The 72089-nt window shown below is 42.3% G+C and overlaps 3 protein-coding genes across 12 annotated transcripts in view; 1 reads left to right on the top strand and 2 right to left on the bottom strand.

The window, feature by feature from the left end:
• Window positions 1–27576: 27576 nt before the first annotated feature.
• Window positions 27577–30299, top strand: si:ch1073-70f20.1 (prostate-associated microseminoprotein). The gene is made up of 3 exons (XM_036555072.1): window positions 27577–27759; window positions 29113–29221; window positions 30072–30299. Exons 1-3 carry the CDS (start codon window positions 27645–27647, stop codon window positions 30247–30249), a joined length of 402 nt encoding a protein of 133 aa, XP_036410965.1. The 5' UTR covers window positions 27577–27644; the 3' UTR covers window positions 30250–30299.
• A 1153-nt stretch (window positions 30300–31452) lies between these two features.
• On the bottom strand, window positions 31453–59106 carry tpm3 (tropomyosin 3). Of its 8 annotated transcripts, none has more exons than XM_036515654.1 (10): window positions 58732–59106; window positions 57011–57136; window positions 46740–46873; window positions 45143–45260; window positions 44970–45040; window positions 43933–44008; window positions 39700–39762; window positions 39250–39319; window positions 38766–38844; window positions 37225–37699 (listed from the first exon to the last, which is right to left on the bottom strand). In XM_036515654.1, the coding sequence occupies exons 1-10, from the start codon at window positions 58843–58845 to the stop codon at window positions 37696–37698; spliced, it is 855 nt and encodes a 284-aa protein (XP_036371547.1). In that variant the 5' UTR covers window positions 58846–59106; the 3' UTR covers window positions 37225–37695. The 8 variants fall into 8 exon arrangements, with proteins under 8 accessions (XP_036371548.1, XP_036371546.1, XP_036371552.1 ...); XM_036515652.1 differs by lacking the exon at window positions 43933–44008 and adding an exon at window positions 42079–42154; XM_036515655.1 differs by lacking the exons at window positions 37225–37699; window positions 38766–38844 and adding an exon at window positions 31453–32770.
• A 12748-nt stretch (window positions 59107–71854) lies between these two features.
• arhgef1a (Rho guanine nucleotide exchange factor (GEF) 1a) overlaps window positions 71855–72089 on the bottom strand; it is a 34849-nt gene continuing 34614 nt past the window's right edge. For all 3 annotated transcript variants that reach the window (XM_036516289.1, XM_036516290.1, XM_036516291.1), the window contains exon 22: window positions 71855–72089. This exon is cut by the window's right edge and continues 895 nt beyond it. The gene's annotated coding sequence lies outside the window, so the exon portion shown is untranslated.

The following is a 72089-nucleotide window of genomic DNA, read 5'->3' as shown; positions in this document are numbered from 1 at the left end:
ACAGGCTGAAAAAACAGTCTTTCTGTGCATAAACACCTAAGATGGCCTGGCATTGATATTTATATTGACAATTAATCCATGACATACAGCCTGGCAGCTTTCCTGGCATTACATCAGATGCAGTTATGGTGTGTAATGGTATAACCACCAAAATGGAGAAATTGCTGGGAATTCATGAATATCAATCTATGTGAAGAGCCTATGAGAGGGTGAAAATCATCCACACAGAACCCACAAAGACAGACCGAGTGTCTCTAACACAGGCTCTTTAGATGAGGTCTGCATTACTCTAACTTAGTTTCACCCACATTATTACAGTGGGTGGTTACAGTAAGAGAGGCAAAGAGCCATATTACTGAGGACTTACCACAGAGCAGCAGAGCCGTGACACAAGACAGCAACACTTTGACCCCCATGGCTGAAATAAAAGAACAAAAGAGCTTTGAGTTTAGTCCAAAAACACTGTATATGTCTCACACTTAAACAGGCACAGGCACTGAAGACAACAGGATATACACATTGGTTTGACATACTGTGTAATGAAGAGATCTGAATCAAAATAAAACCACTTTAGCAAAATGTAACTACTATCATTATGTGATCAGTATTTTTTGCTTTTTTCCCTGTATTTTTTAACTGATATATTGAATGTGGTTATCTAATAAGACATTGTCAATATAAATATGAACAAAAAATTATATAGATTGTTTGATTATTTCTGTGTTAAAATGCAACCAAAATTGAGCATCTTCACAAGAATCGCAAAGCCCAATTCTCTCACTGCCAGGTTGTCTTTGAAGAGGTGAGATAGAATCCACTTACCTGAATTGGACAGGTTGCTTGATTGAACTGTGGGGTTTCAGTCCTTAAATTCTGTTTGAGATCCCATATAGGAGCCAATCAGTGCAGTCCTGGCAACCTTGGTTCTGGAGGTGCGGGCAGGACCAGGGACCGCACCCACACATGACAAAGCCTTGTGCCTAAATGTAGATTCCCTTCCCCTTGGTGAAGGGAAAAGTTAACTACTTACATGCCCTGCTGTAGCAGGCCTGTGTTGATTATATAGAAAGAGACTGAGTTATTGTTCGGGAATAATTCAGTATGAAACATCAGCATGAACTGTGAGAGCATGATATGATGGAATGTTCCAGCAATGGACTCTGAAGGTCTTGGGGACTATAAAGACACTGGGAATGTTGGAAGGCCAGGGATCTTACTAGAGGAAGTTAGATAACTGACTGATGGCCCATGAGTTCAGCAGGTGTGCCTCCAGGATATTCCCATGAAATTCAGTGAAATTATATGAGCCTCACCCTCTGGCTTTTGCCTTTCCTTATTTGATGATAGCATAATGGTTGGTGATATTTCAAGATGATTTAGGTTTTGAAGAACCCTAGAAAAGTGATAAAAAAAACTGCACCAATCATGTGTAAAGCAAAAAGGGATTACTTCCTGATAATGTGAAGAAACATTTTCTATAAGGGATGATGACTTTGATTTAAGAATGCAATAAAAAATGCTTAGACTGCTCTAAAGTGTATTTGTATCACAATTTGAGGGGTCATTCCATGGAATTTTTTAGGTGATGATCCACAGATAAGTTTTAAAATATTAAAAAAGGACTGAATTTTTGGTTTATATGAACCATAAAAGTAATGAGTTTTATGTGTAATTTGTTGTGTATTAACTTGGGAATTGTATTTGGGCACTGTTCAAATGATAAGGATGCAATAGGAAACTGTAAACTAAGAAAAGTATTCAAAATCGCATTTTAATACATTCCCATGGCCAAAATAAAACAATTTAGGGCTAAACAACAATGCTGTAATCAAGTTTGAATGCTTGCTAGTCATTGCTTGAGTAACTGTGCAGTTAATAACAGCAGTTCCTCTTTAAAACTATGTTGTGATTGACAAGCAGACAAACTTATTGAGATTTACATTCATTGATTGGTCACTACCCGAAAAACAGTGAAAACACTGATTTCCAGTAGCCACACTGGATGTGTGAGGGATTTTATTTGGATGGGAGACTGTCTGGGAATTCCAGGTTGCTGCTGGAGGTGTTGTTTTGGGGCCAGGAGGGGGCAGTCTTTCCTCTAATGCAGTATCTGAAATGCTGTCTCACTATGGGCGATGCAGGTCCCTCTGAAATAGCTGGCAACAACAGAGGTCTTTGGTGTGATGTTTTTTGTACGGTGCTATTGCTTGTATACTTTATATCTCCATCCATGCAGTCTTTGATTTGTTTTGACACAATATCACAAAACATTTGCATATGCAAAATATTTATTTTTGTCTAGTTTACCAGGTACATGTCTCAGGAAAACAATGAAAATGAAAAAGGCAAGCTTATCCTTTGCTACATTCAAAAGTTACATTCAAAAGACAATATGCAAGAATTGTTGACTCAGAAAGTGAAACTGTCTCATGAGCAAATATATCCAATTAAAGATATTTTGAGGGTAGTGTTTTCCCAGTCTTCACATTCAGCTGAAATAAAAGAAAAAGATAAGTTACTACCATTTTATGACATTTACCCACCTAAAATGTTACAGCATCTTTGCATCAAACTCTGTTTTTAGTAAAGCAATGGGATCTGATAGCATTATCCAATGGAGAATGTCAAACTGCGGCTAGTGTATATTTATTTGATAGATTAAAAAGACATTCCTTTTTAAATTTTTAAGGTAAAATAGGTGGTCTTATTAATGACTTTAAGATAAAGCTTTCCACTACCTCTTTGAGCAAATCAGCTTGTGAAAACTGCAGCAAAAGGATAGACATAGTAAGCCATGTGACTCACCAGCTGGGAAAGTCGGGTGCCCTCCAGGAATTCAGGTAGTTCTGGATGCTGGCCTTGCTAAGGACAGAGAACAGGGTGGTGGTGGTACCAGCATCTTTCCCGCAAGCACCACACACTTTGTCAGCCATCTGGGGGCTTACGGTCACAACGACCCCTAGTGACGTGCTGTAGGACACGCTCAGGCTTGACTTCTTGTCAATGGTTACCATCTTGTCAGAGGCTTGAACCAAAATGCCATTTTTTAGCTGACTGGGCTGGGAAAACTTCTTACCATTCACCTGCATGTCAAGATCAGGAGGAAACTGGTCAGTGTCTGAGAACCAGGTTCATTACATTACATGATTGCCATTTAGCAGATGCTCTTATCCAGAGTGACCTACATACAGTGAGTTACAATTTTATCCATTTACACTGCTGGAGGCAATTGTGGCTTAAGTACCTTGCCCAAGAGTACAACAGCAGTGCCCTAGTGGGGAACTGAACCAGCAACCTTTTGGTTACATACCCTGCTCCTTACCACTACTGGTAACCACACTGCTGTCCTATAGTTCTGCTGTCCTAGGTACACACAAAGCCAGCTTGTCTTAGGCTGCTAGATTTCCCCACCTTAAGCCTCAGACTGATACCATGCAGAACAGCCCTTGCCTTTAACTTCAAAGGAGGATCGTCCAGAGGTGACTCACCCAGACCTGCTGCTCATCATTGACGGATACAACCAGGTCCTCAAAAAAGGCGTAGACAGCAACGATGACAAGACCCCTTTTCCCACACATCTGTACCTCCACCACCACCCGGAACCAATCGGCTGCTGCGCTCTGGTCGTCACACACTTTCACAATCTCATAGGCCCCTGTGGTGGCGATGGCGCCACTCATCCCATCAAACAGCGTGAAGATGCCACCAGCCTCCACCTGACACTGTCTCGGGTAGCAGCCCTGGGCGCCGTTCTTCACCCTGCACGTCTCGTCACTCTGGCATGCCATTGACTCACAAACAACTATTCCGGACGTCTGGCAGGTACAGCTTTTTTGGCAGTCATCAAGGATCATTGACTCACCGATCTGAAAAATTAGTGCAGAGAAATTGCAAAATTTTGTAGATGCAACTATCAAATGCACGTCAGGGTTTTTTTGTAACCGCAATACAATCATATAAGCTCTATCGTAAAAAAGGTACATTTGAAATGAGGGGTCCCCTTACCACCCCAGTGGCCACACCCCAGATTAAAGGCCATAGTGTGATCCTACTTGCCATATTAAGGGGGGCATATTATGCATACTGCTATAAAACACTAGGCTGCTTCTTTATTTTGTTGGACTTGTTTCATGTTGCTGCAACCCATCTGAAATGTCACATATTCACATATTCTGCTGCTTTAGATTATTTACATCATGATTGTCATGTGTTTGTGCTGGAGGTTTCTCTGGATAAGAGCGATTGCTACATGAATGTAATGTAATGTCTTATTATGTATTCATTTGAGTTTATTATTTTGTTAGGTGTCATTATGTTGGACAATATGAAACCTAATGATGGTCATTTGATTCCTGATATTACAGAAGTAAGATGGATTGAAACACAGATTTTTTTTCTTTCCTAAAGGCCAGTGCAGTTGGATTTTTGTGTTTCATTTTCTCGCAGACGGTGCTCCGACTCACCTTGTAGGTGCGTCCACCCGCGTAACAGCTGCACTGGTCAAATTCCACACAGCCTGTCCCATTGAAGTAGTAGCCATCGTTACAGGCACAGCCCTCAGCACAGGTGAGGGGGCAGCTGATGGTGTCAGTAAGACCAGGGCAAGGAGTGGCACAGGTTTCTGCACAGGTCTTGTAGTGGCTGTTGGCTGGGCATGAATATGCTGTAACCGTGGAAGAGAGCAGTCAGAGAGGTGCCCAGCATTTCAATGAACAGAAGGATAAAGTTACATGTAAATAATGGAAGGTGTTAGAAAAGCTTTAAAATGTGAAAAAATAATTAGTGGACCATTAGCATTGTGTACCTAAAAGCAGAGCAAGGACCTATGTCAATATGAGCATCTGCAGAATCAAGAGGGCTGAAAGTACTGGAAACTTACGACAAAAGGTTGGTGTCCTCCAGCTCTTGATTTTCACCCCAAAGTTTTGACAGTCAGACATGTACGCATTGATGCTGTGGCAGAGGATGTCCCGAGCTCCTTCAGCTATACACACGTCATAGACGCAGTCCCTGAAGTAGGAGTTGGGGTTGAGGACATTGTGACAGGCGGCAAATGGGCCATTAGGATCTGTGATGATGCCGCAGTCTTTCTTGAACACGACCTCCTTCTTCGCATCACACTTCGGGCAGATGTCCCCGCTGCAGCCGTCGTCACATACCACACCAGGCACGCCCACCTTCCACGCTGCCCCGAAGGTCTGGAGGTCCTTGGTGATCTGGCCATTGGGTAGCTGGAACTCGTCATTGTTGTTGTCATTGAAATTGCCGCAGAGGCCACAGGTTTTACCTTGATAGTTGCCAGGTACAGTAACAGTGATGTGGTACACCAGGTCGTAGGTGACTTTTAGTCCGAAGTCTGTAATGATGACATCATACGCGACATCCTGATAGGCCATCACTGCCCCATTGTTAAGGTTCAGTGGAAGGTTGGTCAAGATTCCATTCACCTGAGGAAGAAAGTTCTCAGGTGAATGCAGTGTCCAAGTCAAATTAGATTAGTTATCATATGGGGTTTATGCTTTAGTTATGCCAGCTGCTTATGAACAAAGAAACATTTTTCTTCAGTTATGATAAAACATTTCGATGCTAATTTGAATCCATGGTCTTCTAAGTGATCACAAATTGAAATTTTCTACACAGCTTACATCAAATATTTTATTCAAGTGGACACAGCTTACTTGTGTCACAGAAAAGGACTACATTTAAGAATATCACTAACGTTGTGGGGTCCATTGGATTTATTGCAACTGGACATCAGACAATAAATACTATGTAATTCCTTGCATCAAACCTATTATTTAATTGTTCATTATAAAATTTTTTGATTTACCATTATCATTCCTATTTGGTCCTTCCTCAAAATTAAGGTGTTGCCATAGACTTCCACTGCAACCAGCTTGGCAACAGAAACCTTATCAGACACACCAGTCCATTTCTCATTCTCCACCACAACTGAGAAGGGTGTCAGATTTGTTCCCTCCATATTGCAGCCTTCAGCCACAGTGTAAGTGCAGGTCCCTTGGAAATCATAGGTGCTGTTGTCAAAGGTTCTATAGTGGGGATCACCAGAGATGGTGCAGGTACTCTTCCCAATAGCCTGGCACCCCCTGAGACCATTCTTCAATTCACACTTCTCATAGGGGGTGCATGAGGACTTGTCACAGTTCACCTGAAAAGCACAGGGTAGTTTTACTTCATACTCAAGATACTGAAATTAACCTCTGCACATGTTACAGTGATGCATTATACGTTTGACTCCTTACCTTGCCGTCCTGCATGCAGGTACACTTCTCCTGACACTGCGCATTGGGGTAGAAGACCTGTCCAATCTTATAGTATCTCTCATTGTAAGTACAGCCACACTTTGCTTTAGGCACACACTGCTCTCCACTCAAGATGAAGTTTTCATTACAAACACACCCTTCTTTGCATGGAGAGTTGCAACCAACGGGTGGGGCCAAGTTTTCACAGGTAGCTGGGCAGCCATTGGCACAAACTTCATAGTGGCTGTTTGCAGGGCATTGGAGATCTGCAAGCACAGAGTAAAGAGTACAGAGTTGTTGTACACATCAGACGGAGGTTAAAAAGCTCAACCTTTCAATATAATAATGAAACAGCTGAAGCACTCACTGCAGAACTTAGCAGACCTCCAGGGGTAGACCTCTACACCCTCCTGCTGGCAGGCAGCTGTATAGGCAGTAAAGGCCTTACACTGCATGCTGTTTTTGCCCTTGTAAAGGCAGACATCATACAGGCAGTCCTGGAAATACCCGCTTGGGTCCACTTTGGAGTGGCATTTTCGGAAGGGCCCATTGGGGTCACGCAGCAGGCCACAGAACTCGTTTGTCTCGTACTGCTGCTTCTGTGTGATGTCACAGTCAGAGCAGGGGCCTCTGCAGCCATGGACACAGCCTGGGATTGTGGCCACACGCCAGCTCTGACCCATTTCTTTCCCAGAGGCAGCCTCCTTCCCATTTTTCATCTGCATGTCATCCTGGGGTTCGTGGTTGTAGTTGCCACACAGGCCGCACATTGCACCAAAATAGGTTTTAGGAACAGTGACAAACAACACTCCGTTCCAGTCAAAGGACACTTTCAGCCCAAAGTTGGTCTCTATGACAGCAAACAGGCCACTCCTGTATACCACCACCTTTTCTCCAACTAAAGTCACAGGGAGGTTGGTAAGCTCACCATTGACCTGCAGTGCAAAATGGAAGAAATATTACATTGTTTTGCAACTGATGGAAAGCAGTATTTAGAAGTTTAAGGAACTAGAAAATTGAATACTTACCATTACAACACCTGGAAACTGTTTGCTGATGATGACGTCCTGTCCATACACCTTCACCTCCACCAGTTTTGTGACGGAGCCCTGCCTTTTGTTTTGAAAATCATTCTGCACCAGGACATCAAATGTCTCCAGGCTTGTGTCTTTGGAGCAGACGCTGGCCATCTGGTACACACAGGTGCCCTGGAAGTTGAATCGGTGGCCATCAAAAGTAGTGTAATGAGGGTCACCAGAGACAAGGCAGGTGGCAAAAGACATGGGATAGCAGTCTCTGATTCCATCAACCACTTGGCACTGTTTCCCATTTGGACAGCCAGTGTTCTGGCACTCAATTTTGCCACCTGGATTGCATTGACATCGTTTGCTGCAATAGCTGTCGGCCCAGAAGGACACCCCAGCCTGCACGTAGCGACCCTCATACTGGCAGCCACACTGGGAGGAGGGCACACACTTGTTTCCACTGAGGAGGTAGCCTGGGTTGCAGGTGCAGGTCTCCACACAGTTGGCCTTGCATTTGGAAGGTGCACTGGGGTCTTCACAGGTAGCAGGGCAGGCATTCCCACAAAACTCAAAGTGACTGTTCTCTGGACACTTGGGGTTGGCTGAGAGAACAAATAATCTGCTGTCAGAGGTATTATTTGGTGTGCAGACATAAAAAAATACAAGTTAGACAGAGCACATCACAAGCAAAAAGCCACATAAGCAGTAAACAATATTAGAAGCGCAACATAACCAAAGTTCAATAGTTGACCAGACAAGATACTAGCTAGCTGGTAGAGATAAAAGTGCATGCATCCATAGAGTGAATTTTTTTTTTAATGATTCTTTTGAAATGTGAATATTCTTCATAAAGAGCAGGTGTCCTAAGATAGAAAGGATGTGCTAATGCAGTCCAGTGAAGAAATTTGAAGCTTCAGAGAATTGGAAAAACAATACTGGGTACTCACGACAAGCAGCCAGTTCCCTCCATTTGAACACCTCCTGCCCGGCACGCTGGCAGGCATCAGTGTAGACCTGCAAGATGTCGCACAGGTACTGCCTCTCCCCGTTGCCCACACAGATGTCATACACGCAGCTCTGATGGTAGTACTTGGGGTCAATGATGTTGTGGCAGCTGTGGAAGGGGCCATCGATGATTTTTGTGACCATTCCGCAAAAGAGGTCCTCCTCAATCCTCTTGACCCAGTTACTCTTACAGCTCTCACAGGCTCCAGAGCACGAATCCCTGCAGGAGGCGTCGCCCGCCGCACTTTCAACCCTCCAGCTCTTTCCCAGTGCCTCCGCGCTGCCGGCTTGGGAGCCGCTAGGAGTGGCCATGTCGTCATCTTGTTTGCCGTTGAAGTTGCCGCACAGACCACAGACCTTGCCCACGTAGCTGGCTGGCACAGTCACCACCAGGTACTGCTCCCAGTTATAGAGCACCGTCAAGCCGAAATCTGTCTCCATGAGCACAGCCAGCCCACTCTGGGACAGCGTGACTTTACCATTTTCCAAATTAATTGGGAGGCTCCATGCTTCATAATCAACCTAGAAGGAAGACAAAATGCCGTAATTGCTTTATGTGCTTTATTTGCAATGCTTCATTTGAAAAATAAAAGATGTGAAAAGAAATGAAACAACCAAACTATGTGCAACAGTGATGTACCCTATATATGATCATGACAGCTGGCACTGACAATGCAAGGAACCTCCTGCTAATACACTTTGGCCACCCTGAGTTCTAGGCTTATAGAGCTGCTATGACATGCTTTGGACCACAGCCAGTTACTGTTACAGTTACCCAAAGTGAAAACCTGCGACAAAAGTGGTATCACAAAAGACACCTGTGTACTACATTGTGTGCTTTCTGCGACTGACACAATTACTTACCCTGACCGTTCCGACCTCACCATGGACAATGGTTATGGTGTAACCATAGACCTTGATGGAGACTGCACCCACTGAGGTGAGTAGTGATTTGGCCTGGTTCTTGATCTGAGCCACCACCTCAAAGGCAGGGAGGTCCTTGTCGACATGGCAGTTTTTGGCCATGGTGTAGGTGCAGTTGCCCATGAGGTTGAAGGTTTGGCCATCAAATGTTCGGTAGTGGCGGTTCCCCATAGCCCAGCAGGACTGAATCTTCACAGCAGATGTGGCTGGTCCCGCAGAGCAGAACCCTATAGAGAATCCCAAGTGTCAAGTTCACACACAGCTGTAAACACCTATACAAACTCACAATGCATAGCCAAGTAAAAAAAAAAAGAGAAAAAAAAGCCTACAGTAACAACAGTATTAGATACTACTTCAGAGAAGGAGTAGCTTGGATACTGTGGTGAGTGTGTACAAATGTGCATTAAAAATGTGATGTAAAAATTAAAAAAGTGATGTGCCAAATCATATTTGATTTGCTTAAGTGTGTGTAAGGCCTTTGATGGTTGTGGTATTGTTATTTATACAGTATGCACACCTTATCCATTACAGAGAGCATGAAAACTTCACTGAACTGAAAATACATCAGATACAATTTTTATGTGTAACAGCATAACTACAAAGTACAGAAACAAGTCTGCCTTCATAAGTATAGATCTATCTCGAGAAGCTGTAGCATCTCAGACATTGATTGTCTTCTGTGTAGCCATGATCAGTGTCACTTCAACCTGACAACAGACATCAGAACAAGAAAAAAAAAACATTCTGACACGATATAAGGAAATATGTGGGGGAACGCATGAGGAAACGTGTGAGTGAGGACCTACCATACAGCAGAAGAGCTGTGACACAAGACAGCAGCACTTTGACCTCCATGGCTGCACACAGAGCACAAAATAATTAATATACTCCACACTCAAACAGGCATGTGTACAGAATACTACACATCAACAGGACATTTTCACACAGAAGGGTTTTGAATACTGGATGATAAAATACAAACAAATTCAAATTAAAACAAATCATAACCTTTGCACATTATATAATTCAAGTCTTTTGCTACCGCTGAAACCCTGAACATTAAAAAGATAAATTTTTAATGAAAGAATTAATTAATTTTAATTAATTAAAGAAAGAAAAATCTGTTATTTTCTATGCATTGTGTTCTTCCGTAATGTAACCAAAAATGCAATTAAGCTTCTTCACAGGTCTGAGTCTAACTCTGGCTGCCAAGCTGAAGAGCTGATATGGAATCAGAAGCCACTTACCTGAGCTGGGTGGCTGGCTTGACAGAGCTGTGGAGCTGTGGTCCTTAAGTGCTGTTTGGGCTCCACACAGCAGCCAATCAGTGCAGCCCTGGCATCCTCTGCCCTCCAGATGGGGGCAGGTCAGTGACCACACCTGCACATGGCAAACCCTTGTGTCCAGATGTTGGCAAACAGTAATGTGGATGGGGGAAAGTTAACTATTTAGTTGCCATTCTGTTGGGCAGTCTTATGTTGACTACTGACGGATTGAGTTGACTGTTAAAAAACATAAACTATTTAGTCTGACACATTCACATAAAATAAGAGATCAACATACAGTTTAATGATACTGTAGACCCTGGCATCATAGTTTTCATTCTCGGGAGGTAAACAGCTTTAATATCCAAGAAAAAGGTACTCATATTAAAGGCTCCAATTAAATAGCTGTATATATGGATGCTATGGTAATATGTAAACCCTTACATGATGTTCATGGCTCAGAAGAAGGTTATCTGCTGAGTAGAGAAAATAGTACTATAACAAAGTATATAGCACACACAGCGTATACTGTAGCTCCCTCCCCACCACGTGGGCATACCTATTTATCTAACCATTATATTGACTGAAATGTGGAAATATGAAAATGAAACTGTTTTCAATATTACATTAATTCCTAGATTAAATGTGGACGACTTTTCAGTTGCGTAAAAATGGACTCATATACTGTACATTTCTGATAATATACAGCTGCCTTTCCAATGCATCCGTATGCTAAGATCATGTTTCCTTTAAGGGTTTAGTAGTGTTTGGCCTTCTGTTCAAACATCAAGTCATATCCTGTTGTTAAGTCTTTGATTCAGAGAAACCTTAAACATGAAAAAATTACATCACCAGTATTTCTCTACATCACTCATCCTGTGAGGAAATTACCAGATTTGGGGTTGTGGTCCATGTTTTGGGAACCTTAAACTACTGGTTCTAATAAAGCCTTAGACTCTCAATACATCTGAGTTTTCAGATTCCTATGATACCTTAATCTGCCTTGAAGAAGACTACTTGATGTTTAAGTTACATCCATGCTGTATTTGCATGAATAATGGCTAACAGCTCGGCCAGTGCCCATATGAGTCAAGGCAAGGCGTCTGGCGCTTCCTGAGCCAAAAGTCCCATTAGCCAAAGTCCTGATTATACTGTTGACTCTAATTAGTTGCTAATAAATTATGCCCCTGTAAAAAGATCCAGGGGTGGGTGATAATGGAGGTGCTACAGCTACACAATCTCACGCTATCATTATCATGGAGTGTTTCAATAGGCACAAAAGGCCCCATTTTATTCAGACTCAAAAGCCATTGTCATTTTACTGATATTTCTGCAGGTGTGACCAATGTTTGTGCTTTCTAGGTAATAGTTTCCTTGTGAACATTTACCCATCATATCATTCAGTCAACTTAAAAGCCTTTGAGTAGACCTGTAAGAACACTAGTCATATCATCTGTAGATATTTTGCAATGTAACAGGGAGGATTCCATAACGTCAGCATTGAATTGAATTGAACGTCAGCAGTCATTTTCACTTTTTTTGAATAATTACTCCCTGAAATTTTCTGATGAAGTAAACATGGTAAAAGATAGCAGTTCAACCCGTACCAGTTACTGATACTGCCACTAGATCTGTATTGAGAGGAAGAGTAAGTACCTCATTGTATAAATCTGGTAGGTAGAGTATTGAATTAATCCAGAATGAAACAAAACACAGTGATGTACACTCAGAAACCTCTTGCTTCCGCACAGGCCCAAATGTAAAATGGGTTTTTATTATTCATGTCACAAACAAGACTGAATGATACATGGACATACTCCAAAACTGCTCCTTCAGACATGCATTAATACTGTCGAAAAGAAGACACAGGTTTCCTATAGTTATGAAGGTAGCAATGTGGCGTAGTGGTAATGAGTAGGACCCAGTAGAACCGGCTGCAGTTCAATTCCTTGGTGGGGCACTCTTATGGGTTGTACCCTTGGGCAAAGTACTTAACCCAAAATTACCTCAGTAAATATCCACTGGTATGAATGGATAATAGGTAAGTAAGACTGTAACCTTTGTAAGTTTCTCTGGATAATAGCATCTGCTAAATGACTATAATGTAATATGTAATGTAAACTGTAATGTAAAATGCCAGAGTCAATGGAATTGTTGACTCCTCAGATCACACACCAGTAGTAATCAGAAAATATAAACCATAACCATGTTTTTGATAAAAACAAAAAAAAAAAAAACAAATTATAATAGGAGTAAAGAAATTTACCATTCATGAGAGTTTACTTACTTTTCATTTGGAAAAAATCATGTTGCAATTTACTTTCAAAACACATTTGAATATGTATCCACATTTGAAACAGGTCCCCAAAACAGTATGTAAACCTGTCCCCAAAAATTATTTTGGAACACTCTGCTCTCATTTTAAAAAGAGTGTAAATATTCAGTCTTCTCCACTTATATGAATTATACATCCGGCCAGGAGGATTTGATTCATATAATCAGTTGATTTTTAAAACTGGAGCTTCACATATACTCTGGCTGATTTGGTTTTAAATGTTTTTCTTTTAAATCATCGAGAAATGTTTCTTTTTTGTTAAGTTTTTCAATTATGGCAAATGTATTTGAAATGTTCAGTATTCTTATGCACACCTTATTAAATAATTAAATTAAATAAATTATTAAATAAAAATAACTATTAAACAATTAAATAACTATTAAATAACTATTAATAAAATAAAAATAACATGACATACTAATTATTTTGACGTAACCACATGAATTGCTGATTATACTGAGGATGGCCATCTCTGTAGAAACAATAGCCTAGCATTTGTTCATACAGCTGTTAAAGATAAAACAAAACATTTTGCTGGTGACCTACATGTGAAACATGTAAAGGAGGTGTTTCAGGAATGTGTACTTTCAGTGCCCATGTGAATGAGCTGAGATCAATACAATTAACACAACAACAGTGCAAACAGCTGCGTGAACTTAAAGGTTCGTTCGGTTTTGACACTCTGAGAAGAAATCACAGGTAACTGAGTCTCTTTTAATGTGCAGTACTCATTTAGCAACAAACTGTATCTCCAGATTTCACATCAATCAAGCTGAATGCTGTCAATAAGGGTGTTGAACACATGGTGGTGCTCCTTTAGAGGCTGGTGGACATTAAAACAGTGGTATGATAAATTATTATAATAAATTTGTGACTTAACATGAGTAGAGTAAAGAGTAAAGAGTATCCCTCTTAATGCACTCATCTTAATCTCCTCAGTCTCAACAAGACTCAGTAAGGATTCCATGGAGGTTTCTACATGTTTAAAAGAGTGTGGTGTAGTGATTTAGAAAAGGCATTGTAACCAAAAGATTGCAGGTTACATTCTTCAGTGGGGCACTGCTGTTGTACCCTTAGGCATGGTACCTAATCCTAACGGACTAAAAAAAAATGCAATGTAAACCGCTCTGAAAAACAAGTTCTGCTAAGGCAGCTAAGAACTTTCACAGATATACAATAAACACAAATGGCTCAATAACACAGGCATAAATAAAAATGTGTGACAGATACTCTAATCCAGAGCAACTTCGAGCACAATAGACCTCCCAGACAGACTAGTTCAACGGGTGAAACAGGTTCTTTACTGGGCAATAAGCTGTCTACGTATTCCTGTAAAGGGCAAAAATGCACCTATTAAAACAAAGTGACAGACACACCAACACACTCTGAGACGAGTCTCAGAGTCCTTTCATCTTGGTTGTTTCTTTCTGATGTCTGTTTCACTTTGGTGAAAAATGAGATGGAAGGAAATCATTAGGTTTTGTGCTGGTTACATTCTATTCATATGCAAATGACACTACACAAAAAAATCCCCAGAATGTGTACATACTAATGTCGAAGAAAATGAGAGGGAGGCAGAGTCAAGAGGGAAAGAGGAGGGAAAATATGTTCTGGATTCAGGTTTTACTGGCTTTCGCCGCACCTCTACACTGTCAGTCCGTCAGCTGGAGGGTGGTTCTTTCAGCCATGGTTTGGTGAAGCAAAGGAAGGACGGCTCTGTGATTTTGTGAACCAGGAAGTCTAACGCAAAGAACGGCAAACACAGAGCGTGTGAGCTACATGCAAATAGAAAGAGAAGGAGAGAGCAAACGGAGATACAAACGCATATCGGCGCAGACATGCCAGGAGGGAAAGGACATGGACACTGACATGTAGTGGTGGCAGCAACCAGCACAAAGGAAATCGGGCACTGTCTTCTAAAACTCGTCACACCCACTCGCTGCCTGCGCACAACGCTGACTATGAAGTGTCCAATCCTGCTGACAGGCTTGGTGCTGCTCAGTGGCATGGGATTGGTCGGGATCCTCCTGGAGCAGCGCAGGAGGGCGATAGAGATGGCTGGGAAAATCCCCTCACTGGAGGCGTGGGGGCGGCAGACTTGGAGCAGGCTGAGCAGGTACCAGGGCCAACTGACGAGGCTGCAGAGGAAGCTGGATGTCCTGTTGGAGGAGGTGGGGGTGCTGAACAAAGAGCTGCTAGACTTCCATCCCAGGGAATGGAGCCCAGACAAGGACACCCAGGCGTGTCTGGAGGACAAGGTGAGGAGGGAGGGTGTTTTGCGGGGAAAAACGGGGTGAGGTGGTACAATACAGAACAGGGTGGGGGTCCTGAAGACCACCTGGAGCTGAAGAAGAGGAGGATAGATAGAGGGATAAAAGAAGAAAAGAAACAGAAGACAAGGGCTAGTCTGGAAAAAGATTATGACAAAATGAGGTAGGGCTGATAGGTAAGAGACATGTGGGTATAAACACAGACTTTCAGGAACAATGTTGTGACAGAGTGAGCGCTGACACCATTGTGTACCCATAAATCAGTTGTAACTTGGACTTTCACCTTTCTGCTTTCCACATCAGTAACTTTGTGCCATTTCCTTTTCTTCACAGAAAAAAACTGACGAGGATCTACAAGCAAAAGAGGCAGAGTTGAACAGCTTTACAGGTAGGGCACAGATTTTTTTTCCCCTTGCATCAAATCTGCACTCCTCTTCTAACAGAATTTTAATCAAGTTGGACCTGGAAGTACATGGTTCATGAAAGGGAAAATGTAGATGGTTAGTGCCACTCTGTGACTGATCAGTAGGACTGCAGCTGAAAGCCGCTGCAATTCTAACATTTACAGTCTGATGTTTGTATTGAATGGGTGTGATATCTTGGGCTGTAGGTTTGTAGTTATATGAATACAGTAATATTTTGTGATCGGGACTGCCAGAATTCACTTCGATTGTTTTGTGATCTATTTTCTCTTTATGTAAAATTGAATTTGAGAGAGATAACAGGAACACAAATGGATTCAATGACAATTAAAAGTCCAAAGCAAGACATTCTTACAACATGCATTTGACACCAATGGCAACAAATGATAGGTTGGAAGTAAGAAAAATCTGAAAAACCATTAACATAAAGTGCCAGGGAGGGAGCAGAGGGGAAAGTTGTTTTTATCTGTCAATTGCTCTCTATCCTATCTGAGTCCCCATCTACCCTCCACCCTCAACTTTATATTGTACCTCAATATTCTGCTTATACTGCCTCACTACACCTTAATACCCTTTGACTGCCCCCCCCCCCCCCCAACCCCTTGCTACCTCCCAATCCCCCTTCCCTTGTCCCCCTTCTCTGAGAAGGTCAGCTGAAAACCGAACAGAACAGCTGGGAACAGGAGATTACATCGCTGAAACAACAGATTGCACAGCAGAGCAAACTGTGTGATTTTGTGGACAAAGAATCAGAAGTGAGCATGTGAGTGACCTGTCTGGCTTGGGGATGCTGCCATCTGTAGGCATCTGTGGGGAAAATTCCTTTCCATGCTTCTCCCAGAGTGCAACTGTCCAGAGGGACAATCGTTCTCTTACTAAAAAGAAAACCACTACGGTGGAGTTTAGGTTTGTAGATGGTTCTTTTAAGGGCCATCAAGCCTTAAACTGCCACGGCAACAATTTAAAGCACATGCAGGCTGATTTTACATTATGTGCAAGCTTATATGTCAGCTGCAACAATTGAAAAGTGTTTCCACACAAAAAAAAAAAACACAAAACCTGAGTTCAGAATGTTCACTATTGTTTCAGCTGGTGGATGCTGTTGCATTCACAAGTGGCACATTTGAGAAATTTGAAAAATAAAAAAATGTCAGAGAGGTGGAGGTCTCTAGAGGTCTGAATGAATTCTTTCAAAGACCAAGGTGATGGTTTACGTATCTCTTGTGTCAAGTTATTCATGAATTTTTGGAAAGGTAATTTTGCTGTCTGTCAGGCAACTGTGCACAGACATCCAAAAACCTGTTGGTGCAGATGAAAAGGAACCAGAACAGGGAGATACCATGTGAAAAAGGACAGCCTACACCATTTTCTGAACTGCTTCAGGTAAGAAATGACTACTATGCACCTGTCAATTACATGCAGTATGTGGCCTTGCCTAATCCTGTTAGAATTGGATTAAGAATCAGACACATTTCTGTCACATTTCTGTTTATACATGTCTATTGAAAAAATGGATTAAAAAACAGCCAGAGTTTTGATACATTATTAGCTTGTTTTAAATAAATGAGGAAAAACTTTTTCTTTTTTGAAACTGTAAAGATATGTTCTGAAAAGGGATGGGATATGTTTATTTTTTATTCAGTAAATGAGTGGAAAGCACCAAGGGGTAGTTTAGTTTTGTGTCACAGTAAAGTGCTGAGGGCTTATGAAATGATATTTGCAGCAAACAGAAATTTGAGCATTATATGATATCATTGTCTGACCGCTACTCCAACCAATAACCCCTCTTTTAATCCGAACTCAGAGTCTCATCCTTCAGTGGCAGCATTTCACAGGGGTTCTTTTTGTTGTCATATGGGACTTTGAAACACAACTTTGATGTAGGCTTACACATGATGGGTTCCTGATGGTTATCTCACAAGACAGAACAGGTTTGTCAAAGTAAGGCCTGCCAAGGTTTGTAAAGCTGGTGCACTGCATGTACCAACAGATAATTTGATGTGAGTGCAGAAATGTTATGCATTTTTTTCATTTATCTTCAAATGCTGTAGTCACCTGGCACTTTTTTGTTCACCTGTCTGCATCTTAATTTTTTGCCTCTATATTGTTTGTATTGAAATTTTAATGTTGATTGCAATGTAAATGCTCAATTTCAAAAAGCTGACCTTGGCACACATTGTGGACATCACTGGATTCCCACTGAGCTGTGATTTCCTTATGTCTGTCTCTCTTACACCAGCTGGTAGCATGTGTGGTGACACTCAACTATTTCCCTCTCTTTCAGGAATAATCCAATTTCACTTCTTCTGCTTGCAAAGTGGATTTCCTGGGTACAAGCACAGAGAAAGGAGACTGAGTGAACTTTACCTCAAAACAGCTGGATGTATTTCTGTACATAAACAGACTCTGACCTGCCAGTATTCAGCGACATCCTCAATATCATGTATTTGCCGGTTGGTGTGTGTTTACGCCACAACTACACAGTCCACTGGTTGGTGTGAGGAAAGTATGTTTATAAATGCTGCATCAATGCAGCTGATACCGTTTAAGAGAGTAAACCATCTTAGATATATGTTCTGTAATGTACTGATGAGTTAACACATGTTACTGCTCCCTGATCCTGTGAATATCATGACTCAACAGTACAGTATAAAAACAGACAATATCATTAATATACTGTGGCATATTAGAGACAATTTAATAAAATATGATAACATTGCATTCCCACCCAGCAGCCATTAACCGCTGTTGATAATGAATGGCAGACACCTGTTTGCTTCCCAGTTGTGCACCTTGCTTGTTGGTTGATAAGCCTGTTGCTAGGACACGCTACAAAACAATGGTGACATCTGTTTCACTGTGTGGATTTAGTCACTGTGAGCTGACCAATACCAGCAATTATCAAACAGCTTTGCCGGGTGTGGTCTCTATTGTGAAGGGGTTTCTATCTGGCAATGCCAGCATATCAATACTGTAAGTCATATGTTTAATTATGAGCCTAGTTCCAAGCCACAAAGGGAAAGTTTCCCGTGATCAAATCTGAATTGTGAAGGCCTGCCATACTTGACTAACATGATGGCCCTGTCTAAGTGTGTCAAAGTTATGTATAATTCAATAAAAAATCAATTAATTTCATATCTCAAACGAAAAACTGAAATACTGGACTTCAGCTCAGCATGGGTTTCTAAGTCGGGTCATTGCATTTGACTGTCACTGTTGTCTTACGAAGGTATTTTTCTATTATTGCTTAAAATCCTTTCCCTCTTGTTTCTTTTTTTTCTTTTACATATTTTATAGTGTATTTGTTGATGCATCTCCTTTTCGCTAGAGTCATTGTTTACATTTGTCTTCTCCAGGAGGAATGGCAATATCTACCATTTTCAGACAGCTACACTCCATTCTGCCATTCTCTTTCAAGGCACTACATCCTTTCATCCCTCCTTTTTGCATCGTACCTGATGTGTTGACAGTAGGCAGTGTTTGCCGTTTGCCACCATCAGTTTCCTTTGTGTGTCTGGGAGCCGATCTGTTTGCTAGCGCCTTTGTCGGGGCTGCTGCTGGTTTGGTCACTGTGTTGCATGTCATTGTCTCCAGAGTTTCTAGGGCAAAAACAAAGGCTGGTACAAAGAAAGAGGAAGGTTAAATCTGCCTATACTACATACAGTCTTACAACCTTGATGTCAAATTACAGGAAAAGTAACCGTAATCATTTTGGATCTTTGTGAGTACATGCTCTTATGTGTTAGCAGTATTGAATTCACTTCAAATTTTTTAAATTACTCCATATTTGTGACATAAAGAATAATTAGATTTGCAGTTACATTTAGATTTACATGTATATTTACAATGTAAACATTTACACTGTTTAGATTTACATTAGCAAAATACATGTTACCCTCATATTGCAAAACCATTTTGGTAAAAAAGAAAAAAGTTTTAGAAAAACTTAAGAGAAATTTTACAGTATATTCTTTTTCCCTCTCCGGTCTCTCTCGAGTTCTTTCTTTCCTTCTTTTTATTTTAGGTTTAATATATATGCACATGAGGGTTAATTCTGGATGACATGATTCCCTACATTGCCCTTAATAACCTTGTCTGTAACACTCTCACAGAATTCAACCATGCACTGGGACCGTTTCAGCACACTGTATATTAACTTCCATTGATCACCAGGCAATGTTTGCCCTTTCACACTTTCACTGTCACTCCTCATCAATGTCATGGCAACACCTCGGTGCCAGGCCTCATACTGCCCCGGCAGCCAACCTGGCAACCAGCTGCCCTGTGTGTGTGTGTGTGTGCATGTGAAGGGATGGGAGTCATAGTATGAAACTGATCTGATGTCTGATCATTTGCATATACTTCCCACTGTAAATCAGGGTTTCTTGTTTGTTACTCTTTTATCAATGCCCTTAGAGTACCTGAATGGGTCCCTTAAGACATGGCTAGTGCTGCAGATTAATCCTACAGAGACTGGCTTGGATATGCTGTCCACGACCTGGAACCTTTTAAGTTAGACACTGTATCTTAAATAAACACAAAACTACACTGATACCATGTACTCTGATTATGATTATTGATAATAAGTGATATGAAACGTTTGGTACACAATGTGAACTGGACTTTCATGTTTTTATTTTGCTTGCATGAAGGCTTACATAATTAAAGGTCTTAAAATGATATGAAATTCAACAAAACCGACATGCATGCTAACATTATTACTTTTTTCTTTGTTATCAGTTTGTTCCCACTTCATTATTAATATTAAATATTAAATTTTGTTTTAACTTCAGTTTGATATCCTCTTAAAGTTTTCCCTTTTTAACATGTTATCAGCTTTCCAAGTGCAATTTGATGTCAAACTGAGCTAAACCCTAACTGAAAAGTTTGCAGTGGCAGTTCTGGAAAAGGTAAGCAGAGAATGGTGAGCCTATTTTTAAACCGATTCCCTGTAACCATGTGGAGGGAGGAATCGACTGCATCCACTCTAATAATCATCCCTCACCCTCCAACACCCCCATAACACCCCCAGGCAAACCATTAGGGAACTACTGTTCTACCCTGACTGAATCCACAAGGTCATTGTTCTGCGGGTAGAGGGGGTGGGGGGAGACAGTCAAAGGGTGTCAAGGCAGTATAAACAAACTATTGAGGTACAATACAAAATTTGAGGGGGGAGGGTAGATGGGGACTCAGACAGGACAGAGGGTAATTAATAGACAAAAAGCATGTTCCCCTTTGCCTGCTCCCCAGCACTTTACTTTAATGTTTTTTTTTCTTTTTCAGATTTTTCTTACTTCCAACTTGTCATTTGTAGCCATTGGTGTCAAATTCATGTTGTCATGGGGGGTGGAGGGGCAGAGGGGGTGAGTGGAAGAGAGCAGGAAGGACAGAGTAGGAACAAAGAGTGACAGTAAGGAAGAGGAAGAGGAGAGATGTAAAACGGTAAAAGAAGGAAGTCAGGGACAGAAAACGCTACTTGATCAAACACTAAGGGCGTGGCCAAAGTGTGTGTAGGGAGGTATCCACACAACATCCCACAGATTGGCACAGTGAATCCTTGGACGGGTCCAATATTTACAGTACAGTCTTTTCCATGCCATCTAGCACATCAATTATCCGTGGTTTCACCTTATAATGTTTTGAGTCCAGACCTGAAAATGATGTGTTATCAAAGCCATCTTAAGATGTTAGTGATAATGTCAATAAACGGAGTCTTCATACAAGGAATGGTACATTCACATACACACATACACATACTGTACATACACACACACATGAAATTCAGTGATGTGGAAAATTGTGACACAAAAGCCCTCAACTGCAATACAGGAAGAGCGCACCCACTACTAAATTCACACCACCCATGTGGTCACAACACCAGTGACTCCAAGCAATCTGTGTGGCAATAAATGCTTTCTACATGTACTGTTTATAGCCATGATCTGTAACCAGTTCATTCTGCTATAACAGCAGTTTCTTGCCAGAAACATTTATGCTCAGCCAAGACTTGCAATCAACAACGTATTGTTGAGGATTTGCAAATATATATATATATATATTTACAAGTCATAAAAAAACAATGCTAACAATCATGACAAAACAGAGAGAAAAAGTCACCCATTTTCAACAGTATCATGTCTAAGACATGCACCATTTTGCATGGTTGTTCTGCTTCACAGAGATATCTACCCTCCCTTGAGACTCCTCCCTGAGTCAGGAATGTTCACTCCACACAGTGTGTCTGTACACCGCACCAGTGCTTCCTAATCTGATAGAGAATGGAAACGCAACATTCGTTTTAGCCTTATCTCCGTGTGAGAGCTGCATGTAACAGAAAATTGGCACCAAAAATGCGGAGCCAGCTGAATTTAACTCCCTGCAAATATGCTGAAGTTGCCTATTTCACCACGCATGAAGTGCTGTAGGTGGTGTGAAAAGTAGCCACAGCAAATATTTGTATTTGGGCTACGCCCGCAGGAAGTGCTTCCGTTTTTTTTCTTTCCCATCGGTCCTTTAGCATACTGAAGATAAAGAGCCAAACTATGATACAGCTGGAAAAATTCCAACAGCAACATCTCCGTTCGCAAGTGTTCTGTATTGCAACCAAGTTGGTCCCACTGAACTGGAAGAGCCAAAGCAGAAAATATTGTTGCCTTCTCGTAAGCGACGTACCAGCAGTGGTGACAAAAATAACAGGGACAGGATTCAAAAACTCTGAATTTGCCCTCCATACAGTACCAGTCAATGGTTCGGACACACTTTTCTTTATCTTTTTTTTACCATTTTCCACATTTTAGAGTAATAGTGAAGACATCAAAACTATGAAGCAACACAAATGGAATTATGCAGTAACTAAAAAAATAGCCAAAATTGGCGAAAAATATTTTTTTAAAATAAACTTTTTTTTTTTTTTTTTTTAGAAAGAAACTCATCCATAGGCATCAACTTCACAATTTATATTTGTCTAAGAAAAAAAATCAAGTATTTAAGCATTTAAGTCTTTAGATCAAAATGTCTTTGAATGCATGTTTCCCATTATCTTTATCAGGTGTGTCCAAACTTTTGACTGGTACAGTATGTGTGTGACAGCTCGTACCAATGAGAGAGGAGCGTGAGGCGACCGGCTCGGTGAGTACAAACCACCATCCGAACAAAAATCGACAGCATCGATCAGGCTAATGCGAGGAGAGGAAAAGCCGCAGGGAACACGATCAATACTCTGTTAATTAGCCAGAGAAAGCTTCCTGGTGCTGGGGGGTGACCCACACGGCATATATACCCTGCCCCTCATGACAGAACGCAGCACTATACTGGGACACACACGAACACTAACACACCATGCTAGGTACTCACAGCATTGCACCATTACACACATGCATACACATACCGCTTCAGCCACAGAGGGCCAGACAGGACAGTACAGTATATTTTGCAGTATGAATTATATTGGCCAGAGCGACATATTGCACAGATCAGTGTGGGAACTCCTGCTCTACACACCCTGGCCTACGCTGATAAAGGCTACACCACCTGGTGGGTGGCGCGATTTTAGATACTGTCACAATTTTCTCTGTCTGGCAGAGAGTTACATGCACTACTAAGATTTACTGTACATACAAAGTCTCACACCACTCACATGGAAATGCATAGACTGGGAACTCAGAAGAACCAACAGGATCGTTGCTGAGGATTATCCGGCTGCTGTTACGTTGTGAGTCTTTCTGTGCCTGTATGTGTGTGTGATTTAGAGAGAGATGTGCATTATTGCATTCCCCCTGAGTCTGAATGTTAATACAGAGAATACCCTTCCCAAATCTGAATGTTTATCCCTGACTATACCCTTCCCACATCTGAATAGTAATCCCTGACTCTACCCTACCCATGTCCAAATGGTAATCTTTGACTATACCTTTCCCATATCTTAACATGACCCCTCCATTTCAACATGAGTAAATTCTATCCCATTAACCCTAACCCTTAACCCAGAAAATTCCCAATGGTCCTCAACCTGTCTGGTTGAACTGTCTCCTCAAACTGTGAAGGGACTCACCCCTGTCTTCTGTCTTTCCCTCCATATGTTTTCTGTTAATTTTTCTCATCTCCCTCCCCAGGTTCTGTCTCTCTCATACAATGTCCCTTGCACTCTTGTGTCTCTGGTCTATTCTTCCTTCACCCAACCCCTTCCCTTGCTTTCTCCTCTGTTTCTGAACAGACAAATCAAGAAGATGGGAAGAAGATTACCCACTTAAGGGTGCATGGACAGATGGACAGATTCCCTCCCAGGCCAGGGGCTGTGTGATATGTTTGATATTCGGTTGTACTCCTGTGTTACACGCCAACTAAATATCAGACATATTCCTACAGATCTTGGGCATATTTCTACAATGGAGTGACTACAACAACCACAGCTATTTACAAAGAAGAATAAAAAAATTCAGCTACTGTTGGGGTGCTAGATTCTGGTGAATTTAATCCCAACTATGAACTGGTGCTTTTGAGCGCTTATGTATTTGTGTGTAAAACCACTTTGATATTTTCCTTTGCAGGCAACAACCTTTGTTTGGCAATATTTCAGAGGTCTCTGTCTGAAATCTTGTGTGTTGTGAGTCAAGAGTGGTAGGCAATGGAAGGCATTCTAACACTCATGCCTTTAGCTGTATCACTCTACTGTGTGCTCTTAAACCGTCTGTGGTTCACCAAAGCTGCATATAAATCTGTACAGATCATTTATGGTGTATTTCTCTGAGTTTCATTCTAACATTGTTGTATTACACTACTTTACATTATGGCATTTAGCAGACACTCTTATCCAGAGCTGCTTACATGGGTTATAATTTTTTGCATGCTCCCCATTTATATAGCTGGATATTTACTGAAGCAATTCTGGGTTAAGTACCCTGCCCAGGGGTACTACAACACCAGTGTCCAAGCGGGGAATTGAACCGGCAACATTTTGGTTATGAGTCATACCCCTTACTACTGTGCTGCACTGCCATATTGCGGGCAAAAGGTAATGAAATGAACATAGAATCTTAGTGTGTACAGTGTAGCCACACTGCATGTAAAATGAGGGAAAAAATGCCCAGGATTAATACAACAACAGAAGCGTAGGCTCTGAAAAGCAGAAACGGGGCTGTGGTTTCTTCTTTGAAAAGACTCCTATGGTAGTGTCAGCGACCTTAACATCTTTCAATTGTTTTCAGAATAAAGAAACTCTGAACCGCCCCGCCAATCCACTTCCTCGATGCAAAGCATTCAGCATAAGAGGAATGGATGGCATTGAAACGCAAGAGTGTGTTTGTATATGCAGCTACGCCATGCCCCTTAAACCAGGTCAGTCACATTGGCTCCTCAATGGATAGAATGTGCCCTGGTTAAAACTGGTTAAAACCACAAGGATCTAAGCCAATAAAAAAAGCTTCACATTTCAAAGAGCAATACAAACAAGCTTAACCAAAAATTTTACAGTATGCTGAGAGTTCGTTGATCATGACTGAGAATGCAAAATACATTCCTGTTTGTCCTTAACAATGAAAACAATGTTGTGCGATTTAACAGTACAAGAAATCTCAGTAGGATGATGTGAAAACACACTTCACTCAGACGTCAGAGCCCTGAGATCCATGGGTAATGGTTGATGGTCTTGCGTCGTCTGAAGCTCAAAGAGAATCAGAAGGGTTAAAGTGCAAATGTTTGAAGGTCAAAATCTAGGTGGGGAAAAATACTGGGTAAATATAATTACTGGTTACCATGGGTAAAATACAGAGAGGGTTTATGCACATTCAGAATGTAAAAAAAAAAGGTTGAATAAAGTTGGGAGTTGGGTTTGAAAAACTCCCTATATGTATAAAAAGATGCTTCTACAGTGCTTTTTCTCTTGACAGGAAGTCATAAATTATTCAAAAGAACGTATAATGTCTCACTACTAAAGAAAACATCATCAAGACAAAACAAAAATGAAATGTGCCTGTATTTTCAAGCATGTGGCTTCGACTTTGACGTCTTGATACATCATCTCCATCTTGGCCCGGTTATGGGTAAAATTACAAGATGACGTGAGTGCTAACGTTCTCTGACTTTTCCGCGATGCCATTACATACAGAAACAGGCAGCCCTGTAGCGCTAGCACTAGCTTTGTCTTCAAAGCAGGCTGCTGGGTTCCATGTAGTATTTGTAAATCAACAACAGAGGGCAGTAAAGTGTGAGGCCAAGCCCCAAAGCCCTGAAAGGTCACAGACCTTTCTTTGTGTGGGTATGTTTGTCCAGTTGCATGTGTTATCACCACACACAAGGCGGCACATGCAAATAAGTACAACAAACAAGGACACAAAACACTGTATTAACGCACACACATGCAAACATACACTCTCACTCTATCTGTAACACACACAAGCACTCTTTACAATAAGTCACAATAGTGTAGCAGTGCCCTCAGATCTTACAAACCGCCAAACTACCGTGACCATGAAAAAAGATTTATCTAACAGCACTAAGAATTCAGTATCAATTCAATACCATATTTGAAACTGTTTTCAAAGCCATCCCCTACAATAAAGTAAAATGAGTCAATATGTAATACAAAATGCAAGGAAATCTCACTCCATGTCTGAAAAATACTTTTTTTTTTTTATAAAATATATAATTGCCAACTCCATAAAGTGCATGCCATTTCATGTATTTGTATATTTCACAATTTGTATGATTTTACCATAAATGCTACAACCCACGCATTGAAGATAAATGCAATACATTACATTATTTAATATTTGCACTAATAAACACATATTGGCTTATATGCTAAATCTCAACATATATGACTTTTTAATAAGAGGTGCAACTCTATATATACAAAGTTCAATTTTTTTGTGTAATATATGAACCAGTTTTACTAGGACAGGTTACATGCAACACATGGGCCCTTATAGTTGGACGTAATGAGAGGCTTGGATGAATTGCATCACAAGAGTGTACACATAATCACAAACAGAGACACACACACACACACACACACACACACGGGCCGCCTTTCTGAAAATGACGCACACCAATCCTGAACGGACTCAGTATCTCAGATGCCCATCAGTCTTTTCACTAATTTGCTAATCCTAGTTTGCTAATGATGCCCCGGAGCACAGGTTCACCGGGGTAACATGTAAGAGATACAACAACTGTACTGTGGTAAGAATGTTATCTGTGTTAGCACACGCTGTATGTACAGAGACACAGAGAAAGAGAGGGAAAGAGGGAAGAGCAGCACTGAGAAGAAAAAAAAGGAAAGGATGGTGTAAACATATGTTTGAGTGACTGAGAAACAGAGCTGGAAATGTAGGTATAAATATCCCCTGTAGTATATGACACTAGTTCAGAGGCTCAAAGGTTAAAAGCTGGGAAGAGAGGAGACGTGGACACTGACAGGAGAGAAGACTGAAAGCAGTAAGGAGACAGACTGGGCTGTTTATCCTGAAGGAAAGAGGGAGGGGATTATGGGACAGGCATAACAGGGGAAAAGACAAAGCCACAACACAGAGACATTCATAAAAGAAGGGCTAGAAGAATGTCAGTTGGAAGAGAAACAAAAATATGGGGAGAAAAGCATGAAAGAGGACAGAGGAAGCGAAAAGCTATCACAGACACAGAGATCAAGTGAAGGGAGATCAAACAGGAAAGAAAAATAGGGCAGCAATAATAAGGTGTCTGAGGAAGAGAAGAAAAAAAAAGAACAGAAAAGAATAGTGAGAGAAGTGGAGAGACATCATAGCGCTAACACTGAGAGGAAAACTTTGAAAGACAGAGGGGGAGAACAGTGAAGGACAGAAATGAGCAAGATGTTTCAACAGGGAAAGGGGAGACAGAGGCCAGGGAAAAGAGCAGGACTGAGCATCATGGCCAGGGAAAAGAGCAGGACTGAGCATCTTGGCCAGGGAAAAGAGCAGGACTGAACATCTTCTCTTACTTAGAGACAGTGAGGCAAACAGATGGAGAGAGCAGGAGGTAGGAGGGGAGGACAGCTAGGAGAGATGGAAATGTTTGTGAGGTTTTTAACAGGCAGATGTGTCGAGCAGCCGAAAGGAGACGAGGAGGGCAGTTTAGAGAGGAGGGGGATTAACTGTGCTGGTGTGGCTTTACAGAAAAATGTGGAAGGCACAAAGAGAGAAGCAGGTGCTTCTGGCAGCGGTGTACATGCTGGGCGCCATCCTGCCCTGTCTCTCAGCCTACAGCAGCGGGGAGTGCTACTTCAATGCCAAAGGTAGGACCTGACACCACTCACCATCAGCACACAGTTAAATTTCATGGTCAAAACTTTACTATAAATACTGATTTTCAACACCACGCCTATCTTTGAACATAAAACTCACCATGAACACCATCTATCAACACTAACAATCAACATTCACTTTCAACACACACCATCAACACTAACTTTCAATGTTGACTTTCAACATTCAGCATAAAGATAAGGAAAACTCAGGGGGCTTTTGAAGGATAAAATGTTTTTCTTGGGTAAAAAACAATGATGACCCTTTCAAAGGCTTAGGCTGAAATGCATTGGCATCTCCAACTAACAGATTGTTTTATCCTACAAATGGGCTCCTGAGTGTCGCTGGACATTATAGTGAGATACAGATTTTGCTTGTCATGTACCTCAGTGAGCTGGTGAGGCGGTACCAGACTTGCTCCAGTCTAACAGTCAGTCATCAGCTAACTATCACTACCCAGCATCAACGTTCACATTCAAAACTTGCTTGTTGCTGCCTTTCATCATAAGTAGTATTAACATCAACACCTACAATCAGCATTGACTTACACCAATTGGGTGGCAATGTAGGATTGTGGTAAGAAATAAAGCTCATAACTGAAAGATTGTTGGTTAGATTCCCTGCTGGGGCACTGTTGTTGTACCCTTGGGCAAGGTACGTAACCCCAAATTGCCTCAGTAATCATCTAGCTGTATAAATGGATAACATGTAAAAAATTATAACCTATATAAGTTGCTCTGAATAAGGGCATCTGCTAATTGACAACAATACAATGTAATTAGTGATCATTGCAACATGAACGTGTGTGTGTGTGAGAGAGAGAGAGTCTGGATTTCACGTATTACTCAAGCAGCCTTTGCCAAGATCTTTAAGAGAACTTTTTGTGATAAGTACATTTGTTGCAGATATACTGTACTTTGACTTTTCATTAATCGGATTTTTATTTTAGCATGGTATTCTGAGCAAAACTTTGTTATGTCAATGAAATTTAGAAATGTTTTGAGTGACACAAAGGAATTAGACGGCTTTCAATGAATTATCCAACGTAAATGACATTATCATATCATACCTGGAGTAGGTTTCATTAGTGTGATGTATTGCAAGGGTGCTAATGGGAAATGAAGTCCACAATTAGACCTCATCTCCCATCAGCACCTCTGCTAAACGTTCTGTAGAGGTTTGCCTGCTGAGCATGATGAGTGGAAAGTGAAAGCTGGACAAATGTGTGATTGTTATTCAGAAAAAGAGGGGGAAAAAAAAGAGTCTTGCAAATGAATAAAGGTGAATGTGATGCTTCTTACCTATGGATGACTGTTTGCACTGTGCACTCTCTTACTGTGCAGCCAAATGCGAGCATCAGGGCCAGGTGTTTGGAATGGGGGAGAGCTGGACGACAACGGAATGCTACCAGTGCGTTTGCCTGGAGCCATTTGGAGTTGGCTGCTGTGACCAGTGAGTCTCCCTCTCTGACTGCGTCTCACTCCGTCTCTTACAGCTCGGACTTTGTTACTGCCCTGTCTGTTCCTGCCCTTTCCTGCGTCTCACTCTGTCTCACGTGTCTTCTTGCTCCCTGCTCTCTCTCTCCCTTTCCCTGCTGCATCTTCTGCACATTCTTAAATTTCCTCTCAAAACTCTATACGCTGCCTTTTAGAAACAGAGCCAGTGTAGGCAAAACTGGTCACACTAAAATTCAGCACTTCTTAAGGCTGTGTCTTACAAATTTTTACGATCTGCCTGCAGAGAACACTCTGTTGAGACTGTGGTGCACTGAACAGCATCCACTGTGGCTATTGTATTTATGAAAGTGGCAAGAACTGGTGTATTTCATAGTGTATGTCAAAATATGTGACACACTAAGTATATATGAAAAAATGTTTTGATCATAAATTTTACTATACTTTAAAATCGATTACTTTTTCATAAGTGCAGAAACTTCTGTTTCTCTTGATTTGAAGTAATTATGCTCCCATATCTAGCTCTTTGTACAGCTCACAGTAATTTTCAGCCTCCACTAATGATCCAGGATCAGTTCATCAAACCCCAATACCAACCATTACATGAAAAAGCAATTTAGGCAATGTAGGATGAATGTAAGAGGCAGACCTATTCATGGAGTTCAACGATACAGCAGACCTACAAGCTCCATCTAAATATTAGCACCACAAGCACATGATCGTGTACATTAATTTGGTTTAGTAATTTTTTCAATAATGTTATTGTTATAAAGAAGCATTTCTGACTGACTCCAGGATGAGGGTGCCTGCCCGGAATCAAGACTAACTGTCTCTTTACTGCCCCCCAGTGGCTCACAGCCGGTAGATTACCCAGACTGGTGTGAGGTGGTGAGGAAACCCGATTCCTGCAACGTCGCCGTGGTGATGCGGGCCAATCACAAGCTGCCGTGTCTGTATGGGGGGCGGGGTCGGCCCCGACCTGGGATGGGCCCTGCCTGGAAGTCTGACAATGACCCCATATTCTGATCTTTTCACATATAATCAATTATTGAAACTTAGTAGGACACTTGTCACACAGACATGCTCAACCTGATAAACAAGTGCATCAGTGTGATAGTGATTAAAGGACTGTAACTGAGTAGATTGATCTACAAAATATATTAAAAAAAACAGGCAGTTAAAATTTAACTATTATTTATTTGTGCAGTAGACACTCTCCAGGGTAACTTCTTATAACCGGATATATACTAAAGTAATTCAGGAGAAATATCTTGTTCAAAAGTACACTTGCATATCACTACCATACCATACCATAGCAACCTTTCAAATGCTAATATTTTGTCTTACAAACAATGTAAGCATATAATAGATCTTAAACATGCCTTTTTTGTGTGAGCAGCAAGGGGGTAGCCTTTACTCATGACTAAGAGACAGGCCATATACACACCCGTGTGTAGTGATGATGCATACTGTTATTCAACTGTTAAAAGCTAATGGCTAGAATATTTTTAAACAGGATCAAAATCAACAAGAAAATCACCAGACAGCAGTATTAAACACTAATATGGTATATAATATTGCTCCCTATACTGATTTGAAGATACGTCAATTTCATTTTCTGTAAGAACATGCGAATTAATTGTAACACACAGATTTTCCTTCAGTCTCCACATTCATTTGTGATTAGCTATTGAAATAAAAACACATGCCACTGAAAAGGTCTTGTTTTTTTCTTTAAAGATCTACATGTCCACTGTATGTTCTACATTTTTGTATACTATATGCTATATTCACAATAAAACACAGCCAGTGCAGTTGAATTGACTTTCTGCAGGTTGACCAACAAAAGACTGCAGTCATAACTGTTAAAGCCAAGTGGGATCATTACCTCTCTGGTTCTTTCTAGTCCCATTTTGATAATATATAGTGGACTTAACACTACATTTAGCTGCCCTATTTAATGAATAAATTATTGTTGCTGGTGATCTTTTCTTACAAGATGAAGATTCTAGAAATTTATAAATTATAGTTACTTTGACCTGACATGGTGCAACACTCACACTATGAAGTTTTCCAAGTTTTTTGAGTTGCACTACAGTCTAACAGCATGACAGGCAGCTACACCCAAGAGAACCCCCATCCCCACCCAAAAAAAAAAAAAAAAAAAAACAGGAAATAAGACTTCTATCTTCCTGTCATCATGGTCATTACAAAGACACTAAGAAAGACTTCCAGTTTAAGATTTTATTATGTTCATCATAATCTTTTATTTGTTCCATTAGTTTTAAGCTTTTTATTATTTGCTGTAAAAATGTTTCTCGCACTACATCAAAAAAGACATGTGTACATGATACCTGTTTTCACCCTCCATCTGAATTGGCCCCTTTACTTTTGGCTGTGGAATTAGCAATGACTGGTTTTGACAGCCTTCCCCTACTAACCCCACCCCATGTGTGATCTCTAATCAGATGCCAGAAAATGGCTGTAACTGGGTAAAAAAATATATATATACCAATCAAATTCTCATTTTTTTAAAATATACCTGATCCTCACTTTTGGTTCACTAAAATCACCCATGCCCTATGCCTCACCCTCTTCATAAGTGGAAGATCAATCCAAAATAATGTAAACTGTTCAAAAAATTTGTACAGTATTCTGGCCCTTTTTGGAGTACAGCTCAAAAGAAAACAAAAAATATGAAAAAAAATCATGCTAATACAAAGAAAGTACAAAAAAAAATCTCCCTTACAGGAACCAGATATATGGTCCAAATTCATACCCATTCCATGAACACACAGAACTATGCTTACATAGATGTGGTCCCAAACTACACTGGCACAGAAATGTACTCAGCTGAATTAAAGAGTGCATAAAGTGAGGAGGTGAGGAAAGTGTGCATAGCAAGGGAGTGGGGGAAAATGTGGTGGAAGGATAGTTGGGAGAGCCCCATTTGCAGATGTTTGTCCGACACAACTGGAAAAATCAAAATTTAGTTAAGAGCATCCTCTCCAAGTTCTCTGTCCCTTCAGTTCATCACAGACCCATTAGAATGAAATGTGCAGAAAATTCCTGAGCCACTCCACCAAGTCCTACCCAAGTGACAACACTGAAAGTCAAACCATGGACAGCAAAATCAAGGAGGAATCCTCGGTAATGATAAATCAGTTGAGTGGTGATCAAAACTGGCCTCAGTTACACAGCAATCAGTGCACGCCTTGGCCAGCTATGGAGCAGGGGACATTGGCGCTTTAGTATTGTGTTACTGACACAGAGCCTCACAGACAAGGACAGGCCAGCGACAAAATGTGGGCTATGGGGGTGAGGGGGACTTTGGACATGGAATGTGTGTAAAGCCAGGATTTAATTCAGAGTCCCCCACCCAAGCCACATCCTACCCCAACACCCTGACCGAGCAGAGAGAGAGAAAGGGGGGAAAAGGAGTGTGGGGTGAGCCGGGGGGCAGATCAGAAGTTGTTGAGGTCCTGCAAGGTCTGGTCCAGAGTGGCGTGGATCTTGATGTTTTCCTCCTTGGCAAAGGCCAGCTTCTCTGGAAGACAAAGAATACACAAGGGTGTGACTAGGAGGCGGACAATCAGGGGGGCTGGAGAAAATGAACACCTCAGTTTCCAAAAACAGGCAGAGGAACACACACCTGGAGGAAGGACAGAGGGAAAGATGGACAGACACAAACAAACAGAACGCAGTATGCTCGATTTCCATTTGACAATTAAACCACTTGCCATTGCAAGGGGTTAGATGCATGATTTGAAATGACATGGGGAAAGACAGGTAACTGTATGCATGACAACATATTCCGTTCCCTTTGAAATTCCACAGAACCCCCCATTTACAGCACAAAAAAGCCCTGAGGTGGTCTTGCTAGGGCTCTCACAGGTTTGATGAAAGGGAATATTTATTGGCCCACTTCAGGGCTCAGACTGACTAGTGTGCTTGAAACCTGTGCTAGGGTGAGTTTCATAACAAGTCTGTTAGCCTAATTAACTAGCTCACTAAACAAACTGTATGCAGACACCTACTTGAGATCAGGAACATACAGACCCATCAATAAGTATACATGAAAGTCAACTTATCACTGTCATATATTATACAATAGATTTCACTCAGTATAAAGTGGGTTAAGCAGGAATGTACTGCAATACCATGATTTCAGTCATGAAAACTAACATCAACTGAGGGTGCCAACAATTTTAAGATGCAAGTGTAAACATTTTGTTTCAACTGCACTGCTAGAAAGAGGTTTAAAACAAGAGTGCTACAGAAACACACATTTCCCCTACCCACAGCCTATATAGTTCCTCTCTGATGGGGATTTGGCCTATGGAGGAGAGTCTACCCTATAAATACTTTCTGGCATTTGAAAGAAGCTTCAAAGGAAATTAAGGGAATTCAAAATAATTCAAGGTCATTTTAATTTCTAAAAAAAGTGCCCTTTTGATGTAGATAATCATAGTAAATAAAGGACAAAATATACCTTCTTTGTAGTGGTGGAATTCTACTTAACTACCAGGACACTTGTATTGGAATTTTGTACTATCACCAGGAATATTACCTGTGTTACATTTATACCAAGTGAAGACAGATCTTGTACAGATAAACTGAAAACACATTACAAATGTGCATCAAATCAATGATTCGAACCAGGGAGGCATGAAATGTGGGTCTTGGCCTCCAGTTAGTTTCAACAGTAAAAATATTACTTCCTGCAAATAATACCGAGATAACTCTTTTCACAGCTTTGTTAAAGCGATACACCCTGAAACTAAAACCATTACTGAAGAGGAGAAAATGCTTTACATATGCTATATTTACCGTAAAATTAACAACTAAGTAGGGTGTGGAATTCAAGACTTTTTTTTTTTTTTTGCAATGATACAACTGCCTGTCAAATTCATTATTTAACAGCAGAGACAATGGGACCGTAAATGAATATAGCAAAAGAACAGTTCTTCATTCTTTGAAGGCATGGGAAAACACACTTTATAAAATGCCTGCAGTGGAAGTTTAACCTGTACTAGCATATAAAAAGTACTGTAAAGTGACAGCGCAGTTGTCAGCATCAGACTGGAGCATATGAAATGCAATAAATAAGCATGTGAATGTAATGTTTGTGCTTACAGTCAGTCCAGTTTTTTTTTTTTTTTTGGTTTGTTTTTTTTTGGCACTTGGTTATGGCTTCTCCTTTCCCATTGATAATACTGTGTGAAAGTATGGCAGTACAAAGACACTCTGCTTTCATAGAAGTGGTGACAACTGTATTGTTTAGCCCTCTGTTAGGAAATAGTTTTTCAGTTTTACCCCAGAATTCATCCAAAGGCTGCATTAGAGTTTGCATTAGAGTTTGCATTTGTACAGTTTGGAACTCACTCACATAATGGGTTAAGTTCACTTAGGCTATGTTCACACTGTCAGTCCAAATCCGATTTATGTGCATATCCGATTGGAATCCAATCATATGTAGCAAGCCTGAACAGCCAAAAATCACGAGATCCGATTTTTACGAATCCTTTACAACACCGCATTCTTATGTGGTTTGAAATCCGATTCAAATCGCATTTTTGTAAATCCGTTTAGGTCTGAATGCTCTGATCGGATTTCAGGTGTGTTTTTTTACGTTTGTGCCTTTTGATGCCACGTAAAGTTCACGTGTACGTCACAAGTCCAGGAAACATGCTAGTTTGGTGGCTGAGGGAGCCATTGATGAGCAGCTGGAGGTCATAGTCAGTGCTGTAACTAACAGGTGTTTGACAGAATTGTCGCCTCCTCCGTCTCTGACACTATCACTGTTTTTTTATAAAACTTGCACTGCGGCTCCACATTGCCATGTTGTAAATAAGCAAGCCCAGTTCATTACAACTACTTCTACTTCCAGGCGCAATGTCATTACTATAGCAACCAATGTGGATAAGACCGAAAATGAGGATTGTTACCCGGACACACAGATCAGATCTGATCACTTGCAATATATAACGAGGACAGCCAATCAGGAAGATCGGATTCTGATTGGATATGCAAAAATCGGATTTGGACTGACAGTGTGAACATAGCATTACTGTTATTCACCGATTTGTTTGAACCTATCAAGGCTCCTGCCCGCTAGATTAGAACCTTTTAGCTTTAACAATGACAGAAACACACACTTCAATTTTAGGGACACCAAGCTGAACATTTGTTCAGTACACTGAACATCTATGATTATCAGCCTTTCTTTCTGTCCTCCAGGCTTCTACATTTGTGAGGTTCTGGTGTCCATTCCCTGGATGTCTTCCTCCACTTCATGAATATTCATGCTGAAATGAAGTCTGAAGCTGAACAGTGGCAGGAATAGACCTTTCAATGCTTACCACACCCAGGCCTCATGCCTTTTCAGTAAACAAAGTATCTGCAGTGACACTAGTGTGTCTCATCTCACTACCACTGCCCTGTGCATATTATCTGTACATATACGCTGTATCAGTTATAACATGCAGGAAAATTGGCCTGGGAGAAATAAGACATAACCTGAGAATAAGCAGTAACTTGTCTGTACTGGAACATAGACATAGTTATATTTATTGATTTGGCCTGATCCTTATATACTTTTTCCCTGGTATCTAATTTCATATGCAAATACAACTGAATTATCTCTGAATATTGCACAATATTCTGAGAACATTGCACACTGTTCTGTGGCAACATACTGCAAAGAAGTGCAATGAATCAAATTTGACCGATTTTAATGGGATGAACTGTAACCAGTTTATAGGATTTGCTCAGGGCACAACTTAATCCAGGATTACTCATGATTAAAACACTTCCTATTGTAAGTACGTTTGTCTTCTCTAAACTATTTAGGCAGCCAATTTGTCCTACTTTTGTAATTACGGTGATGCAGGCTGATCGGGGCAGGAGAGGAAGCAAACTCGACCCTGAGGCCCGGACCAGTGCCCCCCAGCCACCACTTCACACAGCTGCCCATTAGCGAGGATAAATAAAGCTCTCGTAACGCTGGCCTCCAGGAAGGCAAGACAATGCATTTCCTGTTTGCGGGACTATCAGAGGAAGCACGTCTCCCACCGTGGCACCATCCCAACCGCAGAACCGCGGCCACTGACACAGATGTTGCACAGAGATTCCGCGGAATGAAACGGAGCGTGAACAGCCCCTGTCTTTGTGAAATGAAGGAAGCAGAGCCATGAGGGCTTTATTCTGGGGATAAGGGCAAAATTAGATCAGGCTTCTTCTGTTCCAAAGTGCTACAAGTGCTACATTTCAAGGCTTTTTTGATAGAGCTAACTGGTACTCCTCCTCCACACAGGAAAGTCACCCACTGGGTCAGAGACAGGGGCGTTATGTGTGAGTTAACTCAAGAAGACTTCTGGTAGATGAAAAGGGCTGTGTTCATTTTTTTAAAACTTGCTGCTTATTCTGGCTCTTCAGCAAGTTCTTTTTGTCATCCTGTTTCAGCCCTGAGATTTTTTTGCATTGAGAGAGAATTTACTTCCCCTTTTAAGTGTGACAGCATGTATTTACAGTAGTGCACACAAGTTAATGGTTTTCATTCGCTGTCAGCATTTTATGCAGTGTCCACTGCATTTTAGATGACTTGATGACTGTACAGTTCTGAGCATCTACATGTTTGCATTTAGTTTGCTCCATATGAATGTATGAAAATTTATATCAGTGCAAGTCTTGGTTTTCTGCATTTATTGTGTATACCTGCATGCCCTCCATTTTTACAAATGTTTTCACGCAGCTTAGTGCAATTCACCATATTACCAGGAGAGAATTCAGCTGAGTATAAGAAACTCTACTTGCTCACTTCAAGCTTTAGCAGAGTTTATACTTCTGTGATGTCAGTATCCAGACACAATGGACTGAAAAACATCTAAAACCTGTAACCTGTAAAACCTCTGTGAATGGCAGTGATTATGCACATGGCTGCAGCAGCAGAGACCAACCAGACAGAGAGAGAACACAGTAACAGAGAGACACAGCAGAAGCTTTTTTTTTTTTCCTTCCTTCATTTGGCTAGGACAGAGTCACAGGTACAGTGGACAGCACAGAGAGATAGGGAAAGAAAGAGAGAGAGAGAGAGAGAGAGAGAGAGAGAGAGGGGGGGGGGGCAGGGATGAAATGGATGAGAGAAGCACTGAGAGTAAAGACAGATCCATACTCTGCAGGGAAGAGGTAGAGAAATGTGCAACAATTTAGCAAAGAAGGGACAGGACATTACGAATGAGAGGGGGGGGGGGGTGGCTGAACATGGAGGAAGACACAGATAATGCATGTAGGAATGAGCAACAGACAAAAAGTGGAGGAACGAAGAGAGGGACAAAAGAGATAAGCGGAAGAGAGAGAGAGAGAGAGAGAATGCGAGAGCAACCAAGGTGGGCAAGTTCAGGCCGACAATGCGAATTCTTGAACCAATGACAAGCCAGAGTGCATACGAGCTTCTCAGATACACAGTCCGACTTATCTGTAATAGAGAAGGCAGATGACAAGCCTTTAACGTGTATTCTTACTATAACGGCAGGATAGCAATGCCAAATACCATTATTGAGTGGAAAAACCATGCCAGGTGTCACAAACCATGCATTAAGGACACAGAACACCACACATGTTGGGAGTGGGGGTGGGGTTAGTGGGCCATGCTAACTTCAAACTTTGTCAAAGCACTAAAACAATGGACAGTTTCCTTCACAGAAACCACTAGAGGCAGACTGAGTACCTCAGAGGAGGGATTAATAAACCATTGTATAGGTGTATAGGTCCGAGACTATCCATTAAAAGCGTACGCATCCATTTACATTGTCTGTGTGTTCTGAGACGGAAATGTGTTTGCACAGCTCACTATGTCTGTCCCTGTATTGGAGTGCGTCAGTGGGCCAGCCTCTTTGTCCCAAACACTGTTTAGACGGCGTATAGATTGACCTATCATTATAGCACGCGAAGAGGCCGATACGGTGTATTCAGTTGATTGGACAAGCCAATCATGTAACGTAAAGAGCAGTAACCGGCTTAGCATCCATGCGGCGCTGCTCCAAGCACGGGAGCGTGCCTGCGCACACGCACTCAGTGGTCGCTGGCACGGGAAAAGCTGAGGCGAGAGCTCACAAGAGGAAGCTGAAGGTCAACAGACTTTCTCCCTTTTCCTCTCCAGCCTACATCCTGTTCCGCCTGGATCTGAGCAGCCGTGTGTGTGTGCTGACCCACCGCGGCGCGGCTATGCGTAATCCGCGTGGCCTGATCCATTACACCATGTGGGTGCAAACCTACAGCATTGTGCAAGCGCCTCAGGCTCCGCGTGTCCCATTATCTCCAAATAAGGACGTCTGAGGAGCGCTAAGGAAGACGTGGGTGTGCGAGAGAGCGAGCTGTTATTTGAGGACATTAACCGTTTGCTACCCACAATGCGGCTGTTGTGTCCAGTAACGGGCGGAGCACCACTCTGAGCATTCCTACATTCACAAAACACGCAGCCCCTGCCCTCCACAGCAAACGTCGCACGCAGGTGGCACATCCATAAGCGGGACTGTATTTACATGGAGGTCATGTCATTGAGGGCATGGTCCAGCTCCTCGCTAATGGCCTTGTACTTGAGTTTCTGAGCGTACAGCTCGTCTGCAGGCGCGCCGGAGAAAGAGAGGGGGTGAGCAGACAGAAGTGGACCAGCAGAATACCCACAGGAGATAAAATGGAGATAACAGGACCACAGGAAAGATCATACAGAGATAGGAGGATGCAGAATAAGATAACACAGCAGTAACAGGAAAGATAAGAGCAATAATAGGAAATATAATAAATATACTGGTAACGATAAATGACAACAGCATAAACAGTTATTTGACTAATTTAGAAACCTGTATTTCAATGTTGTTCATAAAAATTGTGAATTTTTTTCATACCCTTTAGCAAAATGGTTGAAAAAATAACACCTTGTAGCAAACATAACAGTGATAATGGGAAAGGTAACACTGACTAACTGTGAGGGAGGATGTCAAAATATTAGCACTAAAATGGTCCTACCTTCTAGGTCATCAATGGTCTTCTCCAGCTTCGCCACTGATCTCTCAGCAAACTCAGCACGGGTCTCAGCCTGGAAGAGAGGGACCAAATCAAACAGTGACACAGATGGCTCGCTAAGTCCAGGTCAGACAGGATTCAAAACTAAGAACTGGGTGTACTGGCCTAATGTCCACAGGGTCATAGTGTGCAGGTGAAGCCGAAGTTGCTATCTTCCTGCTACTGGCGTCTACAACCAATAGCCAAAGTAGAGGCCTTACAATGCTTAATGCTCCCAGTTATACATTTATAAGGTATGAGCCAGCTAATGATTACAGCTACCTGAGCATCAGTTCAAGCACCTCACAAAAAGAACATAGGCATCTACTTATTAAAAAAACTGATTTCCAGACAATCTTAGTTACAACCTCAGTGTGACAAATTACAAACATCAATTCTCTGATGACAGTTTACCTCTTTGAGTTTGTCAGTCAGGATCTTGATCTCCTCTTCATACTTGTCCTCCTTCTGGGAGTACTGTGGGGGGGAAAGGGGGAGAAAAGAGGCAATCAGAGAATCGCTGATTTTAACCCACTAAGATCACACAAGCTAGAGAAGGGGAAGAACAGTCTGGAAACACAGAGCGCCTGGGCTAGAATTAAGAGACAACAAAACCCAGGCAAAGAACTTGATTCAACTGATACAAAGCATTTCTCTGTCTGCCTTTTTAAGGCCTACAGAGTTGATCAGTAGAATCATAAATGAACATCACCCATGATCTTAACCATTCTAGAGCAGGTCAAGAAAAGCACCAACTGGTCATTAATATTGTAACCATAAGCAATGACACTACTGTTTAAACCTGATGCCTCAGGAAATGGCACATTATTCACTGAACTCAAAACAGTCACCTTGGAATTTCCTGCTGCTTTTATTGAAAGCAGGAAAAGACCAACTGTATCGTGGCAACAGAAACGTTAGCGCAACTGTTTTGGTGCCTCAGTTGTGGCAATGTTAAGTCAACTGCAGAAGGTGTTTGCGAGCGTCCAGAATGTCCCCTCCCTAGCTCTCCAAGTGGCGGCGCTGTTGAACGCCGCGTTGCCCTCCATGGGCGTGAACCTGCATTCCTGCAGCTTCGCAATCTGGGAGTGGCTCGGTTTCCCCGGGTTCCGCTTTCTCGGGAGTTCCTGGTTGACTAACCTCTCTCCACAGCTCTGACGCGGGCCGCTTGCCGTTCTGCTGCCTGACTCAGAACGGATCCCAACTTGCACAGAAAGGAATGCGTGCAAAAGGACAGCTCGGAACAAGTCCTGCTGCAGGACTGTACGGGTGCACTCCCTCCGCGGTAGTCTAGCCAGTGAAACAGCCGAGAAAAATCAGAGGAGGCTACAAGTTCTCGAAGAGCTTCCTTTTTTTTTTTAATGACTCCACACTGGGGCAAAAAAAATCCAGTCAGCACACAGCATTATTGCAAACACAGAGGCGCAAAGATCTGAAATACTGTTGACTTAGAGCCATTGAAATCCACACTGTTTTCAGTTAGAACTACATATTCGACACTGAGGGAATGTCCAGCTGAGGTTTGTTGAATTTTCAGTTGAGCAACTACAGTAAAGGGTGACAATGCACTTCAAAACAGTGTCATCTGGCAAGTCCTTAAGTGAACATGGATCATTAACTTTTAACTTTTCTATACTGAAGTCCTTTGCGAAAGAGTCTTTAAGACTGAGCCAAGCGAGGACCGCCAAGGAAAGTGTGACATCACTGTCGCACGATGCTCCACTTGAACAAGAAAACTGGTTCCAGTCCCGTTCTAAGATTAATACGGTTTTGTGGTTTTAGGGTAACAAAATATTTTTCTGTGCAATTACCCATAAAAATGCTCACTGTATCTTTGTACTGTTCAATTTCCCCTGAACTACAACTGCCTGTAAGGTGCTCCTGATGAAAGCCTGTGGTTGCGTTACGCATAAGCATTCATCTATGAGCGATTAACACATACACTCGCATATTTTAACACGTCCTTCTATTGGAGATCCTTATTTTGTATGTGCTAAATAACCACTGAAACTGAGAAACTGGTGCCTGCTTGCACAGCTGGAATCAATCTGCTCATTGGTAAGCTCTTCACTAGAGGAGCTCGGAGGATGACAAAACTGCTCTCTTAGGTTATAGTGTATAAGGTACTAAAACACCAATGGTTTATACAGGAGTAGTAGTGCAAGATTAATACAGATTCAATGAAAAAAAAGTGCATGCATTTCATACACAGTATAGAGATGTCTACATTACGTCAGTACAGTGAGAGTACTGTTCCCACAGCAAAGCTTTCAAATTTCAGCGGTTTACTGTAACGCCACAGGAGGCCGTCGATCCTTGCACTAAGCAGACACAGCAACCCGCCATTCTAATACTCATGCCCTTAAAAGGACTTTGGAGAAAGAGCAAAACAGATCTTGCCCAATATCTGTTAGGTAATGAAAGGTGTTGGCCTACAGCTTAAAAAAAAGGAAAAAAAAGCCTGCCATGCTACGCTCAGCACTGAAAAACAGGCCTAAAAAAGGACTGATGACACGCTTCGCTTGTCTGTTAAAGCACAGGCACAGCTGAAATGGACACAGCGTGGTCAATTGCAACTCCATTACCTTTACAATAAGCGTGTTAACAGACGGAGCTGCTGGGCTGGGTAGCTGTACAGGAAGCACGATGACTCACATTTGCGCTTTTTTGTTTTTTTGCGGTGTTGTGAAACGGGATGAGATCTGGCAGCGGGAACGCTGTGGGCTCTCCAGCACAAGGCCTCCTTCAGTACGCACATGCACACGCATGCAGGCACCCCCCGCCCCGGCCTACCTTCTCTGCCTGGGCCTCCAGTGATTTTAAGTTATTGGTGACATTTTTCAGCTCCTCTTCCAGCTCGGCGCATTTGCTGTGTTTTTTTTTTTTTCCCGTTTTTTTTTTTTGGTCGGGTTTTGTTTTAGATCGAGGAATTCGGGGGGGGGGCAAGAGGGAAAGGTGAAAAAAAAAGGGGGAGGGAACAAAGGGAGGAGGGAGGGAGTTGGAGAAGAGAGGTGCAGACATGGGAATAATGGGAGAGAGAGAAAGAGAAAGAGAAAAAGGTTAGAAAGTGAAAGAGGGTGCAGGAGGGAGACAGGAGGAGATAAGACATGAGAGATTTACAATGAGAAAAACCAGGAGAGAAAAGCATGAAACTGGGCCCCATGTAGCACAAATGTGGAATATGACAGCACTTTGGAACAAAGGATAGCACTGTCTGCTCAAAGCAAAAATATGAAGGGGATACAACATAAGGTCACTGTGATGTGAACTTCTGTTTAGTTTCAACAATAGTTTAGTGGCTTTCTACACCTGATCTCTGAAGGCTATGGGAGTATGGAGCTGGACAGGATGAAACCGGGAGTGTGGGGTTTTGGCACCGTTTCCACTGACAAGCCACAGCTACAGGTCTGCTATAACCAAGGAAAGCCTGAGGCATTCCCAGAGGACACTGTTGGAGGCCAAAAGCACTTTGGCTAACCCTAGATGACAGCAGGTTGGCCTCAAGCTCATGCGAGTAAAGCAAAAGCAGAAACATTTTTCCTGTGTAAGACAGCATAGCCAGATTTTTCATTCAATAATTCACGCTATACAATAAACCACTTCAGCTTCTGAGCTGTATGCCAGATTAGCATATGACCAGCATCATTCACCACATCCTGTCGGTTCTGATCTCGCCAGAACAGGACTAACAAAAGCACCTTCTTCCTCCATCACAGGACGGTGAGTAACCACACAGTTTTACCTGTGCTTGCTTGCTTGCTTACAACCAAACTCTATATAAGTGGGTTCCAGCAGTACCAGAAAGGTTCAGCTCTAACTGATGTTCCAGGGTCAGCAGCAGTTGTAAAGCCTGTGCATTTCAACCGAAGGGGGGGTCAGTGGAAACACAGTATGTAAGGGACTGGGTAATAGGAAGGGAGGGTACATGTTCATAACACTGGAACTGGAGAGGTGATGCTCAAATAATGGGGTCTACAAGTGAGAATAGGAAGACTGTATGGGGTAAAAATAAGGCTGAACACCCTGTCGGCAACCCTGCGCAGAGGGATAAATAAGGAGTGAGCATTTCTGAGAGCACCAACAATGCAGGTAAACTCATGCAGGAGAGAAACAAGGACCACAAAGAGGCTTGCAGATGTTACAGGGACAGGAAAATGAGGAAAAGCCAGGCAAGGAAGAAGGCCAAACAGCCGAGAGGGGGGTTGGATTTTAAAGGCTGAGGTCCTGGAGTCCTTAGTGGGGACTTTCTAATTTTGAAGAGGATCTTCGGCATCCCGGTCCATCTGGCTGGCTCCGCGTGAATTATGATCTGATTCTCAGCCCACACAAACAGACCCAGAACTGCTGACTGTGACAGAGGGGACAGTGTCTCCTTCAGTCTGTGTCCTGTCCTGTTCAGGGGCCTCAGAGCCTCTTTATAGCTTTATCTCCAAGGTAGAGAGGTCTTCCGTCTCAACCAAACATCCATCCATTACCCTTCACCCCAACCCTTTTTTCAATGTAAGCCCAGGTCACCATTTCCACACCTTAGCTGTAGTGACAGAGCAAATGTTTCCCATGTGAAGGCTCAACACACAAACGCACGCACACACACACACACACACACACACACACACACCACCCCTGAGAAAGGACAGGTGTTGGTACCTTTTCTTCTGAGGCTTGCAGACTCTTCAGAGATTGGTCAAAACTCCTCAGCTGCTCCTCCATTTCACGCACTTTGCTGTTAGTGGTGTTGAGTTGGGGGAAGTGGGGCACACGACACAGAAGCAGATGCAGGAATGCAACAGGGAGGGGCATTCACAACATTTAGGAAGAATTCCCAAACACATGCAAAGAAAGTGAACGAAGACAGAAAGCAAGGGGGGGGGACAAGTTACAACATGTTACAATGACACAATAACACAATTTTATGTTAATACGGGTCAGGACTGGATAACCATGAGCAAGAAGCACGTTTGCGGCTTTTACTGAAATCTTTAACCCTGCTATCATGTCCTAATATGGCAGTACTGAATAGCATACTGAATTTAAATGTACATCAATCTAAAACAGAGCACTGCTGAATGGGAATACTGACCTGGGGACAGTTACTTGAGGTGTTAATGCATCCATAAAATTGTGAATGGTAAATTCATTTCACAGATAGCTTTCCACATTTCCAAAGTAAAAATGAAGAAATAGCTACGGCATGTTTCAGTACAGGAACCAGTGTGGGTCTTTGCGTTAAGTGAGGGGAGACTGAAAATAGCCAAAATTGGGCAAATCAGCATTACTTCCCATATGGCCTCACTCTAGTCCAGCCCCCATCTTGCACCTCAGGTGTAGTGACACATGCTTAGCTGTGTAGAATGGTGGTGACTTAGCCATGACTATAGCAGGGTGTGTGTGCGTGTGCTTGGATTGCTCATTGGTAAAAGCACTTTGAGAAAACAATTTAGACAATACTGATGAACTAAAACCTAATGCTGAATAAATAAATACCATCAGGAAAAAAAAAAAAAAAAAAAACCTTTCACCACCATAGCGAACACAGCATTTTTAATGACAAGCAGTATGTCAGTTATCACCTCTGCTCCTATGAATTATGAATGGCAAATGAGTGCAGAGTTTGTGTAGTCATTGTGTTAACTGTGGGTGTGATTGATGCATGACGAGCGTGTGTAGATCAGACAGCGACTCACGCTTCGGCCAGCTCAGCTCTCTCCTCCGTACGCTCCAGATCTCCCTCAATGATCACCAGCTTACGAGCCACCTGTATGCGCGCGCACACACACATGCAAACAGTTAAGACATGGCAGCATCATTACTAGGCGACTCTGTGGGGGGGGGGGGGGGGTCAGGGTGGGCAGCTCACCTCCTCGTACTTGCGATCGGCTTCCTCAGCAATGTGTTTGGCCTCTTTAAGCTGGATCTCCTGCATCTCCATCTTCTCCTCATCCTTCAGGGCCCTGTTCTCAATCACCTTCATACCCCTGAGAAAGAGAGAGAGGAGGTAGGATAGAGAGAGAACATAGAAATAAAAACATGAGATCAACTACTGGAGAGCCCCTTTGCCATCATTCTCCACACAGTTAAAACTCTATATGCCCCCAAACCCTTCAAGAAATCAGGGATACTGCAGATTACATGACTCCCTCCATAAAGTAAACTCAGGTTTCTATATTTACAGTGAAGTCCAAGCACAGCTCTCTGGCCAGACCAAAAATGTCAGAGTCTGGGACAATTTTGGTCTGATTTATAGCTGTCCATTTTTCCTTTTTCCTTCCTGTTACATCACTGTATTTATGGCATCCTTGTATTTTTAACAGTCCTTGCCCGCGGTTTGCAGAGGCCAAAGCTTAGCTCAGTTTCGAGTTCAACTTCCTCCCATTCTTGAATTTACAGCACTTCTGACTGTAGCATCTGGCTCCCACCCATCTCTCATAGCTACTGTAAAACTGACTTTACACCAAGTCCTACAGTCCCATGTAAGCAACCATGCAGTACCTATCCACCATCTCTCCAACTCCACACCTCTCTCCACTAAATTACAGAAGTGCTCACACAGAGCAGCTCTGATGTACATGCCCTTTAGGTCTTTAACGCAAACAGCACCGGTTTCAGAGTGAACTGAAAAGTCCTAACACAACCAGCCACTGGTTCAAAATGGGAACAGCATTCATCCTGTCGCCCCTGCTGTGCAACATCACCCAGGGGCTCAAAACCGGGATGTGAGCCAGAGCAAACGAGGAACTCCCCGCAACACTGGCTATGCTGATTCAAATCAGCTCTGCAGGTTCACAATAGTTTTCAATCCCCACAGAAGTGACAGCTCAGACAGGGAGCCTATACAGGAAACAGACACCCAGTTCCTCTTTAAAAGGGCACCCCTTTAAGGAGGAGGCTCTGTGCTGCATCACGGAGCGCCTGTTGGTGTGACATCCTTCCAGCCCTGCTCTGACTCACTCAGCCTGACCCATCTGTGGCCTCCGCTTCACCATCTGCTCGGATGCCTGCTCTATAATCCACTGGACCCGGCCGCGAGCGCAAGTGCTCAGCGTGTGGCATTCCGGGTCTGTCCGGGTTCTGCATGGCTCCGGTCCCTACGGTCCAACCCTGGCAGATGGAACTGCAGCCTGTTCTGGTTTTGTATCCCATCCAAAACCTTCATTACTTAGCAATTATATGGCTTTTCTTCTAGGATAAATATCCACCGAAATCCTCCCCTGGGCTCCACTGTCTAGTACTGACATTTTCAAGGAAGAGCCTAATTAATTCTAAGCTCTAATTAAACACACACAGTAAGTGATAACTGATTAATGTAAATGAAAACAATAAAAGCTGTCAGTAATTAATAAAGCGCTGAATTCGTCCCCTCCTCCAGGCCGTCTCACTGGGGAGGGCTTCCTGGCACACGCACACGCGGTGACAGGGGTCCCGGCGGGCCGCGGCGTGGGGCACGGCACACCCACCTCTCGCTCTCATCGGCCGCCTTCTCGGCCTCCTCCAGCTTCTGCAGGGCAGTGGCCAGCCTCTCCTGGGCCCGGTCCAGCTCCTCCTCCACCAGCTGGATGCGCCGGTTCAGGGATGCTACCTCCGCCTCAGCCTGCCGGGGCACAGAGGGTGAAGAGGGAGATGAGCACTCGGACACAGATGCACACACTCAGACACGGTCTTAGATATACATTACACTACGGTCATTTAGCACAGAGCATATACCCAGAGCAACTTACATAGCGAACAATCCATTTATACCGTTATTTACTGAGGTGATTCTGGGTTAAGTACTCTGCCCAACGGTATAGCAGCAGTGCCCCAGCAGGGAATCGAACCAGCAACCTTCTGGTTATGAGCCCCGCTCCTTACTACAACACCACCCTGCTGCCCACACACACTCAGAATGAACAAATATGCAGTCTTGTTCTTAACAAAAGTATATTAGCTAAAAATGAAGAAAAATCAAACTTTTAATTCTCATCATTATCAACGTTCCTGAAAATTGAATTGAAATCTATTTTCCTTACTTAAAAGGATGACTGCAGATTCCTTGCAATCAGTTAGAGAGACAGTGACTCCTTCAAACTACAAAAGTTTCCCAGTGCTTGGAGAAAAAAATAGCATGGTTCAAGGATTTTAATATTCTGAGCACCACAGAATGTTCAGACATAAAATTAACAAAAAGCAGATCCTTAGTTTCACTTAATGAAGCCCTGATCAGGTCTTTTTTTGTGAAGGCAACATCACAGGACTCTCGCTCTGGACTGGTGAGCTGGTGCAAAAGTGGAGAGACAGTGTGAAAATGATGAGCCAATGGTTTTGGCTCCGAGACCAAGCTGGGGGCTGATGCTGCCTTCCTTCAACTGGGCCAATGAAACCAGTGGTGGGCTACAATGGAATATAGCACTGCTATGCAATGGAATGTAATGGGAAGGATACAGTAAGTGCATGGGAGATCTACAAATGACCCCCTTCAGGTTTGTGAATTCAATACTGAACACTCCACTACAAGACAGAAATAGTGGGTGTGTTTAGATACAGTGAAAGCCAGACTGTACTGGCCTCTACACTGGATTGATGTGCAATCCTCAGAATGAGGTGGGATAAAATGAAAGCAGCTCATGTTTGAAAAGCTAGACAGCTCTGAATTATCCTGATTTCTATATTTAACTGGGAAGTAGAGACAGGCAGACTGGGTCAAGGAAGGAGAAAGAAAATGAAGTAGGGAGAGAGAGAGAGACCAATGGGAGAGAAATACTGCCATAGATGGACAGATGATGGTGGAGGAGAGGATTGGAAATGTTGATGCATACATACCTAGCCTGAAACTGGTCCAATAACGAAATGCTCCATAGTGCCACTGCACCATGAGAACTGTGTGACTGCGTGTGAAGTAAAGTACTGTTAAACCTAAGATTGCAAACTGATCATTTATGTCAAGGTATGGTGATTTCTCTTTTTGGCACCAAACTAAGTATGTGAATAGATTCATGCAGAAGAGCCTGATATACAATATTAACTCATTAACTCATGACCAAGGGCTACTTTTAATTTTTATGAGTTCCTCCAGCTTTAACATTGTGGCTTTATTAGGTATAAACGGAAGTTACCTGGAATTTTATAGCCAAATATTGACTCTGAAAGAATGTGTCTAACACTTCCTTAAACTAAGGAGTAGTTCTAGAACATCGCTGGATTAGAATGTGAAATACAGGGCAGAAACTGTTTTACATTCATATTGGTGGGCACACCCTTTCAAAAAGAATGTCAACTGCCATACAATTTAGTTCTTACTATCCACATCTAGTGAGAAATATAATGGCTCAGCAAAGAAATCACTTAATTGCAAATTACTTCACAGGAACACCCTTGGCTACAGTTGTGTATCACTATTGCTGCAACTGCTTCTTACAATAATTCAAACCAAATCTCAGGTATGAAGATCTGACATTTTAGGAGTTCACTGTTATATGTAGGCATGTGATTATTTAGTTGTGGTGCAAGCAGGTATCTGGATTTAATTCAGAGATGAGGACAGAGGAAAGAAAATGAGTATACAGGTATTCTGGTACCAGTTAGAGCCCACTGCATAGTTTTAATACTGCAGCATGGACCTTAAATAGAGCTATTGCCACAAGCTTTTCAGAAGTGATCAGTGTGCTGAAATGTGAAAAAGCAATCCACTTCAAGACCCATGGGGAAATGGAATGTTAAGTTCCTTCTGAGCAACAGTCTGCATTAGTATATTCTTGAATACATCTCCTTTCCTCTGAAATTACCAAGTTAACATTGGCATTCTCCTTTGAACTGACTCACTCATAAAGCACCAGTAATTGCACAGACAAGTCCAGCTACTACTGGGCCAAGAGAACAAACTGCAGCAATACTAACTACCAGACAATGTGTCTCCTCTGACTCCTCAGGGCAAATCAAATGTCGTAGGTGCTTCTGTCCATGTGAGTTACTGCAAGGCCAGCATCGTGAGGAGCTGTCCCCTTACTGATGCGGCTCAATGGAAATTCTCTCTCACGCTAAAAGCCAGTAGAGACATGCAAATAAAGCCTTGCCAACACCACACTCATCTCTACCACAGTCATGCTCAAAATATCACATCTTGTCTACATAAGTACACAACTCACTCTTTTCAAAGCGTGACTCACGGCCGCTCTCTATACGCAGTTGCATCTTAAGTGTTAACAGCTGTACAGAACAAATGAGGTGAACTTTCACACACGCAAATATCGGCTTTAATCCGTCTCAGCAATTCCAAAAAGCACTTGATGGTAAAAGGTGGGTAACTCCCCTGGACCGTTTCCAATATGTTGCGCCCAGATGGGTGATGCACAGTGGCCATTTTGCACCAGGATCACAGCACACACCAGCTGAGGTAGAGAGGGATTTGTTTAGCCAATTAAACTGGGAGATAATTAAATGACAGGATTTAGTGGGCCAGACTGGTCATTTGCCAAGGACGCTGGAAAACCCCCCTGCTCTTTGTGCTAAGTGTTACGGGACCTTTAATTACAGCAGTGAGGCAGGGCCTTGTTGCAAGCTCTCACCTGAACAACATCTCGTGCAAACCCACATTCCCACCACTGCACCAGCAGTGCGTTTTTATACTTGGTGCAGCAGGAAGGCTGCCCCCTACGGGATCACCACCACTACTACAGCAGCAAACTGGTTTTCCCAGGTGTTCTATCCGAACACAGTACTTTGCCAGACTTCACTTAAACTCTACCTTCTCTACCAGAAAATGACCACAGGGCAACACGGCTGCTAGATGCTTAATGCGTAATGTTAGCTAGTTCCAGCCACTTTTTCTCCCTGAACAAAAATGCGTCTGATTTTGGAATTGACATTTGTATTAAGACTGCTCATTATCTACATTTCAAAGCAGTTTCCCATTCCTGATATTAAAGACTACGCATTCAGAAACATCAAGACTGTAAAACAGCTGCTACCCAACTAGTTTTAACTAATGTTAGCTATGACGTGGATGGCCATGGAGAAATCTAGTTAGCTTCTACAGAACTAGCTAGCTAGCTCGCTGGAAAGGAATCGCCATTCAATAACCAATAACTACCACACTAACTTAGCTACTTCACAAGCTTTTCCACTCAAAATTAGCAAAAGCAGAAAAGACTAATGCAGAATCTCATCCAGTTCTTCATCATTTTGTAAATACCTAGGCTACGCATAAAATCACAGCTTCACTGCCGACTTCACTTTGCTAAGAAGCTAGCCACGGTATACAGCTAACGTTGGATGGAAAACTGTGCAAAATGCTTCAAAGTGAAAGTTCTTTCGGCCAGCTAGCTACCTGTTCCCTTGCTTGCTTCTCCTCTTCGACTTGCCTCTGCAGGATCGACGCTCTCTCCTCGGCTTCGTCCGCCTGTTGCTGCAGAACTTTGATCTTTCTCTTCACGGCATCGATACTGTTCGCCCCGGCCATTGTCGCGTTTTGTGGGTGATTTGGTCCTTAAACGGAATTATTAACCAGCTGACTAACTAGTCGGCACGTTTCTCGCCAAGCTTTCTATGCAAGAAAACGCCGAAGGCAATCAAATAACCAGTGTAACACAAATAGCTGCCACCTTGCAAACTCAAACTAGTAATTAGCTAGCTCGCTCTGCTGGATATTGATGCGTTAAGCAAACCAGCAGATGCTATTTTGAATTGGCTAGCTACCTTGCTAGCCGTCCACGCGTAGAGTTTAGCAATGTCGCAAGTTGGCTATCTTGTTGGACTAGCTATATAAATCAGACAGTGCCTCTTCACTGAGGTCTGGCTGATTGCTAAAATTCCAAACCTTCGCCTAGTCAGCCATGCACGTGAAGCGCATTTTCTGTAAATTTGCTTACTAGGCGTCAATTCAAACTCCCTTTGGTTGCAAATCTTAATTGCCACTAATTTAGTGTCTTGGGTTCCTGAAGTCGCAACTAAACTGGAACAGCTAGCTTGCTAACAAACTAAAATGATCTTGATGTATTTTAAACTTTTGACGCTTGCTAGTCCACCAGTTACTTAGCTCAGTCCAGTCGCTCCTGTGATTGGAATGTGATGAAAGCTGGTTCAGATCTAACGTCCTGTGCAATAAGCCAAGGTCGCAAACCAGCGAATAAATTGTAAAAAGTTAAAATTGTAGTGCGCGATTCGTTCTCTCTCCCTCTCTCCGGCAACTCGCTCCTTCACAATCTCGATTCTTCCTTCTTTAAACTTACTTCCGGTCTACTCCACCCTTGTCTGCGATGCTCGAGTAGGGAGTGCCCTAACGCTAGCAAATTGTAGGACGTGGTACTCCCAACTCATATCCACGTAAAAATTCTTGCGCAAAGAAACGGAAACCGACCCTAAATCGACAGGATGCGTCTTGTTTCGCTAAACGATCACCGATCAGACTGCCGTGTCCTTGCTGTGGTACAACTTCTTGGAATGATTACTAATGCAGTCATTTAATAGGCAGCACAAAACGCTCAGTTTTTTTTCCCTCAGGGATCACAGCAGGCGAAGGAAAAGAGTAGCATTGCATAATCCAGACTAACGGGGAAAATATAAAAGCGAGCAGTGAACTAGTGAAGGAACCCGGCCGAACCGGTACAATTCAATTAAACACAGGATACTGCCGCAGCTACTGACTTTCTTTATTCCAGTTATAACTAAATAAACTTCCTTTTATAAATTACAAACTGGATGGGGGAGGGGGGATATAAAGTAGAAAGTGCCATTACTTGACTACTAATATATCTGAATATATGAGTTAATGTTCAAGTCTGACCGCTTGAGCATGCATTCATATATGTTTGTTCTGCGCAAACGGTGGCATGGGTCTGGCCAGACAACATAGGCCAGTTGTATCCGCCTTCCCCACACCATCTGTGCGCTTGGCATGAGAGCTGAGCTAAGGAGGTTGCGTATTTGGTGTATTTATGCGTTTGACCGGTTAAAGGATTTTTTTATATATATACTATTGACCATGAATGCATTCTTCTTTTAACACCCTCGCCACAGAGCGCACAGAAAGGGATGTGATACCTATGTGACACGACTGGTCTTGCACTACGTTGCCGAATAAACACTCATGCTGTTGATTTCAACAGCACGCTCACACCCTGTGATTCAATTTATGACAGCGAATCCGTCTTGTAGGTATAAATCATACAGTTGTAGTGGAGGTATTGTCAAATATACTGCATGTGGCTAAAATAAAGTCAAGCCACAGCTGAAGAAGAGATTTTTCGTCTCAGTGGGCCCGTTGTGTTACTTAAACGGTAAAAAATGTATATATATATATATATAAAAGAGATCCCACTACACTGTAAAACTACAACAACAGCTATTACGCCGGATACAAAATGACTTTTCACTGTTCGAAACATTGTTCTCCAGACATGCTTCCAATTTTCCTGTGAAGGTAAATTCATATACATTGAATACTTTAAATCTCCCTTTTCTCTGCAGTACTTTGCATTGGTTTAATTCTCCTGTATGACCAATAGATGTCACCAGATGCTCACATTCACTACTGTATGTTTGAACCACACACCATCTGGTGCACGTTATACTGCTGGACGAAATATTCTGTCCACAAATAAAAACTGTACTCTATTGTTTTATTGTGGTTAATAAGGACATGTAACAAGAAAGTTGCAGGTTTGAATTATAAGTGAGACTGTTCAGCAAGGGACTTGAATCCTTTTGTAAATATCCAGAGGTGTATTAAATGTAAACTATGCAAGTTTCCATGTATAAGCCATGCAGTTGGTCATACAGTTACAGCATATATGATAACATTTCTTATCATAAAATATCATCTTGACCACTTAAACCTCCAAAGATGCAGCCTGAAGCTAGCCAATCATTTCCCTCACTCTCCTTTTCAGCAATCCCCAGGAATTTCCCCTCAGTGATGAATTTCACTCCCATCTCTAACTCAGACTCCTCTCACTGCTCGTGAAGCTGCTTTTTCATTCTTCTTCATGATTCTTGATCTCTCTCCTGCATCTAATATTGCAGATCTCTCAAGACACCATTCAGGTCTTGAACTGAATGGGGATGTTTGGTTCTGCTTAGGCTTGGTTGTCTTATTACTTTACTCATCTCTCTTATTTAGGTTCCAGGTGAGGATCTCTCTGCTCATTACTCACACTGCTGTTGTACATCAAGGCTCTGTAATAGGTCCATTTCTTTTGACTCTGCACTTTCACTTAATTTCCTCACTAACTGATAGAAGATTATCTTGTTTGACTTCAAAGCCCCTATCCTTGCCTACCACTGTATAAACCATTCTGTATCTATGGTAATCTTTCTGTATGCTGTGTCTTAAGTCAATCCATTGTTGCTTTCTGCAGTTCCTCCCAGCCCCAGAGATCCACTGCCCTCAGCTGCTATATCCTATCTATTCTGCCATCTATTTCAATGTTGTAATTTCTCTTCACTTCCTCCCCAGTGGTAGAGGTTTTGCATCTTACAGTGACCTTCAGCTTATCAGAAAGACAGACCTCTGAACAGTATGCCTGTGCTTCCCCAGCTCATGACTGTTTCTGTTGCGTCTCATCTATAGTCTGCTATTTACTTCAGTCTTATCTTTCTAATAACTCATAATATTGCGCCCCTTTTTTTTGCCTGGTTTTGTTACTTGAAAAAATAGGTTGTTAGCTGGATGTCCAGCTAACTGTATTATTTATTTCCTGACATTTTTAGCAGTAGTACTTTATCCAGTACCGCAAGTTTGTTATTGTGATTAGTGTCATATCAGCAGCCGTAATTATTATGTGCGCTGTCTTATAATGCATGTATTCTGGTCATTTTTTTAAGTACTATTTGATTAAGTACAGTTGAACTTACTACTGTCATAATTTCCCCATGAGCCCTTGAAAGTGTAAGGATGCTATGGGAGGCCAGCACTCTTATGTCAGTAGTAGTAATAATAGTAATAACATCACTAATAATAACACTGATCCCCCTGCTTGTGTACACAGGGGGACAGCTGGCCAATCAGAGCCCCTAGCTGTCAAAATGAACTTGACCTCGATCTCGGTCAGGGCTGTGAAACGGGATAGTTGTTGGGGGATAGTTTGTGGCACACTCCATGTGTCACTCAAGGGGTCTGGTTACCGTTCCTGGTGGGCAGCGTTTTTGTAAATGGCTCCCGTGTGCCTTTCTCGTCATTGTCACCGCTGTCAAGTTCTGACTGTGATCCCTCTTGGCTATGACAAGGCCAGGGGGATATAAATAAAATCTGGAGGGAAAAAAACAGAGGAGGGACTAGAACCTTGCAATGTTTGGAAAGCTTTTTGCTTATCATTGCTGCCTTTGAGATACAAGATCAATTTGGCTGATATTTGGTGTGCCCAGCCCTCCTCAGTCTTTCTGCTGGCGTTGAGAGGGGGAAGCTCTTGGCATTCTCAGTCTTCATGAAACGTTCCCCAGCTACAAGCAGGTGGCATTATATGACATCCTTCACCCCTTGAAACCCCGTCTGCATTTGGTGTGTTTAACAAGACATTGTCGCCTCAAAACAGTATGTGATGAAGGCAGAGATATTCTCAACGCGTTCTCTGACTGACTACTATTTTAATTTGTAATAATTAAACTCATTGGTCCTTTGGTACCACTGATAGCCAAGCTCCTGGGGCCCTGTACACACAGAGAGGAGAGGGATGTTTTTTTGCCCCCTCAGCACCTGTTCTTCATCTCATAAACATAGCAGCAAGACACGCTATTTGGCAAGTTCTAACCTTCTTTGTCACCCTGACTGCTTTGCATGCCGAACCCCTTTCTGTCCTTTCTTAGATGCAAAGATTTAGCCTCTTCAGCACCTGTCCATCAGCCAGTAGATGAAACATTGCATGCCTTGTATTTTGCGGCCACTGCATAGATGGCTTTATGATTGTGGTGAGGAGGAACATTTGACATGCTTTTATGTCAAGTTTTAAATATAAGTAGGGACAGCATTTGGCATGTTACTTCTCTGCCTGTTTGCCCTGCAGAAATGGACCAGGGGACAGTACTTGATGCTGTGCTAATCTGCGCATGCTGGCTTGTCCCCCCAAACCCCCCGCCCACCCCACCCCCTTCACTGCCACTCTCGCCCCACTCGTCCCAGTTTGCCTGTTTTAAACCCCCTGGTATTTTGGCATGCCCCGTCCCTGCGTGACTTCTCCATAACAAGGCAAACTATTATTGCGACAGGTGCGGCTGCTATATCCAGGGCTGCACCGGCGTCCAGACAAAACATTTAATCATCGTCACCGAGGGCAACTGGAGACAGAGGGGGAAGCGAGAGAGAGAAGCCCGGAGGGCGGTCTGGATTCATGTGGCATGACATCGTTCTTTCCCCCCCGGATCTTGGCTTCTCCACTTCCAAGAAACCCTGTATTGTGTTGCAGGATCAGTGCTCTGAAATGATCCTCGTACGTACGAATTAATGTTATTTTTCCAGGGTTATTATCAATTACAGTCAAGGGAACAGATGAGATTTCAGGTCACTGAGTTCAGGCAGATGGTGGAGGGCATGCGGCAACACTCTTTGATGCTTTTTTTAAAATTCCTAGTTCCAACAGTGCCAATAGTACCAGTTTTTCTATGAACTTGAAAATACTACAACAAATAATCATTATGGAGTACGTAGATTGATGTTTGAATTGACTAGCACACTAACAGACTAATATACACATGGCCCAAGAGCCTGATTTATGGACCATGAAGAATCTTTGGCCTTGAGGCTGGTTGTTTCCCTTGACACCGGAAGGTTGTGGTTTTAATACCCCACCAAGGCGTTCCAAAGACTGTCAACACTGTGATCAGTAGGCTGTGTTAACGGCCCTGCCATTCACCAGTGTCCTATGTCTTGGGGGGCGTGATCTATATGTGAAGTTGCTTCATATAACGTTAACCAGCCTAAGCTTAGGCTATACTGCGGGGTTATGTCAGCTCAGTATGACTGCAGTGACCCCCTAAGCAGACTCCAGTTGACTGACAGCATGGATGGTCTTGGTCTGACCCCTGGGGAGAAGAGGAGCAGAAGACACGAGAAAGAGGAAGAGGAGACACCAGGGAACCTGAGGGATGTCTTCTTTAACTGCTTTGGGATTTGGGATCTTAAAAGGGTGCACTCTGTCCCAGTGAAGGGGGCGAGGTATGGGGAGGGGGATAGGGAATGGGGTCAGCTTGTGACAAGATGACACCATCGTCAAAAGAAAGGGATGTGTTTGTAACTGTGGAGGAGACAGAATTATGGGAAGGTGGAGAGTCAAAGGAAGGTCTTGGACCTCAAAATGTAGCAGTGTTGACTGGCATACTGATCTCTGATCAGTGCCCAGTGGTACATTCAGAAGGCTTTTACCAACTACTGATATGAGATTGCATGTGGATGATGGCTTCCGTGTTTATGTAAAATTTTGTGTAGTTTTCCTGGATGTCCTTTGTGCTTGACATCTGGAGTCACTCTGGATAAGAGTGTCTGCTGGAGGTCAACAGTGAAAATGTACTGTTAAATGTACTTGTGTTGTACATTGCTCTGAACAAAAGAGTCCACTAAACAACAAAATGGAATGTAGCTGTAATCTGCATTTCAAATCCAGTCTGGTGTAGGTTCTCCATTTTGCTGATATGAGTGTGATATAAGGTGTGAGGTGTTTATTTCTGTGTTGGTGAGGGCAGTTACACGTTGTGCATGGTGCTGTGTTGTGTCGGCCGATCCATCACGGCGTTTGTGCAGGTGTCGCTCATTTGGGGCACAACTCACATCTGCGGCCTTCTTCTCAGCCAGCTCCAGCTTTTCCTGGGCGTCCTTCAGGGCCTCTGAGTACTTGTCCAGCTCATCCTCGGTCCCCTTCAGCTTCTTCTGCATGGCCAGCAGCTCTTCCTCATGCTGAGGGAAAGAGAGAAAGGAAGGAAGGACAGGGAGGTGGAAGGAGTGAGTCATCAGAGAGGGGGAGAGAGGGAAAGAAAGATGGAGAGAAAAAGAGGGAATGGGGATTGACGGGGAAAAACAAAGTGGGTGGAGAGGGAAGAAAGGAGTGAAGAAAGTTAGACATGGAGTGGCATATTGGAACGCAGAGTTTCCAACAGGGAAGCACAGAAATTAATGTATTTTATTAATGTAATTGGATTGCGGAGACAGACAGAGATTTTGACACACAGCAAGGAGACAACTTCAGATGTTTATAAAGTATTCTATATGCAAACTCAACAATGCCTTATCTGATCGTGATGCCCGGTTACATGATACCTGGATTTTGCCATCAGCCCAAATAGTGTAAAAAGGCAGAGTTAGGTGTGGCAGTGCATTAGGTGTACAACAACGATATACATGTATCTTTTCCCATGGGGGTGGGGCAGGATCAAGAGTGTTGTAATGGATGTCATAGTTCAGTGTCAACACCATGCAGATATAAATATCCCTCCGAACTCTCTCCTTACTCTCACGCTGTGTGAAATCTCTGTGGCCTCCCCCCCCGTTTCTCTTTTTACCCTCTTGGATCACATCTACGTCTCTGCCCCAACCTCTCTGACTCATTCACATTTTAGGATGTTATTGTGTAATGCCCAACCTTCGCTACATAAAACTCCTTACAATAAAAGCTATTTCCACATTGGCAGCGTCTCAGTGATTATTCTTTTTCTACTGTATTCCTGTTGCTCTGAGGAGAATGTGTTATTTGTAACACTAAATAACATGCCAAATCTCAAATCTCTGAAGCTTATTAATGCCTCAACATGTTATTTATTTACAGGTCTAACAACTTTGACACAAAAGGGATGGCTGCTGATAATGATGCCTGGGTTGTACTTTGCAAACTGTCCCATTTGTGTGTGGATAAACATGGATCAGATAAACAATACGCCGGGTAGTGCTTTAATCATAAGCAAAAATCTGTTCATCTCTCAGTCATTAGGAAGTGTAAATACTGCTCATTAAAAGTTACTCCATAAGCTTGTAGAATTTAAAGCTCAGCGAATGCTCCAGGCTAATACTCCAAGCTCATGTGTGTTTCAGTATTGGATCTTTACTTACATTAGGAAATTATTTCTAGCTAATGAAGAAAGAGGGCACTGTTACTGATGTACTTAATCATTAAAATCAGATTTGGAGTGAAATGTTAGTGTCATACCTAATATAGTTGCCTAAAACATAGCACCATGTTGTACATTTCAACTCCTTGAAATTGAATGGAGCTCCAGGTTTGAAGCATCTTGTGACACCAAGTAGCAGTTACTCCCCATCATTTATATTTCACATTAATTACATCATTCATAAAAATTGCACCTGATCTCAGCCTCCATAAATATCTATGCCTCTCATTACAGAAATGGCTAGTCTGTAGTGTCAGTTAATAACATTAACATGAATAAAATCCAGCAAATTGCCTCCTATCAGTCCCCTGAGGCTTGGGAGGTTGACTTTCAGCTGACCTCAACCCCCTTTGAGAGTCAGATTTTGCCCCCTGTCGAGCGGCTGCCCACCTGCTTGCTCCTCTCCTCCGCGGCCTTCTTGTCAGTCTCCGCCTGTTCTGCCTGGTCCAATGCATTCTCCTTATCCAGCTTCAGCATCAACATCTTCTTCTTGATGGCCTCCATCTTGGCGAATGTGCGTTGGGCTTTGGAACCAAGGCAGAGAGAAACCACTTGGATCACCGACACAGTGAGGGCAGGAGAGAAACAGATGGGGGGGGGGGGGGAAGGATCAACAGAGCGCTGAAGAGAGATGGAAAGACAGGTGGGAGGGAGAGAAAGTGAAGGTCAAGACTCTTGATAGGAGAGCAGGGTGCACAAGGGACAGACAGCGGATCACCAGCAACTCTGTTGGAAAGCGAGGGACAGAGAGGGGAGAGAGACCAAACTCAGATGGGCACAGAATGCGGGTATTTATATCTGACGGGTGGGAACTAGCCACTCCCATCTCTTTGCCCCACCCCTTTTTTCTGTCAGTGTCAGGTTCTCTCCCAATTGTTCCCCCCTTGTTCTTCTAGCGTTCACCACTGTCTCACAACTTCCCAATATATATCCATCTGTTTGTCTATCTGTTCTTTTTCTCCCAGTTCCCTATTCCTCCTCTCTTTGCTAATGACTCTTGCTCCCTTCTTCTGTCACTTCCCCCTCTTTCAGCCTCCTTCTCCACCTGCTTCTTCGTTCTTCTTCTGCACGTCCCCTTCAATCAAGCTGGCAAATGGCGTGAGAAGTGGAAGAGAGGGATTGAACAGAGGACAAGAAAAAGGAAAGGAAGAACCGAAGTGCCGAAAGCAGAGGCAAAGCAAAATTCTTTGTTCACGTCCTGCACGAGGGATGTTGAGAACCAACTCTATTGAACCTTGGGACTCTTCAAGTTCAAAACTCGGATTGACCAGAACACATCAGCGATTGGTCCTGGATGTTGATAAATGTACTGCAGGTGAACTGATTTTAAGAGCAGCCTAACTTGACATGTATTACTGTTGTGACAGCAATCACAACAGTAAAACATATATTGTGACAGTATTGGTCTGTGAGGCTTTGGGGTTGAATACATTAAAGTAAGTGAAATAAATGGAGGGATTGAGAGAGTAAGGACAGAGGGGAGGGAACACAATGCGAAATGTTGTATTACAATTCATGTTATATAATTAAATATTATTATTGCATTACAATTGTTCTAGTCAGCATTCAATGATTTCAAAAAAATTTCCTTTTGCAACAGACGCACTGGGAAATGAGATGGGATGACAAAATCAGACTGCAGATGGTAATGGACGATGTGTACAGGTTTCTAGCATGGTGCTGCCAGCTTGTTTTGCTGCCTCAAAGTGATCACAAGAAGTCACAACTGCCATTTCAGTACACTGCAAATCACATGCCAACACTTTTTTATTGCAGGCTTTTTTCCTGGGAATACTGTATTATTTTGTGAGGTCAGTGAATAAGTTACTGCAGGACTGATTTAGCTTGTTTAATTATTTTTAGGTTTCAGTCATTCAATTTTGATGTATTAATGGTAATAAGACAATGGGAAACATATGGAATGAAAACAGGTAGGCATGTCGGCTCTTGGGGTGACAGGATCAGCAGCCAATGAGGAAGTGCTACAGACAGAACAGTGCTGGAGGGAATGAACTGGAAGAATGACTAAAAGATGAAAAGACTTCATGAGACTACATTGCGTCCGCCACCAGTGCTGGCATCATCAGAGTGGCTCCACCAGGAGGATGGGGTCTCGGGCTGTAGGCAGATTTCACTTCACTCCATGCCTTCAGGTGAACAGAGGCGCAAAAAAAAGAGTGAGATTGAAATAAGCCATCAAGGTGTGTCTAAAATAAAGAGAGAGAATGAGAGAGAGAATGGGAGAAGACACGGAGAGAGGGAGGAGGGGAAATGAGAGATAAGAGAGTGAACAAAAAAAAAAGAAATACAGACAAGAGGGTGCGGAAAGGCGGAGGGAGCCAAAACAGGACCGCAAAACTTTAAAACTACGGCCACAGACAAACAGATAAAAATCCCTCCTGTGTTTTGGGTAATAATCGGAGAACGGAGCCGTCAGAACAAAATGAGTTTTTCTTTTGTCTCGCCGCAGTGTCTCCCACATGGCACGAGGATCGTTCTATTCCCATTGCATGACGGCCCAAGGCTGAGTTACAGTGATGGATGGAGAGGGAATGCCTGCTATGTCCCGCTCCAGGGATATTAATACTCGTCTCTTGGCTGACATTGTCCTGGGATTAGCCGGAGCAGTGGGAAAGATCCACAGGGGATTTATTATGGCTCTCTTGCCCACCACCCTCCAGAGATAGAGAAAAGCAGGGCGGGTCAAGTTTTAATATTCCGTAATACTTTGGTTGGGTCGGTTAATACATTTCCATCGATGCGCTAATTGCCTGGCTCACTGTCAAGGCGGAGGTTTTGATGCGGTATGTAGAAATGTATTATGAAATTACTCTGAGTTGTTGTCAGTCAAGTCACCAGCTAAAAAGTTTTCCATCGTCCAGAATCATCATATGCCCGTAACTGTGATGTCATAAGAATCAACAATTGGATCAGTCGTTTTCCTGTGGTCCAGCCATGCTCAGATTCACAGGCTGCGGTCAAGCACTGCAGTCAGTGCATTGTCTGTTCACAAACAGAGCTATGAGTCTTAAAGTGAGGCTGGTTCTTGTGGGTGAGAATTTTCTTGCTTGTCACGTGTCATATTGTTGCATTGTGCATCACATATGATACATAAAATGAAGTACAACTTTGAGTTTGCGGAGTCAGATGAATAATTGGTCCAGATTAGACTCATTTTAGGGTTTACTGCTGTAAGGGCATGTCAGTTCATTTAGTTCAGGAAAGCGAACAAGATAGAAGCAACAATGATGGGGAAACTTGTTCTTATGTGCTGGAAGTCGCTCTGCATAAGAGTGTCTGCTAAATGAATGTAATGTAATCTAATGTAATGTAATGGAAACTCGATATAGCCAGGTGAGGCATGGGAGTGGAGTGTGAGGAAGTTCAGGGGCAGCCAGACTCAGAGGGAGGCTGGTCCCAGCTCAGATCAACTTAATGCCAGTGACGGTTTCCATGGACTCCTAAATGGAGGTCCTTAGTTGTCATCAGATGCGCCAAAGGGAATGTGTCTTTTATGCGCTTGTAAGCCTTGCCGTTGATGCCACAGAGCACTTGGAGGACAGAGAAATAAGGCGGAATAACTGTTGATTAGAGGCCCATTTTGAGAGGAATATTGGATGTCCGCAAAACACAGCAATCTGTGGCATCAGCAGCACATGAACTGTGGCAGCATGTGTTGTGCTAGCTGGCGACAGGTGAGGGAGCCTGTGGAACCGTGAAAACGATCCCGAGTTATCTCTCACTGTAGATCGCCCAGAGGCTCCAAGTCAGCCAGTGTGCCAGCCAGCTGTTGAATGAGTGACAGCAAGGACAGCCAATAGCATCCCAGCTTTACAGCCATGAGATCCCGCCTGCTCTGCACCTAAAGAGATGGCAGCACAAAAGGCTGCATAGTTTTTAGTCTAAATTCAGACGACAAGATTGTGGTTGATTCTAATAAAAGGCAGTAACAAGTTGGGGGCTTTATGGCTAATAGCTGCGCATCCTGTTTTGGTCCTTGCATTTTTTTCAGGAGCACAAGGCAGTCGGCTCCTTGTGAACTGAGCCACAGCAGATGGCTATAAGGGGATTTGGAGCTCTTTAAAGTACACCAGGGCAAGCCTGTTTAATACTTCATAAGTTAAGAGTAATACTTTGAAGTCAGTCCAGTACTTCACAGACGGCCACTGAAGTGACACCAGCACAGTTTTAATTTGGTAAAAATTTTTTTGATCTTAGCTGCAGTGGGTGGGTCAGGGGATATTTTGGGCTGCTTGACAGTAAGCAATTGCCATAGCAAGACACAATAACAAGGGTTTAATGGGATGGCTGTACTTCTCAGGTGATGCTTTTAATGTTTATTGAAAAGAGACAACTATGTCAGTCATTCAGTCAAAGTTTTTCATAACTATTTTACTGAGTAATCACAACCATAAACTTAGCATAATTTTGACTATTTAAAAAAACAATATTGTTTGGGATTCACTGGAAATCAACTTTTCATCAAGCACATCCATTTGTAGTTCTGAAAAAAACTATGCCTTCATGTTCAAAGATTCATGTTCACATTCTGTGCTTCTATTTTTCAAGATATATCTGGTTAGTCGTTGTTCTGTCAGTCACAAATCTCTGGTTAAGGGTGCAGAAAGCGACTCCATTGTGACTGGACTGTGGCTCAGGAAGGTCATGCTATCATAGAAATGCAAAGACTGAATCATGATTATCTTATGATGTAGTAGGCCGAACTGAAATAGGATGACCTTTTCCAGCCTGAGAATTAAATATAATATACTGTAAATCTTTCTGCTAGGCTGTGTCCAAGCCGCTTTGTCACTCACTACTCTTCAGTGACCACTGTGATGTCACTGTGAGGTCACAATGGAATCACACCATGAGGGAGCGTCATCACTTGCTTCACATGGAAATGAAAATATGCAGATTGTACAATCATGAATAATAAACAATAATCAAAATAGGTAATTGGAACAATTCAAGGTCCATTGCAGAGTTTTAAACTTTATGTTAAGACCATGAAACCACTGAGCTAAATCTCAGCTGGAATCAAATGATACATTTTGAACAGCAGTTCCAATTCCAATAGAATTCGGGAATCTAATAGTCTAAACTTGAGTTTTGAACCCCTGTTAAGACCCTAAAATACAGCTTTCTTATTATAATCTCCATCATTTGTATTCCCTTTCAATCAACATGATGAAGTGGCTCTTACTAGCTCACTATGTGCGGCAGTATGATTAAACCTCTCTATACATATACGCTGACATCATAATTGGAATGCACTCAATATATATTTAAAGTGTAATATCATTTCTTCAAAAAAATCCACAGAATTTCACTTGCTCATGATTAATGTCAAAGTTTCGTACTTCCATTACAAACCCCACAAAATGCTAATTTCAGTTGTTGTTGTTTTTTTAACCAACATTACAATATTATATATATATATATATATATATATATATATATATATATATATATATATATATATATATATTTAATCCAATAAAACAGATGATTATATCTTGAAGTCCTTAGAAAACAGGCTCATTACCCAAACATGCACACCACGAGTTTAGACAACTTTTGTCTTTTCTCGTTTAGTCTCACTAAGGTAGATAGACGAATCACGTGAATTCTCCACAGAGATTTTTCATCGGAAGGACGCGGCTGTAGGGTTTTTCAATAAGGTGAGGTGGTTTGGGGCCATTTAAGGATGGATGCAAAGGATGACGGATGCTTTGCTGGGACTGTAAAAATATAGTCCCCACAACATAGATATTTTACACGCAGTGACCACAGCCACGGCAAAACTACAAATACACGCTACTTGTATTGGACTTAAATAAGGTTTACTTATGTGCATGTGATTTAGAGAATTTTCAGCCGGCTTTTTCCACTGTAACTATTATTTAATACCGGTGTTTCGAAAGCAATACGGAAAGCAGACTAAAGGAGCTAATGAAGTGCCAAAGGTGGCTCCCGTGACCTCACGTCATTGGAGTAATTGACAAAACACTGTATAAAACCACTGAATTAGCAAGCAAATTTCCGCAGTGAAATTAGGAATCTCTGTGCTAACAACTGTTGAAAACATTTTCAGAATGATAGGAAGCGTACAGCGCTGTAGCTTTAGGGCAGACGCGGGAGTCGGGAATTCTGCTATTGCGTAATAAAGCAATTCTGGAATACTGAGCGCATTCTGATATCACTTAATAGTAATAATAATAGTAATAATAATAATAATAATAATAATAATAATAAATTCACTTTTAGAGTGTCGGGTGGGCAGATAGAAATATTTAGAACTTATGCGTGAAAGGAGTGAAAATGGCGTAATAGATCAGTGCTCATATTTGGAAAGTGGAATACAGGAATTATTCAGTTCCGTGATGGCAGAACGATTGCACTGATTGACGATTGACGGAGTGACTAATGACGTCACAGTAGTCGCAGTGCATGTCTCTAATATAACTAGGCCCATGTTACTGAAATCCAAAATATTTTTCAATATGGGGATTCGAGATTTTATGCGCCAGCTGCGGCCAGTAGCATGCGTTGCTGGACTCACGGCCGCTGCCGTTGGTTCTTTTTATTTGTACAATCGACTGCAAAAGAAGCACCCTGAGAAAGGTAGCGAGGTTTACTAGACGTATAGTTTAGTTTTTAACTGTTAGAATTATTGCACTGGCATGAATTATGAGTTATACAAAGATGTTTTATTTTGGTGACCATCAAAATTTCACGAATAATGAGTGTGGGTTCGCAACAAGGTATCTGGTCAGAGCTGCAGAAGAAGTTGTCCGAAATTGACCCAATATTGCCCTCGGAAAGTTATAATTCTTTAATGACCTCGGATGTTAAATAATGACCGCAGCTTCACAGTTGTTTTTGACCTCCCAGATAGTTAGCAAGAATTCTAGCTACAGTAATGTAGTTACACAGTGATGTGGTGCTTTTATTTTCGCACTTTCCAGATCCATTTTGATGTCAGACACTGTCCACTAAGTTATATCCCATAACGATAGTAATAACTGTGAGGGCCACGTTTTATCTCAGCATTGACAGCTGATGGTCTGGCTGCTAAAACTCATAAAGATTTTTTTTCTTTTTTTCTCCCAAGACCCTGAGCCAACTGCTGTAGACTTGGGGGAAGATCTGTACCCTAAAGCAGAGAACGTGACTAGTGAGACAGACACAGACTCTGAGTGCACAGGTAGTGATGTAGATCTGCCACCTGAGGCAGAATGCACAGGTAGTGATGTAGATCTACCAGCCCAGACAGAGTGCACAGGTAGCGATGTAGATCTGCCATCTGAAGCGCAGTGCACAGGTAGCGATGTAGATCTGTCACCTGAGGCAGAGTGCACAGGTAGCGATGTAGATCTGCCACCTGAGGCAGAGTGCACAGGTAGTGATGTAGATCTGTCACCTGAGGCAGAGTGCACAGGTAGCGATGTAGATCTGCCACCTGAGGCAGAATGCACAGGTAGTGATGTAGATCTACCAGCCCAGACAGAGTGCACAGGTAGCGATGTAGATCTGCCATCTGAAGCGCAGTGCACAGGTAGCGATGTAGATCTGTCACCTGAGGTAGACGGCACAGTTAGCGAAGTAGATCTGTCACCCGAGGCAGAGTGCACAGTTAGTGAATCAGATCAGCTACCCGAGGCAGAGTGCACAGTTAGTGAATCAGATCAGCTACCCGAGGCAGAGTGCACAGTTAGAGAAGCAGATCTGTCACCTGAGGCAGAGTGCACAGGTAGTGAGGCAGGTCTGGCACCAGAGGCAGAGTGCACAGTTAGTGAATCAGATCAGCTATCTGAGGCAGAGTGCACAGTTAGTGAATCAGATCAGCTATCTGAGGCAGAGTGCACAGTTAGTGAATCAGATCACCTACCCGAGGCAGAGTGCACAGTTAGAGAGGCAGATCTGTCACCCAAGGCAGAGTGCACAATTAGTGAATCGGATCAGCTACCCGAGGCAGAGTGCACAGTTAGTGAATCAGATCAGCTACCCGAGGCAGAGTGCACAGTTAGCAGGACAGATGTGAATTCTAATCTAATACCTGACGAAGAAAGCACTGTTCTTGAGGCTACTCTCACATCCACGGAGGAATGCAGTATCAGTGACGCAGATCAGACACCCGAGGGAGGGTGTTCACCTGAAAAGGCAGATGTGAAAACCAAGACAAAGATGAGTCTTGAGGATTTCAACTGTATTGCAGTTATAGGATGTGGGAATTATGGGAAGGTAAATGTTCATAATAATTTACAATGTTGAATCAAGTCTGAGGAGTTTTGAAGCACTGAAGTTATCTTACATAAAAACCCCTTTCTGTCATTGAATAGGTGTTGCTTGCTGAGTACAGGACCACCAGAGAAATGTTCGCCATCAAGGCCTTACAGAAGGTAGATGTTTTGACTCGCCAATACCATCATCGGTAAGTTTTGACCATTTTAGTAGCTGATATTCGTGGGGGGCGGGGACTTCATCTGCCCAAGATTTCAGTCACTCTGAGTGTCGTATCATTGGCTTTTATCCTTTCCCTCAGTCTGATGTGTGAGAAGAAGGTGCTTGAGACTGCCACCAAATTGCGAAACCCCTTCCTGGTCAACCTCTTCGGCAGCTTCCAGACCGAGCACTATGTGTGTTTGGTAATGGAGTACGCGGCAGGAGGGGAAATGACAACGCACCTGCAGGCCGGCATTTTCCCAGAATCCCGTGCTGTGTGAGTACTACCTCTCACCTAGAATCTTAAGCCATGATAGAAGGGCTTAAAAGTCACACAGTCAATATTGCACTAATTGGCTCTGTGTTTTTCATTGGAAATTAGACAACTTTCTCTTATCTGGGTGACGGTGACCTGAACATTCTTTTTCAGTTACTGGTTGCCAAACCTGACTGCAGTAGTTACTCAGGCCTATTAATTTGCCAGCAACAATTGCCAGCAAAATTGCCTTAACAGTCTTCTTTCAGAAAAGCTTGTTTTCCATTCTTAATGCCCAAAGAATTTGTACCTTATACATCATGGCCACATTGTTTACATAATTTATCTGTCCTATTTCAAACATTGTTCTTCTAAGAAAAGTACAGATTGCTCAATTTATGAATGTGTGCAGTCTTCACAGGACTCTTGTCAAAAATACCCTTGCAGTAATGCATGTCTGTTAGGGCAAAATGTTAATATGCATTTCTTTTCTTCTTTCCACAGCTTTTCAGCAGCTTGTGTTGTCCTTGGATTACAGTTCCTTCATGAGCATAACATTGTACACAGGTAAGATCAATATTCGTCTGAGATGTTCTTCATTGCTTTGATATTTAACGTACTATTCAGTAGACTATTGTTCAGAAACCACTTCAAAAGTGCAAGCATCTGCCATGCTATTATTGGTTCATGGCTAAGAAACTTAGCTCCATGTACTTAAAGAACACACAGTGTAACCTCCCGTACATGAAATATGTTCAATCTAATGTAACGTACAGAGATATAAAGCCGGACAACCTGCTGCTGGACTCTCAGGGATATGTGAAGATTGCAGACTTTGGTTACTGTAAACAAGGTAGGAGAAGAATTGTAACCAGCTTTTATTAACCAGCAGCTGGCCTCAGCTTCCTGCTGACCATTTACGTACTTCCTCTCCTCTGTAACAATGGACTGTGTTGGCTCTCTTCTATCAGGAATGGGGATGCTGAACCGCACTAGCTCTCGGGTCGGCACCCCCGAATACGTGGCCCCAGAGGTGCTGAAGAACTCTTCCTACACTCGGGCGGTGGACTGGTGGTCTTTCGGCGTGGTCATTTACACCATGCTGGTCGGGGTGGTGCGTGCACACTTTCTCGCCTCTGAAATGTAGCATGTAGATTCAAGTACCCCAGTGCAAACTACAGGCTGTCATTTAGCCCAATGCAGCAAAAACATATGAGGCGTATGCTTCAAGGATTAGGTGATTAGTGAAATTACAGCTGAAATGTGACTTTAAATGATGCATGAGTTGCATTATACATTGGCAGGCTGTGATGGTGAAAAACATGTTTCATTTTGCCCTGTGACCACAGACTCCATTCTATGCAGAAGATCTGCAAGACATTTATTACAAGATTAACTACGGCATGGTCCACCTGCCAAACTTCCTCTCGAGACCGGCTGCCATGATCATCCTAAAGGTGCGTTTGCAGTGTCTGTTAATATCGGTCTTAAGAACTCTTGCACTAGTCCGGGTTTATCACCTCGTCTCTTGCACTAAAGTTGTTCGATCAGAATTAGAATACTTCATACTAGCCTGTGTTTGTCATTTTTAACAAGTGTTATCATTCCACTGTCGGCAGCTTTTGTGGAGGAACCCGGATGCACGTCTGGGCTCAGGAATTTGTGGTGTGGAGGAAGTAAAGGAGCAGCGGTTCTTCAAAGTACATTGATTATGACTCCGTCACCGTTTAGTGAATTAAGCAGTGACAGCGATCGCCATAATTATAATCCTCAAAATGTTTTCTTCATGCAGAGTATCAACTGGGATGCTTTACGGGCGAGGACGCTCAAGGCCCCATTTGTGCCCACCATCTTGTCCCGTGAGGATGTCAGCAACTTTGATGCCGAGTACACCTCTGAGGACCCTGTTCTGCCCCTGCCCTCTGACCCAAGGGTACTGACTGAGGAGGAAGAGGCACTGTTTGCTGACTTCGATTACACCGGAGACTAGTGTTTGTGTCTCACTCTTCCATACTGTTATACTTTTTGTCAATCGAGAGACCCAAAAAATCTTTTTTTAAAAAAAGTTATCATTACTTGTAGCCACTCATTTGGATTGTAATTTCATTGTCTTAAAAGTGTATCCAGCAAATATTTTACATACACAAGGCCAGAACAGGTGTGATTACTGGGAAATATTTTCAGTGAGATATTTATTGCAGTTTTGATAAAATGTAACGCTAGCAAGCTTGATATAACTCTGAAGGATGCACCCAATGCATGCCATTACATCTGTACTTAACGGAAATTACTGAAAGAAGTATAACCAAGAACACTTCTTTCTACGATCTTTGAAAGATGTATAACTAAGAAGTGACGCGGATGAAAGCTACGGATAAAAGCAACCAAGAAAGGGTGCCTGTGACGGCGTGCCGTCACTACAGTTGAGTATGTGCTCTGACTGCCATACCAACGAGCCTGGCTCTTTGGCGTCGCAGTCAAAGTCACATGTTTGGTACCCCGTAGACCTGGGTTCAAGGCCGGGCGGGGTGACTGCTCTTGCCAATCGCTACAAATGGTGTCAGAGTGGGATGGCTTGCCGTGAGGCCATCGGAGGTGTGCCTGATGTGTGAGCTGTATGAGGGACCCCCAGGTTTGCTACAGTGCCAAAAACGAAGGCCACAATGTTACGATGCATGGCAAAGTGAACTGGCTTTGGTCCCTGGCTTATAACTGGGCATGTGATATGTCTGACAACAACATGGACAATGGTGGAACAAACTGGCTTTTTTCCACTTGGGACAGGGGTAGTTAGGTCAGCCAGCATGTCCTTGTGTCACCTCCGTCAGGCGCTAGGGTTGGGTGCCTGGAAATACCAAAATACTGTATGCAAGAGTATTAAAAATTGTCACTGTCATTTATGTTTTTTTTGTGCTGTCAATGTTTACAGAAGAGGCATGAGCATGGCATGTGATAAGGTCACTGCAATGCACCCCACTAACACCCCTGGGGTTTTCAGCTTTAGGCATGAGTTGGCCCTGGCTAGTAAATTACTGATATTAGTACACAGGTAACACATTAATTTACAACTGCGACAAAAATGTGTTTACATCGCACTGTTTGATTGCGAAGTGTTCTTAAATAAATGGATGAATGAAAGTTTCAGTGTGAAAGTTGCAATGGTAATGGCAGCCTGGAATTTATGGTAATTTGAGCCAATCATGCTAACACACTCGCTGGTAAAATTTCAGCTATTGACCATGAGAAGTCTAGATGGCTACAGTTGTAGCCACTAATTTTGCAAGTTAATTTCTGACAGCTTTATGTGATTTTAACTCTATAGGCCAAGGCTATATGTTTTTATTTTCATTATCTGAAAGAAAAAAGAACAAAATAAATACAACTATTTTCAATACATTGGCATACATATTCTAAAGGCTAATGAAGAACGCATGATCTGATAGAAAGGCCTCCTAAACAACCAAGTCAGCTAACATGGAACAGAAGGTACATTTCATTATTAGCAATTGTTTATGGTGGCAAATGAAAAGACTCATTGCATTTATTTATGTATTGTTGTATTGACTGTAGCTTTCCAGCCAGCTGCAGGCCTATGATATTACTGCTAATGTGAAGTAGGTAGCTCTTCCTAGCTAACTAGCTAGCTGGCAACCTGATGATTGGTTTTCTCAGTTTTATTTTCTCATTTAATATCCCCACTACCTGTCTTGATACATTTATTTTCTATTGTGCTGGAAGTCATTCTGGATATGCTGAATCTAATGCTGAATGTAATGCAATGTAATGTAAATGATAGGAAACACTCAAGATGCATGGAATTCAAATACATATTGTATTTGAATTTTGGGCCAGCCTTCTGGCCTCAGCAATGTGATATGCTGTAGAAATATTATTTTAATAACGACCAAACTTGATAAAGAACTGACCAATGACTGTTCATGCCAAATGCCCAGCACATTAGCACAGTCATTTATGACAGATGCTTTTTTAAGAGCCAACATTGCATGCTAAACTTTGCTTATGGTAGCCACATTTTTAATGGATTGCATTCAAATTTGGCACCTTGATAAGAAATGGCCAGAAACTGTACAGAGTACACAAAATCTCACTCAGTGGTTAGAGTCTCTCATTTTCATTTCAACACTGCAAAGTGATTGGCTTGTGGTGGCCATTTTGTCTTGCTTAAAAATCTAAATTTAATCAATCTGATGTCTCAAAGTCCATAGATGATGTGTGCAAAGTTTTATTTGAATCTGATTGTCAGTTGTAATGTGTTTTTCACTAATATGCCGATGTCATTACCAAAAACTGACAATGAAATGAAGACCACATTCACTTCAGCCAGATTTATAAACACATTGCAAGCCAATCAAATGAGCTTCAGGCAAATAACAAACAGAATTACAACAAAAAAAATGTCAACATTTTGTCTTTTTCTCTGTTTTAAAGAATATACAGTGGACATTTATACACACAATTACATACTTTATATATATATTTATAATATATAGGAAAAAAAAACTTCTAAATCCAGTTTACCTACTGTGTGTCCTCTGTATTGTTCAGGATGGTTGGGAGTCTTTTTTGTTTTTCATTTCTATTTTAATTGTTTAACCTTTTGCAGGACAAAAGGACAAAACATCTTTAAGGATGCTTGTATCTACAGCCTCCAGGTCTGTGAAGTTCAGCTTGCACTGGTGGCTTGTATTTCAGTTTACACCCTGTTGTGAGGAATCTATTAAATTTAAGATAAAAAAAAATACAATTTTACAATTTTAAAAATACAACTTTCTCAGATTTCTCTTAAATTTTTTGAGTTCAAAAGATGTACAGACAAACTAAAGGACAAACCTGAGCTGCAGCTCTTCGACTAGTTTTGGCTTCAAACCATTTTGTATGCATCAGTTTTGTTAAAGGTAATTGCCGTGATTTTATCAATATTTAAAGGGGGGTAAAAGAGATGAGACATTTTCAGAGTTAAAATAACTAACTCAAGAGGACTAAAAAGAGAGGATGTTGTATGTACAGTACATTGGTGTACAGC

Source organism: Megalops cyprinoides, chromosome 21, assembly GCF_013368585.1.
Source record: "Megalops cyprinoides isolate fMegCyp1 chromosome 21, fMegCyp1.pri, whole genome shotgun sequence".
NCBI lineage: Eukaryota > Metazoa > Chordata > Actinopteri > Elopiformes > Megalopidae > Megalops > Megalops cyprinoides.
The sequence above is the reverse complement of the archived record's forward strand: the minus strand, read 5'-3'. Positions and strand labels throughout refer to the sequence as shown.

Bases quoted from the DNA above. Each gene is read 5' to 3' on its own strand.
- si:ch1073-70f20.1 (XM_036555072.1), top strand. From the start codon at position 27,645: ATGTGGAAGGCACAAAGAGAGAAGCAGGTGCTTCTGGCAGCGGTGTAC. The intron at 27,760-29,112 runs GTAGGACCTGAC...CTTACTGTGCAG, and splicing joins GTGCTACTTCAATGCCAAAG to CCAAATGCGAGCATCAGGGC. The intron at 29,222-30,071 runs GTGAGTCTCCCT...ACTGCCCCCCAG, and splicing joins GGAGTTGGCTGCTGTGACCA to TGGCTCACAGCCGGTAGATT.
- tpm3 (XM_036515655.1), bottom strand. From the start codon at position 58,845: ATGGAGGCCATCAAGAAGAAGATGTTGATGCTGAAGCTGGATAAGGAG. The intron at 57,137-58,731 runs GTGGGCAGCCGC...TCTTTCCCTCAG, and splicing joins CGGAGGAGAGGAGCAAGCAG to CATGAGGAAGAGCTGCTGGC. The intron at 32,771-39,249 runs GTAGGACCATTT...TTTGTCTTCCAG, and splicing joins GACCATTGATGACCTAGAAG to AGAAGCTGGCCTTTGCCAAG.